Raw genomic sequence first — 53,230 nt, 5'->3', positions numbered from 1 at the left:
TGGAAGAGTCTCATGGAAGGAGGTCTCATAGAAGAGTCTCAGTTAAAAGTATTTTAGTTATGTTAGTGTTTTATTTATCTTCAATTGTTTAATTATTTTAGGACTTATTTTTTAGTATTTAACTTTGGGTGTAATTGGGACAAGGGTAGTTTAATTGTAATTGAATTCTACTTGTTTCCTCTATTATAAATAGAGGCACATCTACTCAAATTACATCAAGTAAGTGAAGTTTTTATCTTTCTAGAAATTCAACACTTGGTAACTACCTTCTCTTTTTTTTCTTTTTAACTTCTTTAATTCAACAAGGCCCTGTTTGGAACCCACAAAAAAGAAAAGGGGAAAGAAAGGTATTTTTTGTTGTTTGGCAGCAGAGAATCATTGAGAAAAAAAAGCACTTTATCTCTCAGTTAATAAATTTTCTCTCACAAAATGATGGAGTTTGGAGAGAAAAGAAAAGAAAAACAAATTTCAGAGAAAAATTTAACATATTACTAATTTTCTTTTCTTTTTAATTTTTCAAGTGTATCCAAATAAGATAAAGTACATTTCTCTTCCATTTTCTCTCTCGTTTTCCATGGGCATCCAAACAAAAGAAAAGAAACTTTTTTTCTTTTCATTTCAGTTCTCTTTCTCTTTCTCTTCTCTTCCTTTTTTTCTCTCCTCTTTCTATGTTCCAAGCACAACCTAAGACTTTAAGTGGAACTCAACTTGGCAATGACCAAAAGATTGGAATTAAAAACTTTCTCAAGATGTGTAAAAGAGAATGAGAAGTCTTACTTGAAATAAATTTCTTCCTCAAATTTGTTTTTACGCTTGAGGTATATTATGATAGTGAGCCTAAAAAGCAGGAGTTCTAGAATTGGAAGACTATAAGTGGCCTTTGGGAATTCATACATACAAATTGCAGTAGCAACAAAACAAAAATCTCAAAGTGACATTTGAAACTAAGACTTCTTATTCTTTTTCTTCTTCAAGAGAATAATGAGAGAAGTGTATCTTGTTCTCTTTCAAAATGTCCTTTTATAATGGAATACAATTTCATACATACCAAATGTAAAACTTCCCTAAGTCCCAATTACACCCGATTATATCTTACTAAGTCTAATAACTAAAGAGGTTAATAAGAAACTTACATGCAAGAGAATATTGAGGAAATCTTCCTCCCACATGTGCTACATGTAGAAACCATCTTCTTCTCTTTTTCTTTGGCTTGCTTCAATGTGTGAAACCTTCTTTCATGAGACTTTTAGGGAGGGTTAGTCAACAAACTTAAAATTTGAATTTCATCTTCATCTCCTGCTTTAAATTCATTTCATTTATCTACATGAAATTCTACTTCAAACTTGGTGTTAGTGTGAACGAGTTCATGTGCACCGGAAAGCAATTTCCAGTGTTAGTGCCCTATAATAAGAAAAATATAAAAACAAGAGAAATAGTACATTGTAACAGTATACTTAATTAAAATATAATACTTAAACCCCAAATTAGGCAAACAAACATGATTACTACATGAATAAGTAATTTAATGTATAATTAAAATATATTAATTAAATTAGATATTATATTATTTAATTATTACACTATATTGTACATTAATACAGTAATTATGTGAGCCAATTAACTGTGTACATGATTAATTATAAAAAAATAACGTTAAAAAAAACAGAAACAAATATAATAAGTTAAGTTATTAATTTATTAATAACATATGATATAATTTAACATAAAAGAACGATTAAATAGGAAAAATTGATCAAATTATACCTTTAACACACTATATATTTTTACGTATTATTGCATCTTCTGAAGGAAAAGTAGTAGTTGAGAATAGGATTTTTAAGTTTTTTTTTTAATAAAAAACCTCATGTGTGAAACTCACACGTGCGAGTTCGCACGCTGTGCGAGACAGGGCGTCAAGGGGGAAAATAATTTTCCCCCTCAACTTATGTATTTGGGGAGGGGGGTTATGTGCGGGCCCGACGAGAGCGGTGGCCGGCGGCAAGTGACAGACAATGGTAGGGGGGTGACGATGACTGGAGATGGTTTGGAGCAGCTGTTGACTGGGCTACGACGAGGTGGGGGCTAGGCTACGGGAGTCGATGGCAACAGAGAAGGCGATGCACGGGGGGCGGCGATAGGGACAACGACGGTGATGGCACTACATTGGTGTGCGGTGTCGGGTGATGGGAGCATAACGAATGAAGGGGGGTCTGTCTAGCGCTGGTGAGGGAGAAGAGAGAGGGAGAAGCAAAAGGGAGACCGTGAGGAAGAAGGGAGAAGCGAGAGGGAGAAAAAAAATTTCAGAGGAAGAAGGAGATTGAGAGAGCGAAGACTGTGGGAGAGAGCCAAAAAAAATTAAAATCAACAAGGGTTCGAAGCACGGTGCCTGCTTCATCTGGTTGATTCGCAAAATAGTGCAGAAACCAGATTCCCGAAATTAAACCGTGGAGATGATTTTTGGATTCATCTTATTCATCTACATGACTTGAACGTTGGTGCTCCACTAACGACATCAGGATATGAACTGAGTAATGTGGCTGAAGTTCATCTCCTGCATCAAGTTGACTAACCCCCCCCTTGGATTCTTTGGCATGACTTTCTTCAACACTTATCTTTAAGAGGCTATGATATTTTTACATGACATTCTAGAAAAAAAATAAATTATTTTTGTGTTTTCTTTAACATTAGAAGATTAATATACAATAGTAAAAGTTACTTTTTTGTCAAGAATTTATGTATACAAAGTCTTTGTAGTTTCAAAATTTATTCTCTGACAAACCCCATAAGTTTTATGACATTCTAAGAAAAAATAAAATTTATATTGAAATACACTATCAAAGCTTTAGAGAAATAAAGTAAGAAATAAACAAATTGAACTAAATTTGGAAGAGGGGAGGGGATTATTATTATTATTATTATTTAATATATCTATAGTTGAGATAGCTATATTAGGTCCCGTAAGGCACAAGGTTAGAGAGAGAGAGAAGGGCAAGGTGAATAGGTTTGTGTACTCTATCTAATAATTTGAAATCTTTTTGTTGAGTTATGTGTGATCTTCCTTTTAATATGAATTTTTATTTGCAAATTGATTTGAAACTAAAGTTTAGTGTATGGTTCACAACCTAAACTCAGGTTCCTAATCCACTCCCAAAGTATTTGTACTGATATATTAAAGTAAAAGCCCAATGCCACTTACAACAATAATGTCTACAAAAGCCAATTATAACAATGCCCACAAAAGAGCTTCACAATAGGACACTAGGCTACACATACCTAGACCTACTAAGAGATTTTACAACAAGTACCTACGTTACATAAGTCTAGACCTATAAAAAGATTTTTAGCAACTCAATCCAAAGCCATAAAGGCTATCCGAATGTATGTGGGATGAGGATTTGGTTTTAACTAGAAGTAGCAATGAGCTATAAGCTCAGCTCAAACCATGATATTTGCCCAACTCAAAGCTCAAAGTCAACCTTATAAATGAGTTTGAGCAAAACTTCATGGGTTCGACTCTATGCCTCCTAGCATAGAACAGGGGAGGTTCACGTGTGCTGCCCTATCTATTGAAGGGGGGAAAAGAAGAGGAAGAAATAGGTTATCAGAGGAAGAGAGAAAAAGAAGAAGATGGGAGAAAAAATAGAGAAGTAAGAAAACAAAAGGAAGCAAAAGAAGAGGCAAGAAGACAATAGGAGAGGGGGACGGTAGTGCAACCCTCCCCTTTCTTTGCATTAGGAGGGGTGTGGCTGCTACTCGTCTACTCCAATCTATAAAGGAGAGAATAAGGAAAAAAAGAAAGAAAGAAGAGAAGAAGATGGAAGAAAGATTTTTCATAAAAGGAAGTATTAAATGCAGTTAATTAATGTTTCTTCCTAAAGCCCAACAAAAATTTTTTCTGTTGTATTTATTATGTTAATAAAGAAAAGTGTGTGGCATTTATTATGAATAAGTTTTTTTTTTTTTTTTTTTGGGGGGGGGGGGGGGGGGGGGGGATAGATGGAGGGTAGTGAACGGGTAACATTTTGTTTGTAGAGTGGGAGAACAAGTTACTTATTCTTTGTCATTTTATTCTTTTTATTATAACACTTTCTCCTTTTGGTGTATTATTTGATAGAGCATAAATGTCATTTAATACTTTCTTATATTTAAGAGTGAAATATTATGAGCCAGTTTGATGAGCTTCAAGTTGAGCTACATAGAATTTGAGCTTGGTTCAATTTAATAAATGACCCTCTCTTTAAGGTTCAAACTTGGTTTGAACTCAAAATAAATCGAGTTGTATCAAGCTTAAAGCAATTGAGTCCATGCTGCTCCCCAACTGGCTTAACTCAATGTCATCTTTAATCATATCTACACAAGATTGATTGACTACATAAAGGTTTCTTTCTTACAATTTAGCTCTCCTATAAGGGATAGATGGAGGGTAGTGAACGGGTAACATTTTGTTTGTAGAGTGGGAGAACAAGTTACTTATTCTTTGTCATTTTATTCTTTTTATTATAACACTTTCTCCTTTTGGTGTATTATTTGATAGAGCATAAATGTCATTTAATACTTTCTTATATTTAAGAGTGAAATATTATGAGCCAGTTTGATGAGCTTCAAGTTGAGCTACATAGAATTTGAGCTTGGTTCAATTTAATAAATGACCCTCTCTTTAAGGTTCAAACTTGGTTTGAACTCAAAATAAATCGAGTTGTATCAAGCTTAAAGCAATTGAGTCCATGCTGCTCCCCAACTGGCTTAGCTCAATGTCATCTTTAATCATATCTACACAAGATTGATTGACTACATAAAGGTTTCTTTCTTACAATTTAGCTCTCCTATAAGGTATCTCAATAGACCGATTTTACAATACAAACAAACATAAAAAGTGCAACCAATTCAATATGGCAATCAATTTGTAGAGTGGCTCAATTAGTCCTTGATGATTTAATTTTTTTAAATATGATGTCATATTTAAACTTGGAATTGGTTTCCAAATGAAAAAAAGTCCTTTAGAAGCAACTCAAGATCAATTTGATTTGAAACTAAAGACACACAAGTAGTTGTTTAAACTTGATAAATAATATGAACTAAAAGAGTTCCATTTTAGCAACACAAGACCAAGCACATTCAATGATTCTTAAGTTACAAGTTTGTTTGTACTTGAATTTTCAAAATTCAGCCCAACTAGCCTATTATTATGAAAATGCCCACTCAATTATTCAGCAGAGTGTATAATATTATTTTTTAAATCAAGGGCAACAACTCCAGCACATAACATAGATAAAGAAATGAGGATTTTAAAATAATTGAACAAATACTTAGCTGTTTCTGAAACTATGAGTCTAGGCTCTTTAAAACTCAAATCCGAACTCTATAATAGTTTTTAAAATGAAGGAAGGTTTAAGAGTCGTCATGGACACTTTGGCAATCGCTCTTGGAGCGAGAATAACCTAAATAGCAGAGATCCCAATGTTCTAAGTTTGAACAACTATGTTGTGACAAGGTTGTTTTGTCCTTTTGCAAACCTGATGAAAACTCGATGAAAGCTCTTGATAAAATACTTAAGAGTTTCCTTGTGAGCTGATGAACAAACAGAAGGGGTCACTTACAAATTTTGGAGACCTATGAAGGCTAAATTGAAGCTTGAAAGATTATTTTTTGATAGTTTTGGGTCAACTTGTTTGATCAAGAAATATTGTTCTATCAAACACTTTTGAAGATTTCAATTCAAATTTTGTTCGACCCATTTGATTGTTTGAATACATTTCTCTTCTTCAGATAATGTTGGAGCACAAAATATTGTTCAACAACTTTCTTCATTTATGAGTTGCTACCTTCTTTTTGCTAAAAACTTGTTCAAACACATGAGACTTGATTAAAAAAACTTTCTTACAATAAACTCCTAATGGGAACTTGATCAATCAACTTGTTTTGAGCTATTGACCTTCTCCATAGGCTTCAAGTTGCCAACAACTTGTTTGGATGAAGACTGTTATTTGAACACCCTTTCTTCAGTGTCTTTCCTGTAGAAAAATGTTGTAGACGCTTGTCATAATTTGAAATATTTGTTCAACATTCTTTGCAGGTACATATTTAATGTCAAATGTTTGTTACCATCAAAATCATACTAAATGGAGATCTTGAGAAAAAAACCAGTCACTTCCTTCAAGATTTGTCAAGTTTTTCGGTTCTGTTATTAAACATTTAATGACCCTTCTTCCATCCCCACCCAAGGAATATGAAATGTGGAGGATTCCTTCCATTGCAGCAGGCCTGAAAATTGAATTTCTTCGGAAATTCTTGCGCAGAAGAGTTGGAAACTTCCCTGGAATGAGTAAAGGAAATAAATTCCTCAGTTAAAACAATCCCTCTTAACTTTCTCAGTTAAACATAGCAATTACGCAACAATAAATCTATAGATTCTTTTTTCTGGTAGGCAATATGAAGCTGTTCGAGTCGTAGCTTGTTCACACGTTTCAGATATTTCCTTTCCGGCGCAGAAACCAGAGAGCACCTGAAGAAGAAACACCATCTTTCTGAATCACGACTGGGTCGGCTGATAAGGATAGATTGACCGAGAAGAGTACACCATGTGTCTCATGCTCTTCTATTTTCATTCTTTTCACCGAACAAACCCATTCCCTTCTCACCGTCTCTTACCTTTCTTTCAATTCCATTAACTCCATTTTCGCTACTCAACGGCCCATGACTGCGTGTTCCATGAAAAAGCATGCTTCACGAGGATCTTATATCTTCGCACCTCTGTGTCTGACTCTCTAACAAGAGAAAAACCAGGGGGGGTCGGTTTGAACTAAACTTTTATGCTTTCATCAGTTCTCAATCCTGCTTATAAAGATAAGAGCCCGCATTGTTCATGGCTCTGTTCTGAAGACGTTTTCTTGCAGAAAAACGAGCTTCGCTTCTCTCGTTCTAAACACAATTGCTGCTGTTCTAAATAGAATTGTAGATTTAAACTGAAAAAAAAGTTTGCATGAATTAAGGAAACGATCAGAGCCGATCGATGTCCATTCTCTGTGAAGACTGAAAACTGCATAACGAAAGGATGATTTTTCTTCCGGTAATCGAAGTGGGTCTATTCCATTTCACGACGCAAGAGAAGGAGGGCAGGTTAGATATTTGAGAGAAAAAGAAGGGTATTCGTGGCGGTCGTTGTTCCACCTCATGAAGCAATAATGGTATCTGCAGAGAAACTCAATCCATCCGAAGCCACTCTAAAATTCTCAAGTTCTCTCTCTCGGAAAATCTGAATAAGGAAAACAACTGGATCGCCAAAAAGAGAATAAAAACAGTACCAGATTGCTGCGCTCGAATCGTTACCATGAGAAGCCCGTGAGAAGTCTCCGTTTTTTCTTTCTTTAATAGCATTCTTTTTGACTGACTGACGTTTGCAGATGCAAACGACAGGTTTTGGGTCCTTGACAGCTTCAAAAGACGCTTTTGTGACCATTCGATGGAAGATTTGGAAGTGCGCATCCGCTCCTTTCTTTAAGCCACCTCTGGATTGGAATCAGAGTAGGGACCGGACGAAGCTTCGTTTAGCTTTACTTCTGATTTGCTTCTCATACTAGTGTGCAGAAATCAAAGCATTACGTACTTCACCGAGAGGGTGCTGCGAGCCTCTGTAGAAATTGGAAAAAAACCCTTCTGTCCTTCCCCCTTCCCCTCACTTCTTACTCGTTTTCCTTCTCCTTTTTATTCATCGAAATTTCATCCATTGGTTGTTTTCTTTAAATTTGCCTGAAATGGTGAAGTTTTGTCTTCCCCAGATTCTTGCTTTCTCTCACCTTGCTTTCTCTGCTTCACTTGTGGTCTCTCGGGGTTTCTTTCGTGAAGGTGGGTTCTGAAAAGCTCCGATTTTGATGAGCTTCAAATGGTAGTGAGATCGAGCTCCTCAGAATGGCTGATGTTGCTAGATTTTTAATGCTATTAGGGAATAACTGACATTTTCGGGGAGACTTGTCGAGACTTTGATTTCACAATCATGTCTCAGACCAACTGGGAAGCCGATAAAATGTAAAGTTTCTGTTCTTATCTGGCTCTCTTGGGTTTTCTATCTTTACCGTCGACTCAGTTTTGTCTAGGATTTGGGTTTGAAGGCTGTTGCACCAGGGTTCTTTTCTTACATCCTTATTCTAGTTTCTGTATTAGTTATTTTCTGGAATGGCCATCTTTTTGTTTTTGTAGTCCGTGTTTTTTCATTTGCATTCAGTCGAGCTCTTTTCTGTTAGGGTTTATGTTTGGGCAGTTATATCTGTTCTTTGGATTTAGGTTGTGCTTTTCGGCTCCCTACTTAGATTTTTTCTTCTTTTTTTCTTTACCGTGTTTGTCCTCGATGCTGATTCTATTTTCATTTTAGGGTTTGAGTTTTGGGTAATTATATTTTTGTTCGAGTCAGTTGTTTTGGTTACTGAGTGTTTGTCTATGTTTTCCTATGTCTCTTCATTTGTTTTTCCCTATTTTTTTATTCATCTTTCTATTTTATATCATTATTTAAGCTCTCTTTTGGCAGTCCCTCCATACTCTTTGAATTTGTTTTTCGTCATGGTTTGCTTACTGCTTATTTTTCGTTTTGTTGACCAACAGGTTGGATGTTTACATTTATGATTATCTAGTGAAGAGGAATTTACAGGCATCGGCAAAGGCTTTTCAAGCTGAAGGGAAAGTATCTTCTGATCCTGTTGGTGAGTTTCTGAAGGCACTATTTGGGAAAAAAGCTGGGATTAAGTGGTTTCTTTTCTTTCTTTATTTACAACATTGTTCTCTTTCTATTCTGTGTTTGAGTTATCGCGTGGCTCTTTTTTTTTTTTTTTTTTTTTTGCAGCTATTGATGCGCCTGGAGGGTTTCTTTTTGAATGGTGGTCTGTTTTTTGGGATATCTTTATTGCAAGGACAAATGAGAAGCACTCAGATGTTGCTGCTTCGTACATAGACGTGGGAGCCTTTTCTTTATTTGTTTCTGTTATCTTTGAGTTGATCTTCAAATGTATCTTCCTGGGCTTTACCAATTCTCTGATTTTATTTTAGACTGGATGTGGGTTTTGCTGAATGCATTTAGGTCTCAAGTATTAGACAAAGAGCTCTAGATGTGTTTTGAGAATGTGTGCAATTGTACTATTTCCAGACGAGATTATACTCAACTATGCGACCATTATCTGCTAGTAACATATTTATTCAGAGACTTATTAACTACCTTTTTTTTCCTTTTTATTACATTTACGTTGTTGCATTTAGCATTGGACCAACAATGTCTTGATATGTTGGATCCTGTTCAGAATGCAGGTCTGTATTTGCTTGAATGCAGGGGAGTGTAAATATTGTAATCTGATCTTCGTCATTTTTTTCCTCCACAATATTGCATTTACTTGTGGTTGCCTGTTGTTATTCTAATACATTTGGTGGTCTACTTGGAGCAAGACTGATCTCATTTTGTCACTTTTCTGCTGTTGAGGTGCACCCCCGATTTATGAGGAACTGCAGTTGTACATCCTTCCTCTTTAATATCAACCACTACATTTCAAAAAAAAAAAAAAAAACTTGGAGCTAGACTAAAGTATTAATGAGGTCGATTTGGTTTTGAATGTTGCTTATATACTGATGAGTTACTCAGTAACCACGTCATAATTACTATGAACTTTGAGGTATGTTTGTTTCTAGGAACCTAAAATAAAATGCCCAAATTCCTGTTTGCAATTTTTTTGTAATCCTTGATGTTTCTTGAAACTCTATGTGGTGCATAATATGAAACTGCATATGTATGATCAGTAATAGTCACATTCGTGATAGATTTTCTTTTACTTGGCATCATTTAGACTATAATTGATAAAATCATGAATCACTTCTTTTGGTCTATGTGAACTATTGCACTTGATAGATAGTATTTGTACATTTGCAGTGCTGTTTAAGATAGGTTTTCACTGTGCACATTAAAACTCTTCTGAGACATCCCTTTTTTTTTACCTAAAATGAGTAATGAAAATGAGTTTTATTTGATGGTAGACACAACTAATCAAGGCAAGAGAGCAGCAACAACAGCAGCAGCAGCAGCAGTCACAACAACCACAGCATCAACAACAACAGCAGCAACAGCAGCAACAACAACAGCAGCAACAGCAAATTCAGATGCAGCAGCTCTTACTACAAAGGCATGCACAGCAGCAGCAACAGCAACAGCTACAACAGCAGCAGCAGCAGCAGCAGCAGCAGCAACGAAGAGATGGAACCCACCTTCTCAATGGAACAGCTAATGGTCTTGTAGGAAACGACAATCTTATGAGACAAAATCCTGGAACTGCTAATGCCTTGGCCACAAAGATGTATGAGGAGCGACTAAAGCTGCCTCTCCAGAGAGATCCTATGGATGAAGCATCTATGAAGGTTGCTGTTTCTAATTATATTGTCTGTTGGCATTGCCTAGAAAAGCTGTTTTGTGGGCTTTCTTTTCGTTAATACGGGAAGTAATGTGGGATTCCAAATTTCCTGTGCAGCAAAGGTTTGGGGACAATGTTGGTCAGCTACTGGATCCAAACCATGCTTCAATGTTAAAATCAGCTGCAACACCTGGTCAGCCGTCAGGGTAAGTTTGATGTTCATGACTGATAAATTTTATGTTGTACTTCTTTGTTTTTTTTTATTGGTAGATATATGTGTGTGTGTGTGTGTGATATATATATATATATATATATATACATACACACACCCACACACACATACATGCATGTATGTATGTATGTATATTTATTTATTTATTGTGGTGTTCTTGTCTATGATCTTCAGAAGTTTCAGGAGGATTAGACTTTCCCCTTACCCTTGCATTTGAGTTGGATAGGTTTGGATTATCATATCCTGCACATGCTACTTTATTTTTAGCATTGAACCAACCCCCTGTAGAAATTTCCCTTGTAATTGGATTTGACAGTTTTATTGTTTGTTTTTTTCTTTTTTTTTTTCAATCTTCTGTTGGTTCTAACTATCCAACTTCATATTTGATTTCTCTGTTATGCACAACTATGCCTTGTGAATATACATTGGATAAATGCAATGTATGTTAGAGTCCTTGCGTTTGTTTCTGTCATACCTAACCTTCTGGAGGTCTATGAATTTGCCTTCTATTGTTAACGTGTCTGACTTTGCAAACGTGGTTACAGTTATTCAAGTCACTTACTTTTTGTGTTTCGGACAACTTGGTTAAAGTTATACAATTCATCTGTTTGTTCATTTTTTTCAGACAAGTTTTGCATGGTGGTGCTGGTGGAATGTCTGGGGCTCTTCAGCAAGTTCAAGCCCGTAATCAGCAAGTTCCTGGGTCTACACAGGTGTTTGTCTGAACAAAATTTGTCTAGTTTTTTTTTTGTTTTTTCCATTTCATGCAATGATAAATAACTCTGAAACAGGATATAAAGACTGAAATGAATTCAGTTCTGAATCCAAGAGGTGCAGGTCCTGATGGACCCTTACTTGGAGTTCCTGGTATTAGACTTTATTCTAATTTGCTCATAATTTTTCTTTTTGTTGCTTGGGTCTTCATCTTTCTTTCTTTCTTTTCTTTACCCTTTTTGGTTTTGTATGGTATCAGTCTTTGTCTTTGTGTACTTTGAAAATTGGATAATTTGGTACTTAACTATCACAAACTAATGATCATTTCTTGTTCCTGTTTCCTCAGGATCGAATCAAGGAGGCAACAACTTGACTTTAAAAGGATGGCCTCTTACGGTGTGTGATTCATTCTTTCTATATGCTATGCATTGTGATATGTTTTTTTTTTCTTATGCTTTACTATAGTCTTTTTCCTCATTTTTGTTGTGCCATTCTTCTCCTATAATATTCCAGTTACCTGTTTTTTTTTTTCTGAATGAATGTATCTCATTTGTGCTTTAGCTTGGACTATGTTCAGTTGGATTAGAAGATCCTGATTATTGGGCGTTATTCTGCTTCAGACCTGATACAGTCCGACTCAGTCATGTTATATCTTTGCCTTCCTGACTGTCATGATATGTCTTTTCTAATGGTATTTGAATCCAGTGGTCTCCTGTATTTGTAGAATGCTCTTGTATTTTTGCCAAATGTCTTCTCATTAATCACTGGAGATCACAATAGAAAGACTTTAAAGGGGATGAAGCAAATATTTCTAATTATAATACTCAAATATCATTATGCAGGATGAATTGAGTACACTTGCTGGGGGCTTACCAAAAAAAAGTATTCCAACTGGGGGGATTTTACTGTGAGGGTTTTCATTTTCAGGGTTAGCTTATATCATGTGTGTCTGCGTGTAACCAATATTTGCAAAAATACGTTGGAGTTGACTGTATACAGTCTCTTTGTTAATATGATATTTGGCATATAAAATTCTTTGCATAAGCTAGTTTCTGTAAAATTAGATATTGTCAGGATAGCTGCTTACATCTGCACTGCTAACACTGGTTGCACCCAGTTTTAACTGTATCCTTTTAACACAGGGGCTTGATCAACTTCGGTCGGGTATTCTACAACAGCAAAAATCATTTATGCAGTCCCCACAACAATTTCACCAACTTCAATTGCTGACCCCACAGCAACAGCAGCTTGTGCTACAGGCACACAACCTGACCTCTCCATCAGCTGGTGATGTTGACAGCAGGAGGCTAAGAATGTTACTAAACAACAGAAATATAGCTCTGGGGAAGGATGGTCAGTCAAATTCTGTTGGTGATGTGGTTCAGAATGTTGGTTCTCCAATGCAAGCTACATGCCCTGTGTTACCTCGTGGTGAAACAGATATGCTAATGAAGGTTCATGTCTCGCTTCCTAAAAATTTGTCTGTGATTTGGGTGATGTTTTGTGGATATCTGTACAAGCAGTACTCGTTTTCTATTTTTTATAATTGAGAAAGTGTAAGTTTATGAAGTGGTGCTTAGCATGAAAATTAGCTTTTTTTTTAACAGTTTCATTAGTAGTCAGACTTGTTAGATGCCTATGCTTAAAGGTTAGCAGCAGCTTAATCTGTTGACTTATGTTTTTGATAGGCTTGGCCTGCAAAAGAATGGAACCATTTATTTTGCTTTTAGAAACTCATAGATATATCATGTAAGAGAGTGCGGAAGCCTTTCTTATGAGCTTTGCATTCAAGTTGGGCATGTTGATGTCTCAATCTATTGCACAATGCTTTGATGATTCCTGGCTATTATTTTATAAGAGCCCTGAAATCATTATGGTCCTCACAATATTAGTTGATAATATCCTTCTTTGTGCTAAATGGTTTTACCGGGGGGGGGGGGGGGGTGCGCTGAAATCATTATGGTCTTCACAAATATTAGTTGATAACATCCTTCTTTGAGATAAATGGTCTTACCAGGGGTAGGGGGGTGTGTATATGTGTAATCAACGTTCCAAAAATTCTTTACGATGGATAATAAGGAAAGGTTCTGGTTGAGTGGGAAATTCTCCATTTCTTTTTTTATGACAAATATTTCCTCCATGTCTTTTTTTTCTATGACAAATTTTCAATGACTACGATTGTTTCATGTAAAATTTTGTCTAGCTAAAAATCTGTGTAGGCAGGTTTCCTTTTTTCTTATACTTTTGCTGTATATCAGCTTTCTTTTGTCGCTGTATTACATAGTCGAGGTCTTTGTCTAACATCATTTTTGTGGGCTTTGAATCCTTAACTTTAAGATGCTTTAGGTAGCCTGAAGCCTTCGACTCTTCCTTATTGTGCTTTTCTTTTGTAGTAGAAAATAGCTCAATTACAGCAGCAGCAACATCAGCAGCAGCAGAATACCAATCCTCAGCAACAGCTTCAACAGCACACACTATCTGGTCAGCAGTCACAGAGTTCGAATCATCATCTTCATCAGCCAGAAAAAATGGGACCTAGCAGTGCCTCTGTGGATGGTAGCATGTCCAATATGTTTCGAGGCAATGATCAGGTCAGTTTTTTTTTATGTTGTTATGTTAAGTTTTTATTTGCTTATGTGTGTGTTCGACTTAGAATTATCTTGGATTAGCCATGTACAGAATTGTTTTAGATTTACAAAGGATGTGTGCCCCAGCTTTTCCTCCACCATTAGAAGTTCATGATTGTTTTCAATTATAGATGGTTTGTGGATTGGGCCTTTGGACTCAATGACCATATGGGGGGGTTTCAAGTGTGAGGTATTGAGTTTGGATCTCAACAGGGTAAGGCGTTAAGTGTTCCAAAAAAGCAAAATGGTGCATTATTAACATTGCAGAGGAATGTGCTGTCCATTCATCTTTTATATCCATCAGGGGTGGTGGGTGTAGCATTTTGGGCATCCATGTTTAACTGGTTGAAATCTGAAATGTAACCGACATTACATGTTACTTAAAGTCCGTTACTCAAAGAGTGTAATATTCCATTTACCTTCAGGGGTGTAATGTAATGTTCCCTTATGTAATACTGAGGTGCCCCCCCTTGATTACCTTTACCGTAATGACTTTTTTATATTTTCCTTTTTCATATTTTTATATTCTAAAGTTGCTATGATGCTTTCCAAGACTTCAAAGACTCAGAGCGGGCGAAAACGAAAGCAGGCTGTTTCATCTTCTGGTCCTGCTAATAGTTCGGGAACGGCAAACACCGCTGGACCATCCCCAAGTTCGGCTCCATCAACTCCTTCTACTCATACACCAGGAGATGTGATTTCAATGCCTTCGTTACCTCATAGTGGCAGCTCATCTAAGCCCTTAATTATGTTTGGCTCTGATGGAACGGGAACTCTTACATCACCTTCAAACCAGTTGGTATTGTCCCATATTCTTTCTTTGACCAGAAAAAGAAAGATGATATCTAATTGTGTAAATGTCACTTAACAGTGGATTGTGGCAGTGAGATGATAGAGATTTTCAATTGCAGGCTGACATGGATCGATTTGTTGATGATACCTCATTAGATGATAATGTTGATTCATTCTTGACTCCTGATGATACAGACCGGCGTGATACTGTTGGCCGAGGCATGGATGTTACCAAAGGTAGATATGAGCATTTTTTGCCTTGTGACGGATTTATCTAGTATTTGACTATTGATGGTCTATTTGATGGTTTCTATGACTTTACTGATGTTCTAATTATAAAGCTGATGGATGTATAAGTAATAATTTATGTTGCAATGACAGGATTTACATTTACGGACGTTGGTTATATCCGAGCAAGTACCAGTAAGGTTGTCTGTTGTCACTTTTCATCCGATGGGAAACTGCTTGCTACTGGTGGTCATGATAAAAAGGTGTGGACTTAGATGTTAGTCATGTTAAACAACTAGAAATAGATCAAGCTGTTGTGCAAGTTTTGTATACTCCAGATATTGTTAGTTTCTGAATTTGGAAAATTTTATTTTATTTTTATTTTAATTTTTTTGCTAAATGTTGAGAAGCCCATCCAAACAAACAAAAGTTGAGAAGCCTATCATTTTTTTTTTTTTAATTCAGACTAGTATTATTGTGGTTTTGTTGTATATATGAAGGTAGCTAAAGGTATCTCCCAAAAACAACAGAAATAAGGTACCCCTAAAAAATGGTGAAAATATGGCAATTCCAAATCATGTTTTGGTTTTTATAGTTCCTTTACTTAGTTTTTAATGTTTGCGCTCCTTTGATGCTCCAGAAAACTTCTTGAACAGTACTGAATAAGTAATATTTTGAATAATATTAGTGATATGATTATTTTTAGGGTCTGAGAAAAAAGGTCTGGAACTTCTTGCGGCGTTTATTTGTGACGAATTTTATCCTTTTGGATGCTGCATGTTATGTGGATAGCTTGCATTGATTATCTGGTAATTTTGCAATTGCAGGCCATACTGTGGCATACTGATACATTGAAGCCAAAGGCAACATTGGAAGAGCATTCTCTGCTAATTACTGATGTCCGTTTCAGCCCAAGCAGCCCCCGTCTGGCCACATCTTCTTTTGATAAAACTGTCCGGGTCTGGGATGCTGATAATGTTAGTTACTGAATTTTAACTTTTTCTTGTCTTTCTATTTCTTGATGAGTTTTAGTGGTCTTTTCTGTTTTTTGATCAAGTGAAGGAGCCTAGGTGAGGCTTAAGAAGGATTCTACTTTTCTCAACGATGGGTTCCAATGCTTGAAGTGTAATGATGAGCTCCTAACTGTCTTTATGTTGCAGCAAGGCTATTCTCTTCGCACTTTTACTGGACATTCAGCATCCGTAATGTCCCTAGATTTTCATCCAAACAAGGAGGATCTTATTTGCTCTTGTGACGGAGACAGTGAGATACGATATTGGAGTATCAACAATGGTAGCTGTAATAGAGTATTTAAGGTAAATAGAATAAATTTAAGTTTATTGTATTTGAAGAAAAATTATTCATATCAATGCAGTATTAAATGACAAATCAGAAAAATGTACCCATGCTCCTTATAATTTTTTATTGGGTCCCAGATCTCCTCACTAGTTTTTTTCTTACTTTGGGTGGGGGCTTCTGGTATAATTTCTACAACATAAGAGTTCTAGAGTAGGTGTGATATAGAGTTCTAGAGTTGGTGTGATATATAGTTCTAGAGTTTAAGTGTGACTTTTGGAACTGTTGTTCCCCACCACAGAATTCTGCTGTTAGTGTGATGACCTTAGAATTTACTAAAAAGTTAATTTGGATGCTATTTAATATGTGTAATATGATTGAATAATGTTCATTATTAAACAATTATTTTGCAATATTTTACTATATCTTTTATACATCTATGTAAAATACAAATTTGAAATAGAGGGAAATATAAAACTTTGTTAACTCAAACATGTTTCAAATTTAAATAACAAAAACACATGGTAGTTTAAGTTGTAATAAATGTATATTTTCTCACAACAGTAAAATATGACCTTAAAAGTTTATTATGTATCATGTTACGGTATGGATTAACATAATGTTATGTTTTTATATTTTTGATAAAAACTTTAATGTAAGTGTTAGCATATTGTGAATTTATTTTATTGCATGCTGTATACTCAATTATTTTAACTATAATTAATAATAAAAATATGCATATATTTACTTTTAGAAGGGGAAGGGCATACACAGCCTCTTTTGCCTGCTTGAGGGTGTTTGCCTTCCCTTGCACATAAAAAGGGGAGGATTGATACCCTCCTCCCACTGGAATAATCAGGTGGCCCTTTCCCATTTCTGTCCATTGAATGGAGAGGATAGGAACGGTGGCGCACGCCCTCCCCATTCTGTACTCAAATGTGGAGGATTGGATGCCGCCTTCATTGGCCCTGAAAAAAGCAGAGCCCTGCCCTTGTCCTGCTTTCTTCTCTTCAAATTGGGGGTGATTGTCCTTCGTGAGAAGGTGTGAGGGCAGATGCCCTCTCATGCAAATGATAAGGAAAAATGTCGGGAGGCTACTTTTCTGGAGTTGGATTTAGTTCTCCTGGAACTGAAACAGACTTCAAAACTACAATAATATTTTGGGATGATTAACTTGTGATGAAAATTAGTCGAGTTAATGTGAGTACACTTAGCTCTATAATTATTATCATCTGTAATTGAATTTCAATTCCAGAGTTAATCCACACTCACTAATCAAGACCCCACCTCCACTCCCGTAGGAACAGTTTTTGTTGTTCTAATGAACTACTGTTGTGCCTTGTTACTCCTGTCTTGAGCTTTTCCTACGTATGTAGGGTGGAACTACTCAGATGAGATTCCAACCTCGGCTTGGGAGATATCTTGCAGCTGCTGCTGAGAATGTTGTATCTATACTGGATGTGGAAACCCAACTCTGCTCATATTCTTTACAGGTTTGTTAACTACTGTGTCATTATTTACAAAAACTCACTTTCTGTTTATGTTGATAGTTTCAGTTCCTCATGAACATATATTATACTAATTGGCTAACCTAATTGTAGAGTGTAGTAGTAAGTTCGTCTCCAATTTCTGTCATACCCTTTAATGTGTGAGCCTTGTTAATTGCACATGTGCAGTTGGTGTTAAAGTTTCATGTCTGTATGGCAGATAATGGGATGACATGGCATGCTGTGTCTACTCGAATTCTATGGGCCTAGTCTCTTCTTACTCCAGCTGTGTCTCTCTGGTAGTTCTTACCCTACCTCATTCTGTGCATCGTCCCTACCCCTGTTTCATTTTCTTACAGCTTGCCTTGTGGTGTACCTACACCCTCTCCTTGGGGTCAGCTGCCGCATGGTGGTTTCTATTACTGGCAGCCTTCCTCACATCCACACCTAGAGAAGGAAACGGAGGAGGGAAGAGGAAAGGGAAAGAAAGGAACTGAAAGAGAGAGAGAAGAGCTTGGCATTAGGGAAGAGAAGTTGTAGTAGAAGTTGGGGGGAGATAAAAATATATTTTTATTTTGACCTAGTATGCTATATCTGCTTTGATTTCATGTGGGTAATTTTACAGATTATACTTGTGGAGCTGTAATTTTTTTTATATGACTAGTCACTTTTGGGAAACTGTAATTTTTCTAGCATATGTATTCTACTTGTGATTGTCATTGTAGGGCCATACAAAGCCAGTGCACTCAGTTTGTTGGGATCCTTCTGGCGAATTTGTGGCTTCTGTCAGTGAAGATTCAGTTCGAGTCTGGACAGTTGGCTCTGGAAGTGAAGGTGACTGTGTTCATGAGTTGAGCTGCAATGGCAACAAATTTCACTCCTGTGTCTTCCACCCTACCTATCCATCTTTGTTAGTCATTGGCTGTTACCAGGTGAGTGATTTCTTAACCTTCCTGCCTAGAAGTGCTGAAAGTGGATGATTTGAATTGCCAATCTAAGTCGAATTTCTGGGTCATTCGTTAGGGAGTTTGACATGGATTGGGAAATTGTCTGATTTTGTTTGATTCGGTGGCCAATCAAACAATATGGAATTGATATTCAGGGACCTGATTTACCTTGCTCCCCATTCTAATCTTTCATCTTCTAAGTAAGGTGTGCCATGTTTTGAATGAGAGGAGCAGGGCAGAGAATGGTATAGTATATAACATGCAATAAGAGAGCATACCTTTTTTCTTCTTTTTCTAATTGCCTTTCTATAGATGTTGTTATCTTTTGTATTCCGTGTGTTTATTCATGGGTTGTAAGATTGTGTTGAACCTGTGAGCATTTGTGCAGTCTCTCGAGCTATGGAACATGACAGAGAACAAGACCATGACCCTAGCAGCACATGAAGGGCTGATTGCTTCATTGGCAGTGTCAAGTGCAACAGGCTTGGTGGCTTCTGCAAGTCATGATAAATATGTCAAACTCTGGAAGTGAATTGGTATGTGGCGCATCTGTATCATTCGAAGGATAGGTCTAACTTCTCCAAGTGCGTGTTTTGATCTCAGAGAGGCCTAGTAGGAAAATCAGTGGCAAGGCCCTGATACTGGCTCTTCCACCTTGCACATCTAACCAGCAAAAGAGTGATTGTTTCTTGGGAGTAACTAACCGTGTTCTTGTAGCCTTGATGGTGTATCAATGTGAGATGACACATACGGGGAATTAACTATAGTAAAATCGTTGGAGCAAGGAAAATGTTTTTTGTTACATTAAATTTTTATACGTATATATTTTACCAGCCATTTCTTGATCCGTTGGAAGGAAACATTTGGTTGATCCTGTGGTCTTCTGAATGAGCGAGAGATGTTGCTGCTGCTACTTGTGGCGTCTGTGCTGTTGCATTTGCTGTTTATAGTGGGACGAATACCTATGTTCTTAGGCAATATTAATTGGAATCCTTTCAAAAGAAGAAAAATGGTGAACACTTGTCTGAGGGGCCGCCATCCTCTCCAATATTTGCCCTTTTATTACTTAAATCAAGACAGATGGTTTACAAAAAAATTCAGGGAAGAAAATAGAGGCAATTGGTAAGCTATTTTGACCTCTCTTTTCAAGTTTGATATATTTTGTCAAAATTTAGTTTTTTAGATTGATGAGGGATAGTAATTTAGTCTAAGAGAAATTGAGTATTTTCTATTCACATTGAATCAGATGCAAACTTGATATGGATCCTGGTTCCTCTAATACAATGAATACATTTGAAAGAAGTTTGTTCTCTATTGTTAAGCTCAAGAGTCAAGTTAGTGTAGTTTCATGAAGATAAATTTTTCTCTCTACCGAAATAATTTAACTAAATTGCAAAACAGTAAGTATCTTTCCAAAATCTTTTTATGTTTAATAATTTCAAAAATAACTTTTATAATCTAGAAAAACAATACTTAAAACATTAGAAATTATAGTTATGTTAGAATAAAAAATTTTTAAGTGAAAAAGCAATGGGAGAAATTTATGGAATTGGTGGATTGGATACCCATTATCACAGATATCACCTTGGCTAGTTATGGATTGTATCTACACAAACTAATTGAAAACCTAATGGATTTCCAACAAGATCCCTATAAATGTATTGGGTTCTTATTGAACACACAAATTTGAACCTATTAGACATCAAAGTTGGTTCATATCAAGTATTGATATCTCTCGGGCTTCCTCCTGCTATCAAATCTCCAAGTCCCCTACCTTCTGAGTTTGTTAAGAAGATGGCCGGGGTATTCATCTTTCCGATCGTTTCCTCGTCTTTGTCATTGATCATCTTGAGTGTTCTCTATACGAATCAAGTCATCTCCTCTTCTCCTCATTGACACCCGTGGCGCCGAGTGTTCTCTAGCCTTCTCTGATAGCGGGCGGTATTGTAATTGCTCCTAATGGCCAATAGAAGCGCTACTCAGGGAAGATGACTTTTGGTGGTCTCATCTTCGGTTATGATATCAGTATCTCATGTGGAGTGATGTCCATGGACTCTTTTCGTTAAGGAGTTCTTCCCGTTAGTTTACCACAAGGAGAAGGTGTTAGACTTCATATCATGAACTTCTAAAAACATAAATGAAATTTGATGAACTGAAAATGTACCTTCTATCATGGCGTCAATTTTCGACAATCGGAGATGTCTCGTCTATCGCAGAGGCTCGTCGATGGCAACCCTCTGCTAGATCAGACCCATTCTTAAACTCCTCCTTTCCATCAAGGATGAGAGGTTGTAACTGCTACCAGTTACAGCCGACGACCATCATCCACTTAGGGAAACCACCTAGTGAATGGGTCAGTTAGGCGATCGGTTATGGAACTGTCTAACATTCTCCCACTTGACCCATTCGCATATTTAATATGTATCATTAAATATTGATACATCTTCAAAAATGTTTCTCATGGATATAATATCCTTGTACTCAACTAAAGAAGATTAAATTACATGAATCGTGACGGTAAGTCCTTTAGAGCAAGTATTACCATCCACGTATTACAATGCAACTGTCTTTTTTGAATGAGAACCTTATGTGACACATTTCTTTATGCATGAACTTTCAAATGCTCATTCAAGACAATCTTTTATTGTCATTCTCTAAACCTTATGTGTACAACCAAATAAGAAAAAACAAAAATGAACTTAATGGATTTTTTTAATTGACAAATTGTAATACAAACATAAAGGGAATCTCAATTATATAAATTACATAATAGAATTGAGTTCCATATGTTCAACATGACCCTTATAAGCAACGGGTGGTATACCTTTTGTCAACATATCAATGTTCATTAATCTGGTGCAGGATGTGTTCCACAACCACTTTATTTGTTTTGACATGTTCTCGAATAGCTAAAAACTTTATATGTCAATATGCTTACTACGACTCCCGCGATTATTGTTCTTGGCCAAAACACTGCTGTGGAATTGTCACAATAAATCCTTAATGGTTTAGAAACTGTGTCAACAATTTCAAGCCTTGAAATAAAACTCCTCAAGCATATAGCCTGTGATGATGCTTCAAAACATGCTACAAACTCTACTTTTATGGTTGAAGTAGCAATCAACGATTGTTTTGCACTTCTCCAAGAAATGGCCCCTCCAACTAATAAGATGTATTTTGATGTCGACTTTCTCGAATCAAGGTAGCCAGCAAAACCAGAGTCTGTATATCCAATCACTTCCAAATGATCAGATCGTCTGTACGTAAGCTTGTAGTCTTTAGTCCCCTGAAGGTATCACATGACTTTTTTTGCAACTTTCTAATGGTCCAAACTGGGATTACTTTGATACCTGCCCAACATTCCCACTGCAAATACTATGTCAAGTCTTTTGCATACCTGAGCATACATATGGAATGCTTTTCATTTGTTCCCTCTCTAAATTATTTCTTGGACCTTATTCCAAACTTAACTTGTCACCTTTGACAATAAGTGCAACACCAGATGAGCAATTACTCATACGATATCTCTCTAAAATCTTATTGATATAAGTTTTTTGAGACAATTCTAATGTCCTTTGGGATTTGTCTCTATCAATCTTTATGTCTATGACATAAGAAACTTCATTCATATCAAATTTTATCGAGAGAAATCGTTTGACCTCATGTAGTAATCCTAAATCACTTGAAGTAAGTGAAATATCATCTACATATAGGACTAAGAAAATTATTTTCCTCCCACTGACCTTATGGTATATACATTGATCCATGATATATTTTGTAAAACCTAATGAAGAAATAATATCATGGAATTTTAAATACCATTGGCGGGAAGCTTGTTTTAGTCTATATATAGATTTCTTAAGTCTACAAACCAAGTGATCATTCCCCTTTGAAATAAAACCTTCAGGTTGTTTCATGTAAACCTCTTCTTCTAGGTCTCCATTGAGGAAATTTTTTTTCACATCCATTTGATGTAACTCCATATCATAATGAGCTACTAATGCCATGATTATCCGAAATGAATCCTTATTTGAAACAGGAGAGAAGGTATCGTGATAATCAATTATGCTTGTTGAGTAAATCCTTTGGATACAAGTCTTGCTTAATATTTCCCAAAGAGTTTCTTTTGGTTTTAAAAATCCACTTACAACCAATGGCTTTCCTCCCTTTAGGTAATCCAACAAGATACTAGACTTGGTTTTTAGCCATTGAATCCAACTCTTCCTTCATGGCATCATTCCATAATGTGGATTTATGTCCACTCATGGCATGTGAATGCGTAATAGGATCATCTTCAACACCAATGTCCATGACAGACTCTTGAAGGTACACTTCATACTCTGAAGAAATTGCAGGTTTCCTAACTCTTGAAGATCTTCTTAATGGTACTTCAACATTTTCATGTTGAGAATGTTAAATAATTGGATCTATAGGAATATCCTCATGATGAGATGATTCTTCAACTATATTGGTTGTACTTGAGTAACCGGATCTTGATGATTATCATGAATAACAACCAATCTATGTGAAGTCGTAGGAGCTGGTTGAGAACTTGTATGCTCCTCCAAAACTAAGTTTCGAGGTTGGCTACTCCCACTAATCTCATCATTCTCAAGGAACCTTGCATTTTTAGAGTTGACAATTCTTGTTGAATGAGATGGACAATAAAATCTATATCCCTTAGACTTTTTTGCATAGGCATGTCCACTGACTGTTCTAGAGTCTAACTTTGTCTCGTGTGGATTGTAAATCCGAACTTCAACTCGACAATCCCAAACATGTACATGCTTTAAACTAGGTTTCCAACCTTTCCATATCTCGAATGGCGTTTTATGAACCGCCTTGGTTGGAACCCTATTGAGTGCATAGACTGCAATTTTGAGGGCTTTACTCCACAAAGACAATGAAGGATCATAGTTACTAATCATACTCCTCACCATGTTCATTAATGTTCGATTTCTTCTTTTAGCCACACCATTTTGAGACGGTGAGCCAGGCATTGTGTATTGTGGCACAACACTTATTCCTCAAGAAACATTGCAAAAGGACCAGGCAATTGTCCTATTTCAATGTACCTTCCATAATATTCACCACCTCTTTTCTGACCTAACGATATTGATTTGTTTGCCTAATTGTTTCTCTACTTTTGCTTTATAGACTTTAAAAGCATCAAGTACTTCACTTCTACCTTAAAGCAAATAGAGATACATATATTGTGTATGGTCATCAATAAAAGTAATGAAATACTTCTAATCATTGAAACATGCATCAAAGGACCTAAAATATCAATGTGTATTATTTCTAAGACATTAGAAGTCCTTCTAGCACCTTTCTTGTACTCATTGGTTTGCTTTCCTTTAATGCAGTTCACACATGTACAAAAATCAGTAAAATCAAAAGCCTCAAGGACTCCATCATTTACCAATCTTTTAATTCTATCAATAGAGATATGACATAATCTCCTATGCCACAACGTGGAGGATTTCTCATTTATAACACAACGATTAATGCCGACATTAATATTATGCACAATAGTAAGACTGCAATCAAATGTAGGGTTTAAAAGAAGTTTAAACAATCCTTCATCTAAAATTCCATTTCCAATAAGAACATAGTCTTTATACAATTGAAGGGAATTTCCAAGGAAATTAAAAATGAATCCAAAAGGTGAAAATCTGGAATCTGAGATAAGGTTTCTAGAAAAAAGATGCGATATAGAATGTCCTTTCAAGGTCTAATACAAAGCCAGTATTTAAGACAAGTCTGTATGTTCCAACCGCTTCCACATGTGAACTCATCTTGTTTCCTGAATAGATGGAGCATTCACTTGGCGACAATTTTCGTTGGTTCAAAAAACCCTGCATGGTGTTGGCAACATGGATTGTAGTGCCAGAATCAATCCACCAAGTGTTATAAGAAGCATGAGTCATATTAGATTCAAAACACACTAAGGATATGAGATTACCTTTCTTTTCAGGCCAATGTTTTATATGTCATATCTTTTTGCAGTAGAAATATTTGGCACCACCCTTATATTCTTTATTAAGAGATGCTTTTTCCTTCCCTTTCTTAAAAGGTTTCTTGTCTCGAGTCGTCAAATGTGCACTTTCGATCCTCTCCTGATTCAGCCTCCCTTCCTCTTGTACACACATGGTCAAAAGTTCATTAAATGACCATTTATCGTTATGTGTGTTATAAGAGATTTTCAAGGGTGCATATGTAGACGGAAGCGAGTTAAGGATGAAGTGCACCAAAAATTATTTGAAAATCTCAATCTCCTTCGATTTCAGTCTTGCGGCTATATCCTGCATCTACATGATGTGCTCATACACACCCTTGGGGCCAGTAAATTTCATAGAACATATTTGGGTTATCAGGGTGCTGGCTAATGCCTTACCGGATGTCTCAAATTGTTAGTAAATAACTTAAAGATATTCCTTGGCTTTGATACATTTAGGAATGGATCCGTGAATACTCTTCTCAATATGAGATTTAATAAACATCAAACTTAATCGATTGGATCCCTCCCAAAGTTCAAATGATATTTTCTCAATTTGGGTATTGGATTCTGTGGGATTTGGAGGTTCATCCACTCGAAGTTCCAAGTCAAGATCCATGCACCCTATTAACAGGAGAATTTTCTCTTTCCACTCAATATAATTTTCTCCATTCAAGAGAATAATAGAAGAATCAAAGTTTGGGACATACAAAGTTTGTAGAACTACAAAATAGACAACAAGTTTACTAAACATGTAATGAAACCATCTTTTTTTGAATATTTACCCATGTAAATACTTCAAACAAATAAATCAGTGTGTCATTATAATATTTCCTATGGGCTTAGAATATAACACATGCGATTTAAGTCTCTTTATGATGGGACCCAAAAATTTATTTGTAAAGGAATATTCTAGGCCTATGAGCAACTAATTTTTTTTTTAAAGTATTTCTTTCCCATCCTGATTAATCACTTAAATATAACATTTACCATGTGGGGTTGAATTATTATATCTCCATGATTAATCATAATTTTTTTATGTCATTAACTTTATGTGACTAAACATAATGTCACTAGACTTTTTTCATAATTAAGAATGATGTGGCAATTACTTAATTATTCCAATGTATACCAAAATATGACATAAAAAATCATTGACTAAAATTGATGTCAATTATTAATTCCTTATATTTAGGTTAACTTAAAATATGAATAAAACCTAAATTAAATTTTTACAATTGAAAAATTGACAAAATATGCACTGTATACAACTATATATGCATGCACAATTATTTAATTCATATAAATTGATATTGCATAAAAACATATATACTAATTTTACTGTAATTTAAATATGTATTAAATGTGTATTCATGGATATTACATAAAGAGTAGTGAGCCTATTGGTCACTGGAGCTAGAAGTATGTCAAGTGTGCGGGTATGAATCCCCGCTAGTGCAAATTATTTTTGCGAACAGAGTCGGGTCGGCCGACTCTCTTCTACAAGTTGGAACGGGCGAGCCGAATCGACTCAACCCTTCCTCGTAGCGACACAACCTGTCCGAGTCGACTCAACCCATTCAACTCAACTCATTATTTAAATGAAACTTAACAATAAGTTTCATTTTTTTTATTTTTGCGCGCTGGAGGTCATCTTCAACCTCCAACCACGTGCAGAGGGGGCGCTTGATGGCTTCTACCGTCGCCCCCCCAACCCCCCGGCGGACGTTGGCCTCCCGTTGGACATCATTCACCATCGTTGGTGTCATTGGCACACCCCGCGTCAGCCAACGGTGCTCTTTCGCCGCAGAGGCCCGAGAGCACGACGGATGAAGGGAGTCATTTGTCGTCGCTCATAGCTGGCCTCCGTCACGGTCGCAATGCTGGATTATGAAGGCGATGCTGGCCAACGCACAGTGCCAATGAGAGACGCCGATCGACTTCATAGAGCTGGCGCTCGCAGACACCGAAGAGCGTACACAATGAGTGTCACTCTCCATAGAAATGATGCCATATCAGAGAGGGAAGCTTTGATACCAAATGTCAGACTTCATATCATGAACTTCTAAAAACATAAATAAAATTCATGAGCTCAAAACTTATCTCCTATCATGGCGTCAATTTCCAGCCCTTTACTAGACCAGTCCCATACTTAAGCTCCTCCTTACCGTCAAGGAGGAGAGGTTGTAATTGCTACTAGTTACAACCGATCACCATCCACTCAGGGAAACCACCCAATGAATGGATCAGTTAGGTGATCGGTTGTGGAACCGTCTAACAGAAGAAAGTCCATGGTATGAGTCAGTACCGCAAGTTTGACATTTAGCTTTTGACGACCTTCACGTCGTTTCTCTATCTCCCCGCTCTCATCGCCATTTCATCCTTCTGTGGGTTGATAACTTCTCCCAACAAGGACTATGCGGAATCGATGATGATCTGCCTCCGCAAGAAGAACCCTAATCTCAATTCTCCTCCTATTTATTACATCTTGAACGGGACCAGTCTTGCTTCACCCTCCGGGTGGTTAGAGTTTCAGATTTTTTATGTTCGTGCCTCGCCTTGTGTGATCGATGTCGTTCCTGGTCATCTCACCCTCTGTCATGTCCATCGTGAGATCGGTGTTGCTCTTGAGATTAATGGGTCGTGTGTCCCTGCGTCTGAGACAACTTCTTTCACCCTTCAACGGGACCGGCTTGATAAGGAGTCGTCCGAGGTCACCTATGTTAGCACCGATAGCGTGAGGGTTACCGGGCCTATGGAGCTCGAGTTAATTGAGAACCAGGACTTGATTCTCTACGACTCGCTCTAGAGAATGGACTTGCCCTGGAGCAATGGGGTTGAAGGCCACAAGCTGGAGAACGATGCTAAGACTGGGTGGAGTAGGGATTGCTACACTGCAGTGATGATTTCAAATGGCGGTTTTGCCTTCTTTCAGCCAAAGGATGGTATCTCGTCCCAGTCGATAGAGGTTTACGTGGCTGGATGTTGTTCGGGGTGCCCTTTGATTTTGACTAAGACGATTCATCTTAGTTCGATAAAGAAGCCAGTGAGATCGTGGATGCTTGATTCCATACCTAAGGATGAGGAGACAAAAACAGAGGAAGAAGAAGAGACGAAGGAGATTCTGAGTAGAGGGACAAGCTTGTCATACTCATTCAAAGATGTTGGCCATTTGTTCTCCATCCCCTCGTCTCCCTCCGCTTCCTCACTACCAGCCCTCCCTCAAAATATTCGTTGACAATGGATTTTTCAATTAGTATCTATCTTTTTTTTTTTCTCTTTTCCGGAAATTTCCGTTCTTTCTCCCTGCGTCGTGATTCCTACTATGGACCCGACATCAGATGTCGTTCGAATGACAAAAGAGGAGGGCAGAGACAAGCTGCTAGAAGTACTTCCTCATAGTAGATTCCTTCATGGGTCCACGCCGACAAACCTCGGACAAGTCTAGAAAATTCCATAACGAGGTATATCTTGGTCTTGCTGGCCATGACCTTGTAAAGGCGGATGATGTTGGGGTGATTCATCCTGTGCATGACGGAGACCTCTTTGAGGATTCGAGGAACCATGGTCTGATCCAAGCTCTTCTTGTCGATGACCTTACGACAAACCTGGACCCATCGGCGACGAACTTAGCGTCACCTGAGAGATTGACAATGCTATGGCACTCTCGCCCTGCGACCTAGAGATTGATGGCGAAGATAAAGGAATTGAGGGATTTTCCAAGCGCTTGCGAACTTTTGAGCGTGCAGGTGATGCAATTATCAAGACAACAAGCTCTTCTTATCGATGACCTTGACAAAAACCCTGATCCATCGGTGACGAACTTAGAGTCAACTGAGAGATTGACGGCACTATGGCACTCTCAACCCACGATTTGGAGGTTGATGGTTAAAATAAAGGACTTCAGCGATTTTCCAAGTGCCTGCGACTTTTTGATCGGGCAGGCGATGCAATTATCGGGACAGGCGAGGATGTTATCGACCTTGGTGGGCGAATGGAGCCAATTGACACCAGCAGGTTGGAGAAGCCAGTCACTGGAAGGGACCTTCTATTTCTTTGTGAAGAAGTGTTTACTACGAAGGTGGAAGAGATCGCCCAACCGTTAGAACCCGTATGGAGGTCGATGTGCCTCAAGGATCCGCCACCGATGGCTTCCCACCACCAGTCCTTGGTTGTGTCGGAGGAGCTTCTCTCCTGGATGAAACTACACCTAGATGAAAGGAAAAGCCTGGCGCGAAGGTTTCTCAACCTTGCCTAGCCTCAACGTTTGGACGCTGTGAAACAGAGAGAACTGGAAAACTATAACAGAGATTCCAAGAATGATTTTCCGACGATGTATTCTTCCCCGTTTAGGAGGCAATTTATAATACATTACATACTGATTTTAGGATCAATTTAGATCCTAAAATCAAGGAATGAATTACAGGATCAAGGAAACAATCCGTTTCCTACAATCACGGTAATCAGTTTACAACCAGCTCATTACAGGCTTGCAAACACTCCCCCTCAAGTTGGTGCATAGATATTGGTCACGCCCAACTTGTCAATTATACCATGAAATGCCTTCCCTGATACTGCCTTCGTGAGCATATCAGCCAGCTGACTCTCAGATTGAATGAAGGGGAATTGTATGATTTTTGTATCGAGGTTCTCCTTGATGAAATGACGATCAACTTCAACATGTTTAGTGTAATCATGTTGAACCAGATTCTGTACAATGGCGATAGCTGCCTTGTTATCATAGTGGAGATTCATCGGTTTGGCGTATTAAATCCCTAAGTCCCTTAGTATATTCTTTATCCATAACAACTCGCATACATCATGAGCCATGCCTCGAAATTCAGCTTCAGCACTTGATCTTGATACTACCTTCTGTTTTTTGCTTTTCCAAGTGACCAGATTCCCTTCTACAAAAGTAAAGTAACCCGACGTGGATCTTCTGGTTGTCTGATCACCTGCCCAATCAGAATTTGTATATCCTTCAATATTAGAGATACCATTTTTTGAGAATAACAAACCTTTTCCTGGAGGACTCTTTAAGTATCTCAAAATCCGATAGACTGCTTCCATATGTTCTTCACTTGGTGCATGCATGAACTGACTCACAACGTTTACTGCATATTCTACATCGGGCCTTGTGTGTGATAGGTAGATTAATCTTCCTACTAATCGCTGATAACGCCCTTTATCTGCTGGGATTTGATCTAGAAGAATTTCGAGTTTATGATGCATTTCCATGGGCGTCTCTATTGGTTTACAGTCAAGCATTCCGGTTTCGGCTAGAAGATCCAAAACATATTTCGCTGTGAAAGGAAGACTCCATGTTTCGATCTTGCAACCTCAATTCCCAAAAATTATATAAGTTGTCCGAGATCCTTCATTTCGAATTTAGTGGCTAAATACTCCTGTAATGCTTGCATTTCACCTGGGTCATCTCCTGTTACGACCTTATCATCAACATATACAATTAAAGTTGTTACCTTTCCTTCTTTGTGTTTTATAAACAAAGTATGATCTGAATTACTTTGTTTATAACCAAACTCCTTCATTGTAGTCGAGAATCTCTCAAACCATGCACTAGGTGACTATTTCAGCCCATACAACGACTTCTTCAATTTACAGACTTCACCTTGACACAAAGAACTACTTTTTACGCCGAGTGGTATCTCCATGTAGACTTCTTCTTTTAAGTCTCCATTGAGGAAGACATTTTTAACATCAAATTGTTGCAGAGGCCAGTCTCGATTTGCTGCTACAGATATAAGAATGCGAAATGTATTGATCTTAACTACTGGTGCAAAAGTATCCTGATAGTCTATCCCATACATTTGCGTATATCCCTTTGCAACTAGCCGAACTTTATATTTGTCAATACTTCCATCCGGTTTGTGTTTCAATGTGAACACCCATCGACATCCAATTGTTTTTACTCCTTTAGGTTGGGGAACAAGTTCCCAAGTGGCATGTTTTTGTAGAGCCTCCATCTCTTCGTTCATCGCTTTTTTCCATTTTGGATCAGCTAATGCATCCTGCACATTACTAGGAATAGAAACCCTGGATAATTGATTAACAGTAAATGCATATGATTTAGTCAACCTATGGGAGGACAAATAGTTATTGATTGAGTATTTGGTCTTGGCTTCAAGATCAGATTCATACTATTTTTTTGGAACTCCCCTATTCAATCTTTGTGGATATCTAGGGGGTATGTTTTCTATAGGAAGACATGTTTCGTTAGAAAACACAGGATTCATATTTACTTGCGGAGGAACATTCCGGGTTGATTCTTCAGTTGTTGGTGCAGACGGGGGCAACTTTGGGGGTTCTTCAGGAGAAATGACTGAATCACAATCTTGTTGCATATCATGACACTTGAAAAATTCATTCACCGCTTCTAACTCAATAAACTCAGCACCTCCGTTAGTTTCTTGTGGAACATTCTCTTCATTTGAACTCTCCCCCTGAAGAGATGTCCAAGAAACTCCCCCTAAATAATAAGGTACTGATTCATGGAAGGAGACATCTAGAGTTACATGGAGCTTGTTGGTGTGTGGATCATAATACCGATATCCTTTTTGAAATTCAGAATAGCAAACAAATACACTTCGCTTGGCACATGGATCAAGTCAAGTTTATTTCTCAAGATCTTTGGGATATGAACATCAGCGGTACACCCAAAAATTCGGGGTACAAGATTTGGAAGATGGGGAATTGAAATCAGGGATTGCAGCTTGTGTAGAGGATTTTGAAAATCAAGTACTCTAGAAGGTGTTCGATTGATGAGGTAAGCAGCAGATGTGACAGCTTCGCCCCAATAAAATTGAAGCATGTTCATGCCAAAGAGAGAGGCACCCACTACTTCCAAAAGTTGTCTATTCTTTCTTTCTGCCAATCCATTCTATTGGGGAGTATAGTTGCAAGAGGTCTGATGAAGAATTCCATGAGTGGTCAGAAATTTTTTGAGAGAAGCATTAACAAACTCAATACCATTGTCAGATTGCAAAACACGAATCTGCTTTTGGTATTGAGTATGTATCATTGTATGAAATTTCTGAAATGCTAGACACACATCACTCTTTTGTATAAACAGAGAAAACCAAGTCATTCTAGTGCATTCATCAATAAATGTCACAAAGTAACGAGCTCTAGAAATAGAGGAAACCTTGGCTAGACCCCAAACATCAGAATGAATAACCTCAAAAGGTTCGAAACTTTTATTCAGACTCGGCAAAATAAGCAATACGGTGGCTCTTAGCCAATTCACATGTGTCACAATGAAAATGCACATCATTCAAACCTGAAAAAATTTGAGGAGGCAATTTCTTAAGATAACTAAAGGACAGGTGGCCTAATCGTCGGTGCCATAACCATATAGTGTTTGAGCATTATCTTCACTGCTAGCTTGATTTGTTTGACTGATTTTCGACCCCCCATTCTCTGTCAACTCCAAATAGTAGAGTTTGCCCCGTCTAACACCATAACCAAGAATCTTCCGGGTTAGAATGTCCTGATAGACACAAAATGAGGGCCAAAAAGTTACAGTACAAGCAAGAGTGGAAGTAATTTGGCTAACAGACAAAAGATTATATTCAAGAGAGGGAACCACATGGACAGTGTCTAATGTAAGATTATTGGATAATATAACATATCCTTCCCCATTAATAGGAGAGGTACTACCATTGGCTGTTGAAATAACAGATTGTGGAGAAGGTCGGATAGATTGTAATTGACTGGGATCCCTTGTCATGTGATCGGATGCACCTGTACCAATAATCCAAGGTCTATTCTTAGAATGTACAGAGAATACTAATGCATTATCGAGAATACCTGGATGAGCAACATTTGCCGTAGGTAGCTCCTGATTATCTTCCATGGATGTCACCATAGCTTTCCTAGCAATCTTTTTACGGGTTTTTTTTTTAGAAATCCCACCACTCCGGATAGCCAATAATCTCATAACACCGTTGTTGTGAATGTCCTTTTTCTCTGCAGTGAGTACATACACGGTTGTTATCGTTGTCAGAGTATTGAGAGTTCCGATTGCTTGATGATCCTTGTCGGTTTTGGTTGACCAACATCGCCGAGTTCTCTGAGACTGGACGATGGCTCCCCATTGTCTGTCTTTGTTGATATTCACGTATGACATATGCATATGTACTCTCCAAATCAAGTTTGGGATCTTTTTGCAAAATTTCTCCACGAACTTTATCTAACTCGAAGTCAAGCCCACTGAGAAAAATATGAATCCGAAGCCTAGCCATTGCAGAGTGCAACTGGATTAGCCCTTCGACTATTCCTTCCTGAGATATAGTTCTATGATCAATCTCCTAGAAAATAGCAACCAGTTCATTGTAGTACGTGGATAACGGTCTTCCATTTTGTTTGGTAGAAAAAGATCTCTGGTTCAGCTCAAATATACAAGTTTCATCTGATCCATCATGGAACGTTTTTTATATTGCTTTCCATATCTCCTTGGTAGTGGAGAGGCGAATAAATCGCTGCATGAGCAATGGACTCATGGAGTCAATAAGCCAACTTTTGACTCTTTGATTTTCAGTAATCCATGCTCCAAGATTGGCATTGCCAGATGCTGTGTTTTTTGTTTCGCCGGTGAGGTATCCAGCTTTGTTGCGTCTGCCAATTCGCATCTCCCTGAGTTGGGACTATAATGAATAATTGGTCTCATCGAGGATAATTCCAGTTGGAAATGCAGAATTGTCTTGGTGGACTATAATCTGTGGTGATGGGATAAGTTTGGTGGATGCGTTTGTAGTGGTGGCCATCGATCTGGAATTTTGGTCTGGTCTTGTCTAATCCGGTCCGGTTCGGTTCAGTTAGATTTGATCCGGTTCGGTACAATTTGGTCTGGTTCAATTCTAGTCCGGTCTAGTTCAGTTGACCCACCGATCTGGGTCGGTTCGGTCGGTAGAAAAAAAAAGGAATAGTAGTTCCTAAGTTTAAAAAAAAATACCTTTCTTCTTCGGCAGCGGCAACGGAGCTTCGGCTTCCTTCGGCAACGACGGTGGTCGGCAACGACAACGGGGTGGTGGTGCTAGTGTCGGCGCTCGTCTGCGATCGTCGGCACTCGTTGGTGACGTGATTTCGGCTACAGGACCGTCGTCAAAGAACTCTGTTCTCTTTCGGCAAGTCGGCTTCCCTCGACGATAGCGGTGATCGGCGGCAATAACGAGCAGGTGGTAAGGTCGTCGGCGGTCGTCTTTGGTCTTCTGTGATCGTCGTCGGTCGTCGGCAATGTTCTTTTGGCTACGGGACAGCCGAAATACGGAGTTGCAGAAAAAACAGAGTTCTGCAATTCCACGACGATTTTTTTTCGGGCTTCCTCCTTCGGCAACTATGGGAGCAGTTAGCTTTGACTTTTGGCGACGGAAAAGAGAGGATAATTCTCCTGCTCTGATACCATGTGAAACAGAGAGAACTGAAAAACAATAACAAAGATTCAAAGAATGATTTTTCGATAATGTATTCTTCTTCGTTTAGGAAGCAATTTATAATACATTACATACTGATTTAGGATCAATTTAGATCCTAAAATCAAGGAATAAATTATAGGATCAAGGAAACAATCCGTTTCCTACAATCATGTTAATCAGTTTACAACTAACTCATTATAGGCTTGCAAATAGACACGGTGCCGACGAATGCTCTACAGAAGATGGGTTTGGAGGAGAGAGGCTTCTTGCAGCGGCTGCTACAGAGGAGGGCCCTGTTCCAGTTGGCAACACTCGCGGAGCTGCTCGGGCTGCCATCAACGAGATGCTAGAGGGAGCACCTTGCAACGTCCTCCCTAAGTCGACCTCTGGTGACCTTGGAGAAGAGCTCGCCACCTCGAATGAACTCCATGGTGAGGTAGATCTTGGACTTGTTGGCCATCACCTCGTGAAGCTTGACAATGTTTTGGTGGTTTACTATCTTCCTCACTGAGATCTCTTGCTTCACCTGGTCCATCATGCCGACTTTGATCACTTTCTCTTTAGTCACAACTTTCATGGCAACGCTCGTGCTTGTTACCAGGTTTTGGGCATGGTAAACGTCGGCAAATGTACCATGGCCCAAGAGTCGGCGAAGCTCATACTTACAGTGAAGCACGTTCGGTGTCTCTTGCTTCTTTGTAGAATCCATCGTCAATGATTGTTTTGAGGGAGGGGTGGTAGTGAGAAAGAGGAGGGAGACAAGGGTATGGAGAAGCGTGTGAAGAGCAAGTGGCTGACATCTTTGAACGAGTATGACAAGCTTGCCATAAGGATGAACACTCCTAGCGTTGCTTGAAATTTGATGGAAGCGAGTTGTCTTTGTGGGCTGACACTTGGACCACTTTAAATAAAAGTTCAGCAAGGCTTTTATCAAATGCAATTTGACTTGGACCAGACCAGACCAGACAAGATTCGACCTAAACTAGATTCTGACCAGAGTCAACTTGAACCATACCAGATCAGACCAGACTCGACCTGGACCAAATGTGGATTGGACTCTAGTTGGACCAGACTTGGACCTATCCCACGTTGTCGAGATGTATTTCTCAGGCAAAGACAAGCTGGGGTATTTGAAAGGCGATCTCCTTTCTCTTGGTCGAGTTGACCACGAGAATGACCAAAGCTTTGAGCAAAGCTTCAGTCGCAACCCAGATCATCGACATTACTACTACGTATGTTGATGGCATTGACACCTCCAAGGTGTATGATCTTTTGTGACGTGTGACACCGGTGACTATCTTGAAATATTTTAGAATAATCTCGAGGGCGTCTGGTATGAAATAGACTTCCACTAACTGCACCCGATGGAACGCTGAAGAAGAGCAGATATATGGTCTAGGCCATATCTAACCATGGAGAAAAACCTTTGAAACCAAAATAATTCTATTCCCATTTTTTAAATCTGAAGACCAGTTGGCTGACATACTTACCAGAGCAGTATGCGGCAAGAATATCTACAACTCACTTGGCAAGTTGGGCATCACCAACTTGAGGGGGACTGTTGGATGCCCACACAAACTCTATAATTCCACTTACAATCTTCCACCAGGCTGCCATTGATCTCCATGTTAATGTTCTCTATGCCTTCCGCTGACCCATGCCATCCAATGAAGCGACGGTGCAAGGTCTCGCTTAAGTTCTGAATTACTATCCTCACCTGGCAAGGACATCATTGCATACTTCTCAACGGTGCTGGAATTCGCCTTGTGGACACCAGAATTGGGACAACTTTGGCTGAGAGATTCCCCTTTGAGCCATCATACAAGCTAACTAACTTGCACCCTCCCACTGAAGGAGTAGAGGAGCTACTTCAAATACAACTTAGCCGTTACATTTGTAGTGGGTTGGTGATCGGCCACACGGTGCATCACCGAGTCGCAGATGGCCAATCCTTGAGTTGTTTCTTCTCTGCATGGGTGAGGTTAGTTCGAGGCCTAGATGCCGAGGTTCTTCCCAATCATAACCGCGTTGCTGTTTCAATCCCCATAAATCCCCCCAACTGCGAATTTAACCACCGGGTCATTGAGTTTAAGGAACAACACAAGGCCTCAAATGATCCCTCATCACCCTCCATCGTGAACCTCGTTGTTCACTACTCCGCCGAGTTTGTTGTGCAGCTCAAGAAACACGTTTGTGAAGGTGGATCACGTTACAACACTTTCGAGTGTCTCCTCAAAGATGTATGGAAGAAGATGATCCTTGCTCAGAGACTCGCGACGAGATGACTCAAGTGAGGGTGGCAGTCAATGGCCGAGCCAGGATGAAACCGGCGGTGCCCTTGGAGTATTATGGCAACTTGTTGTTACTGGCCTATCCTAGACTGAGAGTGAAGAACCAGGCGAACAAAAGCTACTAATTCGTGGCCAAGATGATCCATGACATGACGATTCGGATAGATAAAACATATTTCCAGTCGTTCATCGACTTTGGATAGTTGACGAAGGGGGACGAGGCTGGTGGAATCTGCAAGACGACAGGAAATATGTTGTGCCTAGATCTTGAAGTTGATAGTTGGTTGAGGTTCAAGTTGCATGAGCTTGACTTTGGTGGCGGTGGTCCTTGTGCGTTCCTTCCATTGGAGCTACTAGTGGAAGGCCTGACATTATTTGTGCCTTCGTGCAAAGAGAAGGGTTCCTTAGATGTTTTCGTTGCTCTTTCTGATAATCATGTGGACTCTTTCATACAACTCGCTCATTCCATGGGTTGAGCCGATATATTCCGAATCATTTATGTAGTTTGTATTTGAGGCTTCATTTTATGTATTCATAATTTATGGTTATGGCATAATTTTACTAAAATATTTATAATAATTCTATTGAGTAACTGTTGAGGAGGATAGCACTTCAAGAAGACATACTACTTGTTGTATCAACTCTAAAATGAATTGGTCGAACTCCAAATCCTTGATTTGCATCTTGTATTGGAATTTTGAGGGTGATATGCATCTTCCTCACTAAAGAAGTTTAGATAGAGTTAAGTTGTTAGTAGTTTGTGTAAACGTAATGTTGAAGAAGGTATATCAAGGAGTCTAAGATGAGCCTCATGTAAAGCATATTTGACTAGTTTCATTGAGTTTAAGGTGAATTCTATGCAAGACAAGTCTCACAAGAGAAGCTGTTGAAATGTATAGCTGTATAGCGTGAACGGAGAAAACTGTATAGCGTGATTGTTTCCTCCGATCCCGTGATTATATTCTTGATTCTATTCCTTGATTTTAGGATCTAAATTGATCCTAAAATCAACTTGTAATGTATTATAAATACCTCCTAAACGGAGAAGAATAAACTCATCGGAAAACCATTCGTTCAATCTCTGTTATTATTTTTTCGGTTCTCTATTTCACATGGTATCAGAGCAGGAGAATTTTCCTCTCTTTTCAATCGCAGAAAGTCGGAGCTAAGTGCTCCTGTAATCGCCGAAGGAGGAAGCCGAAGGAAGAAAAAATCCGTCGGAGTTGCAGAACTCTGTTTTTTCTGCAACTCCATATTCCGGCTGTCCCGACGCCAGAAGAACGTCGCCGACGCCGACGACGGCACCACCACACTGTTACGTCTGAAGCCGACGCTCCGCTGCCGTTGCCAAAGACGAAGGCTGCCGTTGCCGACGACGAAGACTGCCGTTGCCGAAGACGAAGCGTTTTACGTAGTCGGAATCATGTCGCCGACGAGTTCCGATGATCACCGACGAGCGCCGACGACGGCATCACCACCTTTTTTCCGACTGAAGCTGACGCTCCGCTGCCGTTGCCGAAGACGAAGACCGCCGTTGCCGAAGACGACGGTATTTTTTTAACTTAGGTATTGTTGATTTATTTTTCCTGTCGACCCAGACCGGCGGGTCGACCAAATTGGACCGAACCGGTCTAAACTCGAACCAGATCGGACCAGCACTGGAGCGGACCAGAATTGAATCCGCCCAGATCGTACCGTACCTGACCAGATCGAACCGGACTTGACTGAACCGAACCGGACCGGATTAAAAAAAAAAATCAGATCGATGGCCACCCTACAGGCGCATCTACCGACCTTATCCCATCACCACAGATTATAGTCCACCAAGATAATTCTACGTTTCCAACTGGAATTATCCTCGATGAGACCAATTATTCATTATGGTCCCAACTCATGGAGATGCGAATTGGTGCACGCAACAAAGCTGGATACCTCACCGGCGAAACAAAAAAATCAGCATCTGGTGATGCTAATCTTGGAGCATGGATTACTGAAAATCAAAGAGTTAAAAGTTGGCTTATTGACTCCATGAGTCCATTGCTCATGCAGCGATTTATTCGCCTCTCCACTGCCAAGGAGATATGGGAAGCAGTATCAAAAACATTCTATGATGGATCCGATGAAACTTGTATATTTGAGCTGAACCAGAGATCTTTTTCTACCAAACAAAATGGTAGACCGTTATCCACATACTACAATGAACTGGTTGCTATTTTTCAAGAGATTGATCATAGAACTATATCTCAAGAAGGAACAGTCGAAGGACTAATCCAGTTACACTTTGCAATGGCTAGGCTTCGGGTTCATATTTTTCTCAGTGGGCTTGACTCCGAATTTGATCAAGTTCGTGGAGAAATTTTACGAAAAGATCCCAAACTTGATTTGGAAAGTACATATGCCTATGTCAGACGCGAATATCAACAGAGACAGACAATGGGGAGCTATCGCCCAGTCTTCAAGAACTCGGCGATGTTGGTCAACCAAAGCCGACAAGGATCATCAAACAGTCGGAACCCTCAATCCTCTGGCAAAGGTAACAATCGTGTATGTATTCACTGCGGGAAAAAAAGACATTCACAACACCGGTGTTATGAGATTATTGGCTATCCGGAGTGGTGGGATTTCTCAAAAAATCCCCGTAACAAGACTGCTGGGAAAGCTATGGCGACATCCATGGAAGAGAATCAGGAGCTACCTACTGCAAATGTTGCCTATCCAGGTATTCTCGATAATGCATTAGTATTTTCTATACATTCTAAGAATAGACCTTGGATTATTGATACAGGTGCATCCGATCACATGACAAGGGATCCCAGTCAGTTACAATCCATCCTACCTTCTCCACAATCTGTTATTTCAACAGCCAATGGTAGTACCTCTCCTATTACTGGGGAAGGATCTGTTATCTTATCCAATAATCTGACATTAGATACTGTCCTTGCGGTTCCCTCTCTTGAATATAACCTTTTGTCTGTTAGCCAAATTACTTCCACTCTTGCTTGTACTGTAACTTTTTGGCCCTCATTTTGTGTCTTTCAGCACATTCTAACCCGAAAGATTCTTGGTTATGGTGTTAGACGGGGCAAACTCTACTATTTGGAGTTGACAGAAAACGGGGGATCGAAAATCAGTCAGACAAATCAAGCTAGCAGTGAAGATAATGCTCAAACAACTGTATGGTTATGGCACCGACGATTAGGCCACCTTTCCTTTGGTTATCTTAAGAAATTGCAACCTCAACTTTTTTCAGGTTTGACTGATGTGCATTTTCATTGTGACACATGTGAATTGGCTAAAAGCCACCGTATTGCTTATTTCCCGAGTTTGAATAAAAGTTTCGAACCTTTTGCGGTTATTCATTATGATGTTTGGGGTCCAGCCAAGATTCCCTCTATTTCTAGAGCTCGTTACTTTGTGACATTTATTGATGAATGCACTAGAATGACTTGGGTATCTCTGCTTATCCACAAAAGTGATGTGAGTCTAGCATTTCAGAAATTCCATACCATGATACATACTCAATACCAAAAGCAGATTCCTGTTTTGCAATCTGACAATGGTACTGAGTTTGTTAATGCTTCTCTCGAAACTTTTCTGACCACTCATGGAATTCGTCACCAGACTTCTTGCACCTATACTCCCCAACAGAATGGATTGGTAAAAAGAAAGAATAGACAACTTTTGGAAGTAGTATGTGCCTCTCTCTTTGGCATGAACATGCCTCGATTTTATTGGGGTGAAGCTATCACATCTGCTGCCTACCTCATCAATCGAACACCTTCTAAAGTACTGGATTTTCAAACTCCTCTACATAAGCTACAATCCCTGATTTCAATTCCCCATCTTCCAAATCTTGAACCCCGAATTTTTGGGTGTACCGCTTATGTTCATATCCCAAAGATCTTGCGAAATAAACTTGATCCATGTGCCAAGCGATGTGTATTTGTTGGCTACTCTGATCTTCAAAAAGGATATCGGTGTTATGATCCACACACCAACAAGCTCCATGTGACTTTAGATGTCTCATTCCATGAATCAGTCCCTTATTATTCAGGGGGAGTTTCTTGGACATCTCTTCAAGGGAGAGTTTAAATGAAGAGAATGTTCCACATGAAGCTAACGGAGATGTTGAAAGAGGTGCCGAATTTATTGAGTTAGAAGCGGTGAATGAATTTTTTAAGTGTCATGATATGCAACAAGACTGTGATTCAGTAATTTCACCTGAAGAACCCCCAGAGTTGCCCCCGTCTGCACCAACAACTGAAGAATCAACCCAGAATGTTCCTCCTCAGGTAAATACGAATCCTGTGTTTGATGAGTCTACTGAAACATGTCTTCCTACAGAAAACATAACCTCTAGATATCCACAAAGATTGAATAGGGGAGTTCCAAAAAAACAGTATGAACCTGATCTTGAAGCAAAGACCAAATACTCAATCAATAACTATGTGTCCTCCCATAGGTTGACTAAATCATATGCATTTACTGTTGATCAATTATCCAAGGTTTCTATTCCTAGTAATGTGCGGGATGCATTAGCTGATCCAAAATGGAAAAAAGTGATGAACGAAGAGATGGAGGCTCTACAAAAAAATGCCACTTGGGAACTTGTTCCCCAACCTAAAGGAGTAAAAACAATTGGATGTCGATGGGTGTTCACATTGAAACTCAAACCGGATGGAAGCATTGACAGATATAAAGCTCGGCTAGTTACAAAAGGATATACGCAAAGGTTTGGGATAGACTATCAGGATACTTTTGCACCAGTAGCTAAGATCAATACAATTCGTATTCTTATATCTATAGCAGCAAATCGAGACTGGCCTCTGCAACAATTTGACGTTAAAAATGCCTTCCTCAATGGAGACTTAGAAAAAGAAGTCTACATGGAACTACCACTAGGTGTAAAAAGTGGTTCTTTGTCTCAAGGTAAAGTTTGTAAATTGAAGAAGTCATTGTATGGGCTGAAACAGTCACCTAGAGCATGGTTTGGGAGATTCTCGACTACAATGAAGGAGTTTGGTTATAAACAAAGTAACTTAGATCATACTTTGTTTATAAAACACAAAGAAGGAAAGGTAACAACATTAATTGTATATGTTGATGATATGGTCGTGACAGGAGATGACCCAGGTGAAATGCAAGCTTTACAGGAGTATCTAGCTACTAAATTTGAAATGAAGGATCTCGGACAACTTAAATATTTTTTGGGGATTGAAGTTGCAAGATCGAAACATGGAGTCTTCTTTTCACAGCGAAAATATGTGTTGGATCTTCTAGCTGAAACCGGAATGCTTGACTGTAAACCAATGGAGACGCCGATGGAAATGCATCATAAACTCGGAATTCTTCCAGATCAAATTCCAGCAGACAAAGGGCGTTATCAGCGATTAGTTGGAAGATTAATCTACCTATCCCACACAAGGCCCGATGTAGCATATGCAGTAAGCGTTGTGAGCCAGTTCATGCATGCACCAAGTGAAGAACATATGGAAGCAGTCTATCGGATCTTGAGATACTTAAAGAGTGCTCCAGGAAAAGGTTTGTTATTCTCAAAAAATGGTATCTCTAGTATTGAAGGGTATACAGACTCTGATTGGGCAGGTGATCAGACAACCAGAAGATCCACATCGGGTTACTTTACTTTTGTGGAAGGGAATCTTGTCACTTGGAGAAGCAAAAAACAGAAGGTAGTATCAAGATCAAGTGCTGAAGCTGAATTTCGAGGTATGGCTCATGGTGTATGCGAGTTGTTATGGATACGGAATATACTGAGAGACCTAGGGATTGAATACGACAAACCTATGAATCTTCACTGTGATAACAAGGCAACTATCGCAATTGCACAAAATCCAGTTCAACATGATCGCACTAAACATGTTGAAGTTGATCGTCATTTCATCAAAGAGAATCTCGATGCAAAGATTATACAATTCCCCTTCATTCAATTTACGAGTCAGATGGTGGATATGCTCACGAAGACAGTATCAGGGAAAACATTTCATGGTATAATTGACAAGTTGGGTTTGACTGATATCTATGCACCAACTTGAGGGGGAGTGTTGAAATGTATAGCTGTATAGCGTGATCGGAGGAAACTGTATAGCGTGATTGTTTCCTCCGATCCCGTGATTATATTCTTGATTTTATTCCTTGATTTTAGGATCTAAATTGATCCTAAAATCAACTTGTAATGTATTATAAATACCTCCTAAACGGAGAAGAATAAACTCATCGGAAAACCATTCGTTCAATCTCTGTAATTATTTTTTTGGTTCTCTGTTTCACAGAAGCATTCACAAAGAAAAAATGTTGGAAGCACAACAACGAAAATTTTGCAGGCAGAAGTTCAAATTTCTCTTTAAGAACCCTTTGCAAGCAAAATTTTGCTGGCCAATTTCCGCTGGTAGAGGGTTCTTCTAGTGAATTTCAATTTTCTTTGGCATACATCGTTCCCACTGAAAATCCAAATTTTCAGGAAAATATCTTTGCCAACAAAAAATAGAAAAAAAATTTAAATTATTTTTTCATGCAGTCAGTGTGAAATTTTTTCTGTGGCAGAATTTTTGCTAAAATATCTACCAATGAATTAAAATTCTCTGGTAGAATTTTCCTTTAGCGAATTTTAATTTCACTGGAGAATTTTTTGCAGTAATTTCTACCAAAAAAATTAAAACTTGCTCGCAAAATTAAAAGAATTTGGCAAAATTTTATTTTTTATTTATTCCTTGTTTAATGATTCATAAAATAAAAAAGTTATATATAAGCAAATAACTATGCTATTAAATCACAAACCTATTAAAAATATTTAAAATCTATTGGCTGTTAAATCTAAGTATGCATTTGGTGAAAGAATCACTATTCAAACTTATTTACAAAAAAAATTTTAAATAAAAAATTTACGATAGTAATACAAAAGTAAAGTCCATATGCAGGAGGATAATTTAGTGGTTGTTGGCTCTATGTTTATGTTGGATGATGGGTCCAAGGCCACATGTCCAAGCATGTAGAAGATGGGCATAAGCCGATAGCCCAAGAGAAGGCCCACATACCCACACGGTGGTGACATGATGGTAATAAAGAGTCATCTCATAAAGACGGCACTGATGTAATTATTTTATGATTTATGTCTCTTATTCACTTCTACTTGATTGAAGAGTATTCTAAATCAGCAACCATCAAACATTAGAAAAGTTTCGTGCAGTAGTAGAAACCTTCAATTTTTTAGCCATTTTATGGTATCAAGAATGAGATTTTATTTGGAGAATTATATATCAAAAGAAATATCTGTCAGTCTATTTTCTTACCTATTCAACCAGTTCTCTGTTGAAAGATAGGCCCAAGCCCACATGACCAAGGAAGACCCACATATTTAAGAGTATTATAAGATGAGTATTACACGACCAAGGAAGACCCACAAGATGGGCCCAATCACATAAGTTGGAAGATCAAGAAGGACTCACAAAGGCATCTTTATCTTATGGTCACATCCTAGAAGAGTTCTAGTTTGAGTTATGTTTGTCTTTTATCTATATTGAGTTATTTAATTATGCTAGGACTTATCTTTAAGTGTTAGAGTTTGGGTGTAATTGGGACAAATGTAGTTTTATGGTAATTGGACTCTATTACCTTCCTCTATTATAAATAGAGGTTCATGTACTCTGATTATATTAAGTTAATGAAGTCAATGAAGAATTTATTTTTCCCATAAATTCAACATGGTATCAGAGCAGGTTCTGTGAGTTGACTTGGTCAACCCACAAAGATAATGCGATCCTTTTCTCTAAACCTTAAACCCTAAGTCTAGGTTCGTAGTTATTTTTTTTAGTCTCTACACCTGTAGTTTACTTCGCCTTTTTCACCTCTATACTGAGATTTTCATATTGCAAATTATATATTGATAGAAATATATTTGAGTTTACTTTCTAAGAAAAAACTATTTTTTCCAATCGAAGTTATATACAAAGAGAAATCGATATTTTACTAAGCAAAGATCAGATTGCAAAAGAGGTTTGAGCAGCAACAGAAAGCTTCATCTTCTGAAGTATTTTATACTATAAAGAATGAGACTTTATTATATATATATATATATATATATAAAGAAATATCTGTAAGTCTGTTATCTTACCTATTCAACCAATTTTTTATCTGAGTTATCTACAAAGAGAAATAGATATTTGAAGTAGTGAAGGTCAGATTGCAAAAGAGGTTCGACCAACAACAAAAAACTTCAACTTCTGGGTATTTTATGCTATCAATAAAGAGACTTTATATGGATAATTATATATCAAAATAAATATATTTTAAGTCTTTTTTGTAAGGAGATATTGATCTTGTAAGAGTCAATGGTCATGCTAGAAGAAAAGGAGAAATAGTGCTTAGTTCGGCTAGATGACAGAGACCAAAATCTATCAGATCATTTATCTTCTTATAATTATATTTTATGAAGAGAATTTATACTTGGATGAAAAATATTTAAGTCTAGTGTCATAAGGATAAAATTTTATGTCAATCTGATCTATATTTAAAATATATTTACATTGGAAGAATCAAAGGTCATGTTGTTATTCTGTTGTATTGAAAAATCCGAATTTATGCCCTTCGTTTTGCATCACTATTTGAGTTGCTATATCAAAAAAATATCTCACTTCTCCTTGATTTAAGGGCTTATTACTACATTCATGTCATTTGAGCTTATTTATGCATCTATGATATTTGGTTCAAGTTGGGATCACTGCCATTACCTCCCAACTTGATGGGGGAGAAGTAGAAGTACAAGAAAGAGAATTTTTATTCCATATGTTGTGGATAAGTTTATGTGACCAAAATATTAAAGAAAGTGGGAGCACAAGCGATGAAGCTTATGCATCTAAGAAAAAATATTTATATTGGATTATGATTATTCCATGGGTCTTTCTACAAGGTTTATTATTTTGGTTCGTGTTATATGTGTTGGAAGATGGTCGTGTTACGTTACAGCTACTGCTATTATGTCTCTATGGATGAGACATTTTTATTGAAGAAGAGGTGGCCTCAATACCTTTTCTCATACCATAATTTATTTGACTCTAAAAAATATCACGGTTGGGACACCATGAGAGTCGGTGCCCGGATTTGGCCACCATGATAAATTTAACTCTAAAAAATATCACAGTTGGGATACTATGAGAGTCGGTGTCCGGATTGGGACACCATTATAAATAAACCCACTACCCCCCCGTAATGGTTTTTATTATTCCTACAACTTGAGAGTTATTATCCTATGGAGGGACACGGTGGTGGACATTTCAGAGCAATGCCGATAGACACACTACCTACAGAAGACAGTGTGTGCCCTACATTTAGCATTAGGACTGGAGTATGGAGCAATGTCTTACTAGCTAGGAGTGATTTTTACTCTCACTTATATTATGCCAACAAGGCCTCATGGAAGGACACAATAGCGTGAGGGGGAGTGTTAGAAGATGAAGGCATATTGGAAGATGTGCCATTTTATACAAAAAGTTTATATACATCATTTGCAGCAACATAGGAGTTCATGTTGTTCTTTGACCCCTAACTTGAGGGGGAATGGTGGAAGATAGGCCCAAGCCCACACGACCAAGGAAGTCCAACATATCTAAGAGTATTATAAGATGGGTCACATGACTAAGGAAGGCCCACAAGATGGGCCCAATCACATAAGAAGTAGGACCCACCATGATTACCACAAACTGACATCCTTGTTACATAAGTTAAAAGGTCAAGAAGGATTCACAAAGGCATCTTTATCTTATGGTCACGTCCTAGAAGAGTTCTAGCTTGAGTTATATTTGTTTTGTATCTGTATTGAGTTATTTAATTATGCTAGGACTTATCTTTAAGAATTAGAGTTTGGGGTGTAATTGGGACAAATGTAGTTTTATTGTAATTGGACTCTACTACCTTCCTCTATTATAAATAGAGGTTCATGTACTCTGATTATAATAAGTTAATGAAGTCAATGAAGAATTTCTTTTCCCCATAAATTCAACATTCTCATTCTAAGATTTTAAGGTGGAGATATCAATGTCAGAAGAGTCAATGGTCATGCTGGCCACATAAGAAAGAGTACTTAGTTCGGTCAAATTACAAAGTCCGAAATCTATCAGATTATTTAACTCAAAAGAAGTATATTTTATGAAGAGAAGTTATAATTGGTTAAAAGATATTTAAGTTTAGTTTCAGAATGAGAATTTTTTATATCAATCTGATCTATTTAGGGAGACTTTTGCATTGGAGGAATCAAAGGTCATGCTGGTATACTGTTGCATGCGAAGATATGGATTTATTCCAATGTTTTTGCTTAACTTTTTGAGTTGATGTTATTGATCATCAATATCAGGAAAGTATCTCATGATTTACCCTTAGAAAGTTTCTGCTTATTAACTGACAATATTTGGAAAGAATCGTTAGAAGATCATTTTATTTTCATAATCTTTCCTTGATTTATTTGTCAAAGATTGCCTTGCCTAAAGATTTCAAGAAAAAAATATTAAATTTGGTCCAAGGCCCATCCCAAAATGACTAGTCACTTAGGAAACCTCTTTTGCTAACTAATAAACTCAAGATCTTTGATCTCACTAATCCATTTGGGACTATTCCTTAACACTCCCCCTCAAGTGTAGGCACGTGGATAATTTGGGTGGAGGCCCTCATATGTAGGTACGTGGATAATTTGGGTGGAATGCCCACATACGAGTACTTGCTCTGATACTATGTTAAATTGGGTCCAAGGCCCATCCCAAAATGACTAGCCACTTAGGAAACCTCTTATGCCAACTAATAAACTCAAAATCTTTGATCTCACTGATCTATGTCGTACTATTCCTCAATGGAGAATTTAGGATCTCATGAAAGGAACTTTAGATCAACAAGAAAGAAGAAGAAGAAGAAGAAAGAAGGAGAAGAGAAGAAGAAGAACGTGGAAGGAGAGAGTTTGGATTAAGGGAGAAGAGGGTTGCGTCAAAAAGAAAAACAAGGGCTGGACGAATTTGTGGAAAGAGAGGAGAGTGTTTCAATACCCTACCTCTTAGCCAATGCCTTTATTTATAGTTTTACAATGCCCTTAGGGCTACAACTTGATAAAACAAAAGACATAAAAGGAACACATATTTACACTTCTATGCCATCTTTATGGAAAATACCATATTTTACACATATGCCACTCCTTTGACGTATGGGCTTCTTATCTTGAGCTCGTGGGCTTGAGCCCATCTTCCAACACTTAATAAAAAAGAGATTCAAGGAAAGGTGTCTCCTTTGATTGGTAAGTTGGCACCAATTGAAAGAGGAAACTACCTTATTTAAAAGATTTTTCCAGCCACGAATTTTGTGAGATTTTGTTAGTATTTTGAAAGATTACAAAGAATTTGATTTGGTGTCCTTGCCTAAAACATTAAGGCAAGAAAAGATTGAAATATTTGTCTTGAGTTGAGTTACTTGGTTTACTATATTTGAGCTAGTGAAGTGGTTGATACTAGCCTTCTTTTACTTGATCATACAAGAGGTGGATTAACACTTGAACTTGAAAAATATTTGTTGACTTCAAGCTGAGATCATTGACATTATCTCCCAGCTTGTGCGGGAGAATAGAAGGAGAAGTATGAAGGATGAGCACATTGGAGATTGTTTGATTTATTATCAAATAACACTTAGTTCAACTTATTATTGACAATCTATTATTTGGCTTGACTTACTCACTCACTGTCAAAACTAATATCTGCTATATGCTATCTACTATCGGCTTGACTCCGACTTGATTATTACCTTGGATTATCCTTAGCTTATTACTTAGTGGATAACTTCCTTATTCAAGGATGAATTTGTTGCAGATTATCTTATGTGTCTTTATTGCTCTTAAGGACTTTTACTACCTACTGGTTATCCATTGCCATATAACTGCCTATTTGGGTCATTCCCATTACCATTTATGCTATTGTGTCTCGCTGATTGAGACATTATTATTGAAGGAGGACTTCTCGATTGCTGATTGTGGTCAATATTGATTATTTTGATGAAGAATTTGCACATGGTGGCCCTAGAATATTATCTTCCTGTGATTACCCTTTATCCCCCTTGTTTGTCATTTTTACTACTACCATTTGAGAGTCGGTGCACTGTGTTGGAACACCGTGATGGAGGAGCTTATTACTACACTTCTGAGCAATACCTATAGATCCATTATCTACAGAGCATAGGAGTCTGTCCAACATCCAATGTGAGTCAAATCTATTATTCACCCAAGAAGTGTTTTTTTAGCTACCCTAAGAAAGTGGGTAGACTTTGTCCCACAGTAGGGCTACTTTTCCACCTGTGAAATTGAGCCAAAAAATATTATTGACTATGACCATTTGATTGGAGTATGAAGCAGTTTCTTTCAGCTAGAAGTGATTTTACTCTCTCTTATATTATGAAAGTTGTGTCTCTTGGAATAAAGAGACTACTAGCTTGAGGGGGAGTGTTGGAAGATGATAGGGTGGACTGCAATTTTATAAGGGAAAATTCTATCCACCATTTGCACCAAGCTAGGCGTTTATGATGTTTTTTCACCCCCAGCTTGAGGGGGAGTGTTGGACGATGAACCCAAGCCCAGAGATCAATGAGAAGTCCCACAAGCCCACATAGTGGTGGCATGATGGTAAATAAAGACTCATCTCATAAAGATGACACTACTTTAATTAGTTTATGATTTATGTCTCTTATTCACTCTTACTATGGTGAAAGATATTCTTGTAGTATTAGTACTTTTGATATCTATAAATACAACTTAAGGGAGAGGGTTTGGACAAGTCCTTTACCCTATTCATCCCCCTCTTTTTTCCAAATTCGTCACTCTTCCTCTTCTCCTCCTAAAACTTTTTCTCCACAACTCTTCTTCTTCTTCTTATCCGTTAATCCTCTTCTACTATGATTATACATCATGGAATCCTAAGTTTCAATAATTTGCATCTACTGATAGAACCATTGCATATGTATCTCTCAGTTTTTTATCTTAGTTTCTCGCTCCTCAGCACGATGCTTAATGTTTCTCAACTTTTCTACAACTCCTGTTTTAACTTTGTAGGCGGGTGGGATGAAGATGTTGGAGCCATCCATGGGAGAGGCGGATAAGACAAACCCCAACCCCTTAATATGGCTAGAGTGAAATCCATGAACCCATCTCACAATGGCACTCTCATCAATTAGCTCACTTGCCTCATGTGCCTCTTAGACCAGCTGCTACATCTCCTCCTATGAAAAAGTAACAAGATGTAATTCATTTTAATTATTCAAACATAAAATAAAATAAAATATTTATAAGAAAATTATATTTACATATTTTCCTTCATATTCGTCATTCTACCCACCTTTATTGGACCGATGAGTACACCAAAATTGCTCAATATCAAAGCAATCTATACCCTACATATTTATAAGGACACAAGAATGTAAATATGTTACAATAATAGGCATTTGAATTAAAATATACTCTAAATTAAACGTTAATTTCTAGGGCCAAAACGTAGACACAAGAGATCTCAAGGGAAAGAGAGAAGAGAAGAATTCTAACTCTTGGGGAGAGGAGAGAAGAAACCAAGGGAGAGAAGTAATTGGAAAAGAGAGGTGTATGGACGAATTTGAACCAAGAAAAAGAAGCTTGAAGTCTCTATCTCATGCCTTGAGGTTGTATTTATAGTTGTGTGAAGGTGTTTATAATGACTACTATGCCCATAGGGTAACATGATTCAAAAGCAAAAAGACATAAGAGGACATATGCCAACTTGTATACTTACAATTTTATGTCATCTCAATAGAAGTTCTTATTTACTAGACATGCCACCCTACGCACATGGGTGTCTTTTAACACTCCCCTTCCAGATGGTATGTGTAATTTCACTTGCAAATAATCTTGGTCAAGAAACTTGTGTGCTTCAAAAATAAATTTTAATTACCTGACTTTGATTCTTCGTGCTCTTGTTTACATCTTGCTTGTACTATTTATCTTGTTCTGATCTTGTTTTTCTCCTTTACTGATAACCACAACAAGTGAAATTCTTCATTGAATATTATACTTCTTCCTTTTCTCAAATGTGGAATTTGGAAGGAGGTACAACCATTGCAATACTCAATTTATAATATGAATTTAACACGTAAATAAAATAAGAAGAGTACATTCATCAAATCAATAGAGTAATGAATGGGGCCAGACTTGATTCAACTTGTAGAATCTTTCAAGGTAGACTCTTGTCACCTACCTCATCCTTCATACTTCACTTTCTATTCTCCCCTTCGAGGTGAGAGGTAATGGCAATGATTCCAGCTTGAAACAAAAAAAAAGGTTGCAGTGATTATCTCCTCCATCAAGATGTCCCAAGGATAAGTACTCAGTCGGATATAGACTCTCAAAAAGTAAAAAATATGGTGATAAAGTACGAGTAGAAACCAACCTCAAAGGATTTCGATCAAAATAGTGATTATAATCACTAAAAATGGTAATTCTTGTCACTCAAAAGAAGACAATAAAAACCCAAAGGGTACCAATCAAAAAATTTCAATGGACTTAAAAGCACCCATATATAAAAAAAGACCACCAAAGCAAAGCACTAAGGGGTTGGCCTAAGAGGATAAATGAGAGTAAAAACGATGGTAGGAAAAAGGAAATTGAGTAAAAGGAAAATGGGGGATAAAAGGAAGAGAAAATAACTACCATTGTAATAAGAAGGAGACTATAATGGTAGTATTGAAATAACTTAATAAATTTGACCATGTATAGCTTTTTGGGGGTGAGCAAGTTTGACTCAAAAGGAGAAAAAAATAATTCCTCTATGAACATGTTAATTAAGGAAACATAAAAAACCCAATAAGACAATTTTGAGATGGAATATTATAACAAAAACTTTTTAAATATAGACTTCTCTCATGAGACAATTAATTTTTAGCACAAATTGACCAATTTGGAAAAAAAATATTTAGGAGAGAAATTCTAGAATAAGGGAGATTTAGGTTAATAATATTTGGAATTTAGACTAAGGAAACTAGACTTTATAATTCAAAATTTTTAGACTTTGTTAAAAAGAAAACTAAACTCATTTTTGAAAAGATTTATCTTAAAGAAACTAATGTAATATGAGATCAAAGAAAGTAAAGGTTTAAGAAGAAGAAAGAAGAAAGAGAGAAATAGAAGGAGAGAGGGACGATTGTTTTGAGAGAGTTTGAGAAAGTGGGAAAGAGGATTAGGATTGTGAGTGACGTGCCTAATCCCCCTTTAACATCTATTTATAATAGCAAAAGTATTACAATTACATCAATACCCTTTTACCCTAAGAAGGATGGAAAAGGGGCAAGAAATAAAGAGATTTTACATCAATACCACTATACATAAATTATATCTGTTGACCTAGGTGGCTTCTTTGGGGGGGGGGGGGGGGGGGGGGGGGTGTGAATTGAACTTTTCAAATTTAAAACATTTTGTGCGTGTAATAAAAATATCATGCATAAAAGCAATTCAATATACATATAGACATGCACACAACATTGGGACAAAAAGGTTTTTTGATGTTCCCCTAGTGGTCGTCACCGCCCAAGAACCCTTGCTTGGGAAAATTGTCACTATTACTCTCTAATAGTTGGAAAAATACAAAGAGATTTTGGCTCTCTTTGGCCATGTTTGGCTCAATACATGATTTTTACACCAACCAATCTCCCCAAGAGATTGCTACTACATTTTAGCTCTAATTAGGCCTTTCTATCAAGATTATTAGGTTATGGATGAACCTTTAACAAATACATAAACGAAAGGGAAAAAATTACGCCCTTACTTGGAGAGATACTTCTCCTTGAGAGATTTAAGTTACCTCCTCCTTTGTAGCATGTCGTGGAATGATCAAGGATCTTGTACGATGATGCATGCAAGGTTGATTGAAAGAGATAATGTTTTCAAAGATATGACATTCTCACTATCTCTCTAAATCACTTTTGGTAGGAATTTGCAAGGTAAAGCTTTGTGGCTTGAGAATATACCAATTAATGCTCATTCACTTCTTTACTCATGGTTTGGTGGGGTATTTATAGCTTCCCCAACTCAAACTAGCCATTATTTGCCCGTTGGCAAAAATCAGACTAATGATCGATCGATCACTAGTAAGTGACTGATCGATCAATCGATCATAACGGCTATTTTACTATCAGACATTGACTTATTGATAAATGAGCTAATTGATCATTATGTTAACGTTGGTCCAAAAAAGTTAAGTTGATTGACCATTGCCAGTGGTTGATTGATCAACTGAGATTCCCTTTGGCAGTGCATAACAAGTATGATCAATCAATTTATTTTCATTTGATCGATCATGCTTGAAGTCCTTTTTTGGCAAGGTTCTAAATAATTGATGAATCTAGAGGGATGATCGATCATTCAATGTTAATTCAACTTGCCTGGAAAGCTATGATTGATCAATCTCTGAGGGATGATCGATCGTGCGTTATAGTATGAAATGGCCATGTCCTAGATGATCGCTCAATCGACTATGATTGATTGATCATGCTTAATATGTTTTGCTTGCACAGTTCTAGATGATCAATCACAGTCAGTGATTGATCGATCATTCCAATGCTAGATAAAAATGTATATATTTATAAAAGCATGGAAATTTCTCTCTAAGTGATTTTACATGTTTCTAATTGATATGTATGATGATTCTAAACATGTCTATATGTAAATAATACCCTAAAGCTCCGATCTCACAAGTACTTAAGGAATAGGGGTTTAGAATACTCTATTACAAATTTTGACTGAGTTTAAGCATGTCTTT

General features: G+C 37.8%; 1 protein-coding gene and 2 pseudogenes across 2 annotated transcripts; all 3 read left to right on the top strand.

Annotated features, from left to right (window-relative positions):
* Window positions 1-7,567: 7,567 nt before the first annotated feature.
* LOC137949343 (transcriptional corepressor LEUNIG-like) lies at window positions 7,568-19,544 on the top strand. Of its 2 annotated transcripts, none has more exons than XM_068795417.1 (18): window positions 7,568-8,022; window positions 8,593-8,690; window positions 8,831-8,940; window positions 10,006-10,383; window positions 10,494-10,582; window positions 11,234-11,321; window positions 11,400-11,475; window positions 11,669-11,718; window positions 12,465-12,776; window positions 13,719-13,913; window positions 14,512-14,748; window positions 14,861-14,978; window positions 15,123-15,232; window positions 15,797-15,946; window positions 16,130-16,285; window positions 17,642-17,758; window positions 18,478-18,684; window positions 19,088-19,544. In XM_068795417.1, the coding sequence occupies exons 1-18, from the start codon at window positions 7,991-7,993 to the stop codon at window positions 19,229-19,231; spliced, it is 2,667 nt and encodes an 888-aa protein (XP_068651518.1). In that variant the 5' UTR covers window positions 7,568-7,990; the 3' UTR covers window positions 19,232-19,544. The 2 variants fall into 2 exon arrangements, with proteins under 2 accessions (XP_068651518.1, XP_068651517.1); XM_068795416.1 differs by having other exon boundaries at window positions 7,570-8,022; window positions 14,503-14,748.
* A 7,581-nt stretch (window positions 19,545-27,125) lies between these two features.
* On the top strand, window positions 27,126-27,935 carry LOC137949381 (uncharacterized protein At1g01500-like; annotated as a pseudogene).
* A 6,362-nt stretch (window positions 27,936-34,297) lies between these two features.
* On the top strand, window positions 34,298-36,895 carry LOC137949380 (tryptamine hydroxycinnamoyltransferase 2-like; annotated as a pseudogene).
* The last annotated feature ends 16,335 nt before the right edge of the window (window positions 36,896-53,230 follow it).

The sequence above is a fragment of the Aristolochia californica genome, unplaced genomic scaffold, assembly GCF_029961685.1.
Source record: "Aristolochia californica isolate CCGP_79_NKW_82.1479 unplaced genomic scaffold, dmAriCali1.0.hap1 SCAF_14, whole genome shotgun sequence".
NCBI classification, from domain to species: domain Eukaryota; kingdom Viridiplantae; phylum Streptophyta; class Magnoliopsida; order Piperales; family Aristolochiaceae; genus Aristolochia; species Aristolochia californica.
Note: the sequence above shows the minus strand (reverse complement) of the source record. Positions and strands in the feature narration are given on the sequence as shown.

Bases quoted from the DNA above. Each gene is read 5' to 3' on its own strand.
- LOC137949343 (XM_068795416.1), top strand. From the start codon at position 7,991: ATGTCTCAGACCAACTGGGAAGCCGATAAAAT. The intron at 11,322-11,399 runs GTGTTTGTCTGA...ACTCTGAAACAG, and splicing joins AAGTTCCTGGGTCTACACAG to GATATAAAGACTGAAATGAA. The intron at 11,719-12,464 runs GTGTGTGATTCA...CTTTTAACACAG, and splicing joins TAAAAGGATGGCCTCTTACG to GGGCTTGATCAACTTCGGTC.